At 32.6% G+C, this 72,089-nt stretch overlaps 1 protein-coding gene across 1 annotated transcript; it reads left to right on the top strand.

Moving 5' to 3' along the window:
• Window positions 1-17,431: 17,431 nt before the first annotated feature.
• Window positions 17,432-71,871, top strand: LOC139503563 (neural cell adhesion molecule 2-like). The gene is made up of 15 exons (XM_071293365.1): window positions 17,432-17,724; window positions 26,244-26,552; window positions 28,149-28,466; window positions 29,060-29,368; window positions 30,207-30,518; window positions 32,714-33,022; window positions 43,080-43,170; window positions 49,633-49,720; window positions 50,346-50,574; window positions 60,846-60,995; window positions 64,377-64,502; window positions 68,101-68,247; window positions 68,909-69,032; window positions 69,406-69,578; window positions 70,960-71,871. The coding sequence occupies exons 1-12, from the start codon at window positions 17,652-17,654 to the stop codon at window positions 68,181-68,183; spliced, it is 2,397 nt and encodes a 798-aa protein (XP_071149466.1). The 5' UTR covers window positions 17,432-17,651; the 3' UTR covers window positions 68,184-68,247; window positions 68,909-69,032; window positions 69,406-69,578; window positions 70,960-71,871.
• The last annotated feature ends 218 nt before the right edge of the window (window positions 71,872-72,089 follow it).

Here is a 72,089-nt window from a genome sequence, read left to right as displayed (position 1 = left end):
TTGGAGAGAGATCAAAGGTTTAACATCACAACAGCAAGAGATAATGGAAAAGAAAAGCAAGACGAAGACGAAGACAAAGTCGACAGATTTACAGATCAATCTGATATCTTCCCAAGTACTTGTTATGTGCAAATGATAAACAAGCATTAGCACTAGCCTGTGCTTGGAGAGGAGTCGGAAATAACTTCACCACAGAAATACAGAAGAGCTCAAAAGGTACCACCCATGTCCAAAATGTTTCCAGGTACTTGTTATGTGCAAATAATCGATACATATTAGCACTAGCTTGTGCTTGGAAGGATTACGGAAAATTACCTACAAACATAAGACAGAAATACGTGTATAAAGAAACGGTTCATTTTCCCAGGAACACGCTGTGTGCAACTTTCTTTAACATAGTAGCACTAGCTTGTGCTTGGAAAAATGGGCTTTACTTCGTCATAAGAAATTTACAGATTGATACAAGAAAATGAACGAGAACTAGTCTGCATTGGGACACACGTGTGCAAATAGTAACGAAAAAATATCACATTTGTTAAAATTTCAATTTACAAAGAAAATCGTAAATAAGTTCATTAATATCTGAAAATTGTCGTGATTATCTCCCTTTCAAAATCGTCAAAACTTAGCTTGGGATACAAACATCGACCTGATCAATTATGACACTAATCAATATTCAACGACTATCTCATATGTTCTAAAACATCAGAAGCTCAACGAAGAGATGCGATATGACACTTATCAATTGTTGACATCTTAGCCCTTAAATACAAAGACTTGATGTAAGATTGTCAGAACGAACATTTCATCAGAAGAAGAAAGTCGAAAATAAAGCTGAGATCTTCCCGGGTACTTACTAAGTGCTAATGATAAATGTACATTAGCACTAGTCTGTGTTTGAAGAGGGGATTTGCATCTTAGAGGAAGAAGAAAAAACAGATGAAAATTTGATAACATCAGAGAAGCCGAGAAAATTACATTGAGATCTTTCCAGGTACTTGTTATGTGCTTATGAAAATACAACATTAGCACTAGCCTGTGCTTGGAGAGAGATCAAAGGTTTAACATCACCACATCAAGAGATAATGGAAAAGAAAAGCAAGACGAAGACGAAGACAAAGTCGACAGATTTACAGATCAATCTGATATCTTCCCAAGTACTTGTTATGTGCAAATGATAAACAAGCATTAGCACTAGCCTGTGCTTGGAGAGGAGTCGGAAATAACTTCACCACAGAAATACAGAAGAACTCACAAGGTACCACCCATGTCCAAAATGTTTCCAGGTACTTGTTATGTGCAAATAATCGATACACATTAGCACTAGCTTGTGCTTGGAAGGATTACGGAAAATTACCTACAAACATAAGACAGAAATACGTGTATAAAGAAACGGTTCATTTTCCCAGGAACACGCTGTGTGCAACTTTCTTTAACAAAGTAGCACTAGCTTGTGCTTGGAAAAATGGGCTTTACTTCGTCATAAGAAATTTACAGATTGATACAAGAAAATGAACGAGAACTAGTCTGCATTGGGACACACGTGTGTAAATAGTAACGAAAAAATATCACATTTGTTAAAATTTCAATTTACAAAGAAAATCGTAAATAAGTTCATTAATATCTGAAAATTGTCGTGATTATCTCCCTTTCAAAATCGTCAAAACTTAGCTTGGGATACAAACATCGACCTGATCAATTATGACACTAATCAATATTCAACGACTATCTCATATGTTCTAAAACATCAGAAGCTCAACGAAGAGATGCGATATGACACTTATCAATTGTTGACATCTTAGCCCTTAAATACAAAGACTTGATGTAAGATTGTCAGAACGAACATTTCATCAGAAGAAGAAAGTCGAAAATAAAGCTGAGATCTTCCCGGGTACTTACTAAGTGCTAATGATAAATGTACATTAGCACTAGTCTGTGCTTGGAGAGGGGATTGGCAATTTGCATCTTAGAGGAAGAAGAAAAAACAGATGAAAATTTGATAACATCAGAGAAGCCGAGAAAATTACATTGAGATCTTTCCAGGTACTTGTTATGTGCTTATGAAAATACAACATTAGCACTAGCCTGTGCTTGGAGAGAGATCAAAGGTTTAACATCACCACATCAAGAGATAATGGAAAAGAAAAGCAAGACGAAGACGAAGACAAAGTCGACAGATTTACAGATCAATCTGATATCTTCCCAAGTACTTGTTATGTGCAAATGATAAACAAGCATTAGCACTAGCCTGTGCTTGGAGAGGAGTCGGAAATAACTTCACCACAGAAATACAGAAGAACTCAAAAGGTACCACCCATGTCCAAAATGTTTCCAGGTACTTGTTATGTGCTAATAATCGATACACATTAGCACTAGCTTGTGCTTGGAAGGATTACGGAAAATTACCTACAAACATAAGACAGAAATACGTGTATAAAGAAACGGTTCATTTTCCCAGGAACACGCTGTGTGCAACTTTCTTTAACATAGTAGCACTAGCTTGTGCTTGGAAAAATGGGCTTTACTTCGTCATAAGAAATTTACAGATTGATACAAGAAAATGAACGAGAACTAGTCTGCATTGGGAAACACGTGTGCAAATAGTAACGAAAAAATATCACATTTGTTAAAATTTCAATTTACAAAGAAAATCGTAAATAAGTTCATTAATATCTGAAAATTGTCGTGATTATCTCCCTTTCAAAATCGTCAAAACTTAGCTTGGGATACAAACATCGACCTGATCAATTATGACACTAATCAATATTCAACGACTATCTCATATGTTCTAAAACATCAGAAGCTCAACGAAGAGATGCGATATGACACTTATCAATTGTTGACATCTTAGCCCTTAAATACAAAGACTTGATGTAAGATTGTCAGAACGAACATTTCATCAGAAGAAGAAAGTCGAAAATAAAGCTGAGATCTTCCCGGGTACTTACTAAGTGCTAATGATAAATGTACATTAGCACTAGTCTGTGCTTGGAGAGGGGATTGGCAATTTGCATCTTAGAGGAAGAAGAAAAAACAAATGAAAATTTGATAACATCAGAGAAGCCGAGAAAATTACATTGAGATCTTTCCAGGTACTTGTTATGTGCTTATGAAAATACAACATTAGCACTAGCCTGTGCTTGGAGAGAGATCAAAGGTTTAACATCACCACATCAAGAGATAATGGAAAAGAAAAGCAAGACGAAGACGAAGACAAAGTCGACAGATTTACAGATCAATCTGATATCTTCCCAAGTACTTGTTATGTGCAAATGATAAACAAGCATTAGCACTAGCCTGTGCTTGGAGAGGAGTCGGAAATAACTTCACCACAGAAATACAGAAGAACTCAAAAGGTACCACCCATGTCCAAAATGTTTCCAGGTACTTGTTATGTGCTAATAATCGATACACATTAGCACTAGCTTGTGCTTGGAAGGATTACGGAAAATTACCTACAAACATAAGACAGAAATACGTGTATAAAGAAACGGTTCATTTTCCCAGGAACACGCTGTGTGCAACTTTCTTTAACATAGTAGCACTAGCTTGTGCTTGGAAAAATGGGCTTTACTTCGTCATAAGAAATTTACAGATTGATACAAGAAAATGAACGAGAACTAGTCTGCATTGGGACACACGTGTGCAAATAGTAACGAAAAAATATCACATTTGTTAAAATTTCAATTTACAAAGAAAATCGTAAATAAGTTCATTAATATCTGAAAATTGTCGTGATTATCTCCCTTTCAAAATCGTCAAAACTTAGCTTGGGATACAAACATCGACCTGATCAATTATGACACTAATCAATATTCAACGACTATCTCATATGTTCTAAAACATCAGAAGCTCAACGAAGAGATGCGATATGACACTTATCAATTGTTGACATCTTAGCCCTTAAATACAAAGACTTGATGTAAGATTGTCAGAACGAACATTTCATCAGAAGAAGAAAGTCGAAAATAAAGCTGAGATCTTCCCGGGTACTTACTAAGTGCTAATGATAAATGTACATTAGCACTAGTCTGTGCTTGGAGAGGGGATTGGCAATTTGCATCTTAGAGGAAGAAGAAAAAACAGATGAAAATTTGATAACATCAGAGAAGCCGAGAAAATTACATTGAGATCTTTCCAGGTACTTGTTATGTGCTTATGAAAATACAACATTAGCACTAGCCTGTGCTTGGAGAGAGATCAAAGGTTTAACATCACCACATCAAGAGATAATGGAAAAGAAAAGCAAGACGAAGACGAAGACAAAGTCGACAGATTTACAGATCAATCTGATATCTTCCCAAGTACTTGTTATGTGCAAAATTAATGATAAACAAGCATTAGCACTAGCCTGTGCTTGGAGAGGAGTCGGAAATAACTTCACCACAGAAATACAGAAGAACTCAAAAGGTACCACCCATGTCCAAAATGTTTCCAGGTACTTGTTATGTGCTAATAATCGATACACATTAGCACTAGCTTGTGCTTGGAAGGATTACGGAAAATTACCTACAAACATAAGACAGAAATACGTGTATAAAGAAACGGTTCATTTGCCCAGGAACACGCTGTGTGCAACTTTCTTTAACATAGTAGCACTAGCTTGTGCTTGGAAAAATGGGCTTTACTTCGTCATAAGAAATTTACAGATTGATACAAGAAAATGAACGAGAACTAGTCTGCATTGGGACACACGTGTGCAAATAGTAACGAAAAAATATCACATTTGTTAAAATTTCAATTTACAAAGAAAATCGTAAATAAGTTCATTAATATCTGAAAATTGTCGTGATTATCTCCCTTTCAAAATCGTCAAAACTTAGCTTGGGATACAAACATCGACCTGATCAATTATGACACTAATCAATATTCAACGACTATCTCATATGTTCTAAAACATCAGAAGCTCAACGAAGAGATGCGATATGACACTTATCAATTGTTGACATCTTAGCCCTTAAATACAAAGACTTGATGTAAGATTGTCAGAACGAACATTTCATCAGAAGAAGAAAGTCGAAAATAAAGCTGAGATCTTCCCGGGTACTTACTAAGTGCTAATGATAAATGTACATTAGCACTAGTCTGTGCTTGGAGAGGGGATTGGCAATTTGCATCTTAGAGGAAGAAGAAAAAACAGATGAAAATTTGATAACATCAGAGAAGCCGAGAAAATTACATTGAGATCTTTCCAGGTACTTGTTATGTGCTTATGAAAATACAACATTAGCACTAGCCTGTGCTTGGAGAGAGATCAAAGGTTTAACATCACCACATCAAGAGATAATGGAAAAGAAAAGCAAGACGAAGACGAAGACAAAGTCGACAGATTTACAGATCAATCTGATATCTTCCCAAGTACTTGTTATGTGCAAAATTAATGATAAACAAGCATTAGCACTAGCCTGTGCTTGGAGAGGAGTCGGAAATAACTTCACCACAGAAATACAGAAGAACTCAAAAGGTACCACCCATGTCCAAAATGTTTCCAGGTACTTGTTATGTGCTAATAATCGATACACATTAGCACTAGCTTGTGCTTGGAAGGATTACGGAAAATTACCTACAAACATAAGACAGAAATACGTGTATAAAGAAACGGTTCATTTGCCCAGGAACACGCTGTGTGCAACTTTCTTTAACATAGTAGCACTAGCTTGTGCTTGGAAAAATGGGCTTTACTTCGTCATAAGAAATTTACAGATTGATACAAGAAAATGAACGAGAACTAGTCTGCATTGGGACACACGTGTGCAAATAGTAACGAAAAAATATCACATTTGTTAAAATTTCAATTTACAAAGAAAATCGTAAATAAGTTCATTAATATCTGAAAATTGTCGTGATTATCTCCCTTTCAAAATCGTCAAAACTTAGCTTGGGATACAAACATCGACATGATCAATTATGACACTAATCAATATTCAACGACTATCTCATATGTTCTAAAACATCAGAAGCTCAACGAAGAGATGCGCTATGACACTTATCAATTGTTGACATCTTAGCCCTTAAATACAAAGACTTGATGTAAGATTGTCAGAACGAACATTTCATCAGAAGAAGAAAGTCGAAAATAAAGCTGAGATCTTCCCGGGTACTTACTAAGTGCTAATGATAAATGTACATTAGCACTAGTCTGTGCTTGGAGAGGGGATTGGCAATTTGCATCTTAGAGGAAGAAGAAAAAACAGATGAAAATTTGATAACATCAGAGAAGCCGAGAAAATTACATTGAGATCTTTCCAGGTACTTGTTATGTGCTTATGAAAATACAACATTAGCACTAGCCTGTGCTTGGAGAGAGATCAAAGGTTTAACATCACCACATCAAGAGATAATGGAAAAGAAAAGCAAGACGAAGACGAAGACAAAGTCGACAGATTTACAGATCAATCTGATATCTTCCCAAGTACTTGTTATGTGCAAAATTAATGATAAACAAGCATTAGCACTAGCCTGTGCTTGGAGAGGAGTCGGAAATAACTTCACCACAGAAATACAGAAGAACTCAAAAGGTACCACCCATGTCCAAAATGTTTCCAGGTACTTGTTATGTGCTAATAATCGATACACATTAGCACTAGCTTGTGCTTGGAAGGATTACGGAAAATTACCTACAAACATAAGACAGAAATACGTGTATAAAGAAACGGTTCATTTGCCCAGGAACACGCTGTGTGCAACTTTCTTTAACATTGTAGCACTAGCTTGTGCTTGGAAAAATGGGCTTTACTTCGTCATAAGAAATTTACAGATTGATACAAGAAAATGAACAAGAACTAGTCTGCATTGGGACACACGTGTGCAAATAGTAACGAAAAAATATCACATTTGTTAAAATTTCAATTTACAAAGAAAATCGTAAATAAGTTCATTAATATCTGAAAATTGTCGTGATTATCTCCCTTTCAAAATCGTCAAAACTTAGCTTGGGATACAAACATCGACCTGATCAATTATGACACTAATCAATATTCAACGACTATCTCATATGTTCTAAAACATCAGAAGCTCAACGAAGAGATGCGATATGACACTTATCAATTGTTGACATCTTAGCCCTTAAATACAAAGACTTGATGTAAGATTGTCAGAACGAACATTTCATCAGAAGAAGAAAGTCGAAAATAAAGCTGAGATCTTCCCGGGTACTTACTAAGTGCTAATGATAAATGTACATTAGCACTAGTCTGTGCTTGGAGAGGGGATTGGCAATTTGCATCTTAGAGGAAGAAGAAAAAACAGATGAAAATTTGATAACATCAGAGAAGCCGAGAAAATTACATTGAGATCTTTCCAGGTACTTGTTATGTGCTTATGAAAATACAACATTAGCACTAGCCTGTGCTTGGAGAGAGATCAAAGGTTTAACATCACCACATCAAGAGATAATGGAAAAGAAAAGCAAGACGAAGACGAAGACAAAGTCGACAGATTTACAGATCAATCTGATATCTTCCCAAGTACTTGTTATGTGCAAATGATAAACAAGCATTAGCACTAGCCTGTGCTTGGAGAGGAGTCGGAAATAACTTCACCACAGAAATACAGAAGAACTCAAAAGGTACCACCCATGTCCAAAATGTTTCCAGGTACTTGTTATGTGCTAATAATCGATACACATTAGCACTAGCTTGTGCTTGGAAGGATTACGGAAAATTACCTACAAACATAAGACAGAAATACGTGTATAAAGAAACGGTTCATTTGCCCAGGAACACGCTGTGTGCAACTTTCTTTAACAAAGTAGCACTAGCTTGTGCTTGGAAAAATGGGCTTTACTTCGTCATAAGAAATTTACAGATTGATACAAGAAAATGAACGAGAACTAGTCTGCATTGGGACACACGTGTGCAAATAGTAACGAAAAAATATCACATTTGTTAAAATTTCAATTTACAAAGAAAATCGTAAATAAGTTCATTAATATCTGAAAATTGTCGTGATTATCTCCCTTTCAAAATCGTCAAAACTTAGCTTGGGATACACACATCGACCTGATCAATTATGACACTAATCAATATTCAACGACTATCTCATATGTTCTAAAACATCAGAAGCTCAACGAAGAGATGCGCTATGACACTTATCAATTGTTGACATCTTAGCCCTTAAATACAAAGACTTGATGTAAGATTGTCAGAACGAACATTTCATCAGAAGAAGAAAGTAGAAAATAAAGCTGAGATCTTCCCGGGTACTTACTAAGTGCTAATGATAAATGTACATTAGCACTAGTCTGTGCTTGGAGAGGGGATTGGCAATTTGCATCTTAGAGGAAGAAGAAAAAACAGATGAAAATTTGATAACATCAGAGAAGCCGAGAAAATTACATTGAGATCTTTCCAGGTACTTGTTATGTGCTTATGAAAATACAACATTAGCACTAGCCTGTGCTTGGAGAGAGATCAAAGGTTTAACATCACAACATCAAGAGATAATGGAAAAGAAAAGCAAGACGAAGACGAAGACAAAGTCGACAGATTTACAGATCAATCTGATATCTTACCAAGTACTTGTTATGTGCAAATGATAAACAAGCATTAGCACTAGATATATATAGCCTGTGCTTGGAGAGGAGTCGGAAATAACTTCACCACAGAAATACAGAAGAACTCAAAAAGTACTACCTATGTCCAAAATGTTTCCAGGTACTTGTTATTTGATAATTATCGATACACATTAGCACTAGCTTGTGCTTTGAAGGATTACGGAAAATTACCTACAAACATAAGACAGAAAAACATGTATAAAGCAACAGTTCATTTTCCCAGGAACACGCTGTGTGCAACTTTCTTTAACATAGTAGCACTAGCTTGTGCTTGGAAAAATGGGCTTTACTTCGTCATAAGGAAGTAAGAGATTGATACAAGAAAATGAACGAGAACTAGTCTGCATTGGGACACACGTGTGCAAATAGTAACGAAAAAATATCACATTTGTTAAAATTTCAATTTACAAAGAAAATCGTAAATAAGTTCATTAATATCTGAAAATTGTCGTGATTATCTCCCTTTCAAAATCGTCAAAACTTAGCTTGGGATACAAACATCGACATGATCAATTATGACACTAATCAATATTCAAGGACTATCTCATATGTTCTAAAACATCAGAAGCTCAACGAAGAGATGCGATATGACACTTATCAATTGTTGACACTTTAGCCCTTAAATACAAAGACTTAAATTGATGTAAGATTGTCAGAACGAACATTTCATCAGAAGAAGAAAGTCGAAAATAATGCTGAGATCTTCCCGGGTACTAACTAAGTGCTAATGATAAATGTACATTAGCACTAGTCTGTGCTTGGAGAGGGGATTGGCAATTTGCATCTTAGAGGAAAAAGAAAAAACAGATGAAAATTTGATAACATCAGAGAAGCCGAGAAAATTACATTGAGAACGTTCCAGGTACTTGTTATGTGCTTATGAAAATACAACATTAGCACTAGCCTGTGCTTGGAGAGAGATCAAAGGTTTAACATCACAACAGCAAGAGATAATGGAAAAGAAAAGCAAGACGAAACGAAGACAAAGTCGACAGATTTACAGATCAATCTGATATCTACCCAAGTACTTGTTATGTGCAAATGATAAACAAGCATTAGCACTAGCCTGTGCTTGGAGAGGAGTCGGAAATAACTTCACCACAGAAATACAGAAGAACTCAAAAAGTACTACCTATGTCCAAAATGTTTCCAGGTACTTGTTATTTGATAATTATCGATACACATTAGCACTAGCTTGTGCTTTGAAGGATTACGGAAAATTACCTACAAACATAAGACAGAAAAACATGTATAAAGCAACAGTTCATTTTCCCAGGAACACGCTGTGTGCAACTTTCTTTAACATAGTAGCACTAGCTTGTGCTTGGAAAAATGGGCTTTACTTCGTCATAAGGAAGTAAGAGATTGATACAAGAAAATAAACGAGAACTAGTCTGCATTAGGACACACGTGTGCAAATAGTAACGAAAAAATATCACATTTGTTAAAATTTCAATTTACAAAGAAAATCGTAAATAAATTCATTAATATCTGAAAATTGTCGTGATTATCTCCCTTTCAAAATCGTCAAATTAAAACTTAGCTTGGGATACAAACATCGACCTGATCAATTATGACACTAATCAATATTCAACGACTATCTCATATGTTCTAAAACATCAGAAGCTCAACAAAGAGATGCAATATGACACTTATAGATTGTTGACACCTTAGCCCTTAAATACAGAGACTTGATGTAAGATTGTCAGAACGAACATTTCATCAAAAGAAGAAGGTCGAAAATAAAGCTGAGATCTTCCCGGTAACTTACTAAGTGCTAATGATAAATGTACATTAGCACTAGTCTGTGCTTGGAGAGGGGATTGGCAATTTGCATCTTAGAGGAAGAAGAAAAAACAGATGAGAATTTGATAACATCAGAGAAGCCGAGAAAATTACATTGAGATCTTTCCAGGTACTTGTTATGTGCTTATGAAAATACAACATTAGCACTAGCCTGTGCTTGGAGAGAGATCAAAGGTTTAATATCACAACAGCAAGATATAATGGAAAAGAAAAGCAAGACGAAACGAAGACAATCGACAAATTTACAGATCAATCTGATATCTTCCCAAGTACTTGTTATGTGCAAATGATAAACAAGCATTAGCACTAGCCTGTGCTTGGAGAGGAGTCGGAAATATCTTCACCACAGAAATACAGAAGAACTCAAAAGGTACTACCTATGTCCAAAATGTTTCCAGGTACTTGTTATGTGCTAATAATCGATACACATTAGCACTAGCTTGTGCTGGGAAGGATTACGGAAAATTACCTACAAACATAAGAGAGAAATACATGTATAAAGCAAAAGTTCATTTTCCCAGGAACACGCTGTTTGCAACTTTCTTTAACATAGTAGCACTAGCTTGTGCTTGGGAAAATGGGCTTTACTTCGTCATAAGGAAGTTACAGATTGGTACAAGAAAATAAACGAGAACTAGTCTGCACCGGGACACACGTGTGCGAATAGTAACGAAAAAATATCACATTTGTTAAAATTTCAATTTACAAAGCAAATCGTAAATAAATTCATTAATATCTGAAAATTATCGTGATTATCTCCCTTTCAAAATCGTCAAAAATTAGCTTGGGATACAAACATCGACCTGATCAATTATGACACTAATCAATATTCAACGACTATCTCATATGTTCTAAAACATCAGAAGCTCAAAGAAGAGATGCGATATGACACTTATCAATTGTTGACACCTTAGCCCTTAAATACAAAGACTTGATGTAAGATCTAATAATCAATACACATTAGCACTAGCTTGTGCTTGGAAGGATTACGGAAAATTACCTACAAACATAAGGCTGAGAAATAGATGTATATACCAGCAGTTCATTTTTCAAGGAACAGGCTGTGTGCACCTTACATTTTACATTAATATAGAAGCACTAACTTGTGCTTGGAAAAATGGGCTTTATTTTCGTCATGAGGAAGTTACAGATTGATGCGAGAACGAGAACTAGTCTGCACCGGGACACACGTATGTAAGAAGTAGCGAAAAAATGTATCATAAAGGTAGAAATATATTCATTTTTTCAAGGGACATATAAGCATCATTTACAATTATCATATGAAGTATGAATGGCTCCTGATTGATCCTAGTTCTAGTTTGCTTAAACTGTTAAGACATTCTATAAACTCTGTACTTGTCTCGTTCTTTGCTTCCCCGTTCTACCAATCTTTATCATGTGATTGAATACCATTTATCAAAATTTGAGTAAAATTATGAGGAAAAATTCTAGCCTTATTAAAAAGAAGATGTGGTATGATTGCCAATGAGACAACTCTCCACAAAAGACCAAAATGACACAGAAATTAACAACTATAGGTCACCGTACGGTCTTCAACAATGAGCAAAGCCCATTCCGCATAGTCAGTTATAAAAGGCCATGAAATGACAATGTAAAACTATTCAAACGAGAAAACTAACGGCCTTATTTATGTTAGCCATACAACGTCTTATGTTATGGACTTCCTTTCATCTGATTATATGGGTGCAATTTCATATGAAAGTTCTTTTAAAAATCTTGGTTTAATTTCATCTGGTCCTGCTGCTTTATTTGGATCTGTGTTAGACATGTGTCTTCAAGTGAGTCGCCAAAGAAGTAATGAAGGTGTGGGTATAAATAGTGTTTGGTTTTAGTGATGTGTTATTCCAATCCCAACCTGGGAGATTAAAGTCTCCCCCTATAATAAGCGTAGAATTTTTAATTTGTGTGACTTTTCTTATCATCAAGTCAAATTTTTTTGAGACAGTCATGCATCAATGATTCCCTATAAAATTTACTTTAGGTAGACAAACTGATGCATTTAGGAAAGTTTTAAGGCATGGCAGGACCTAGATATATCAGAGACCTATAATACCCTCCTATATAATCAACCAAATGTTTCCCACAATAAAGGCTCCCCTAGATCCGCCTATGAAAGTTATATGAAGACAAGTCTATGTTTCAAGATTATTACTGAAAAACTTACGGCCTAGCATATTTTGATGTGCCTTTTTTCAGTCTGCAGAAGATAGAAAAATAAACAAACACATGAGTTTCATTTGATACGGTCCACTCGGACAGTTAGTAACTTACACAGTTTAAGTCTTTTATTATTGAAAAAAGGTCTATTGTTCATTTAAATCAATACAACTCACAACATGTGTTATATGAGGGGAGCTTCTCAAACTCTTTTCCCAACTTAGATAATTTTTGGCACCTTCTGCAGGAACGAAATAATAATAAATCAAAAAATCATCTAATTTAGTTTTTAATATTCTGAAACTAACAATGCATTTAAAATTGATTTATTTAGGTCCTGTCATGCTCTAAAACTTTTCCAGAACAAATTTGTCTGTTCAGTGTGAAATTTGTAGTGTAAGTGTAAATTTAAATATATATATATTTTCGAAAAGGTTATAACAGAGACATAAATATGAATTTATATTTATCTGGTCAAATAATAACCTGAGACTACTATAACACTATAGTCTCAGCAGAGAGTCAGACATCTCAGTTATACCAGAGATATATTAATTCCTGATATACGACATTTAAGCTATGAAGAAAGATTAAAAGGGATAATTCGCGATTTTTCACTTTTCATCTTATTATGTTCATAATACCATAAAAAACATATTCACCAAGTTTTATTTTGAAATGAAATCTAATAAAGAAGAAAATTGGAAATTATTAATTATATTTTTTGAAACTTCCTGACTTATGTGACGTAGTTTAAGTCTTTGATGCATGCCGGGAGTGAAAATATCTCATTTAAGTCTTGTTCGTTAACCATCTAATAACGCGATTTAAAGCGCATCGACGACTTTTGGTGTAGCTATTAACCAACCAAAAATAAGTGATAGCCATGCAACTTTTAAAATTAGATCATGTGGATTTTTTAAAACGAATTTTAATAATAAAAGTAAATCATACAATAGAACATTTTTATGATTTTTTTTTCTAAAAATACTTTAAACAAACATATGAAACTGACATGATTGATAGTGTATTAAAAATACATGTTTGTATTCTGCCCTTTTTGCTTCATTCCAGCAATCATTTTCACTTGCTTGTACGGTGGAAACAATAAAATGTGTATTGTTTTGTGACACCTAAAGAATGTGGAATGCGTAGTTTAACTCAAGGTAATTAAAAGATTATAGCATTATGCAATTCTAATCTTTTGATCCTCATTCAGTGAAATCTAGGCGTCACGGTTCACTGGCATTTCAGGTGTGAAAGAACATTTCGTATCAATTGTAAACGGGAGTCAGACAAAGTTTCAGACACATGAATGTAAAAAAAAATAATTAAAATTAATTAACGGGAATAATAAGATCGCACAATAACTGGATAGCTGTTGTATATTTTTATATTTTGCATAAGATCACTTTTAATGAATTATGACTTTTGAATACTTTAGTAACGATAAAATACTGAATTATTTTAATTGAAGTATTTATAAATAAAAATAGCCTTCTAAACACGAGTTTATGAACTAAAAATTGTACTATTTCAAATTAGGATCGGCAGCCTTAAATATTTCAAACAGATCATTAACAATTGCAACTATATATTTTAGTCAATCCAAAGTGATCTTTAATTACCTTATTAGGAATTAATGTGCTCATCGAAATATTCTAAATCTCACAACACATGAATACTTCAGATATTTGAAAAAAGATGTTTTAAAAAATTGACAGGAAATTAAAGGATCTAATTGGAATGGAATCAACAAATTACGAACAGATATGCTTTTCAAGTGTGAAAAACATCAACACAATTTATACATAATCGGGAATGTCCTTCAGGGCCGTAACTAGGGTTCGAATTCAGGGGAGGCAGGGGTTTGGAGGCCGCTGATTTTTTCCTCTCATTAAAATGGCTAGAAAAAATGGAAAACAACACGTTTAATAAGTTATTGCGTCCGAAGCGCTTTTCTGGGTTTACCTTCATCAGGATCCGTTTTCATTTGATTTCCTTACTTTAAGAAACATCAGTATTGCTTGAACCTGGAAGCAATTTTTATGCAAAAACAAGCTGAGATTGCTGTTCGGGTGAGCCAATGCTCCGTCTTGAAGGCCGTACTTTGACCTTTAATTATTAACATTAAATACATTGTGACCGAGGATGTTTTTCTCAATAAAATCTAGCTAAAATGACCCGTTTTCCTTCGATATCCTTTCTTTAAGAAACATCAGTATTGCTGGATCCTGGAAGCAATTTTTATGCAAACAATTATTATTTGTATTTAAAAATCTTTTTGTTAGAAATCAAACTGGTAAGTTAAAAAAAAAAACATATAAAGCAAGATCATAGAACGCAAGATATATTTTTTTTTATCGAGGACCTTGAATTTCAATATTTTTGAAAGCTGAACAAACATGTATATAACTACAACCAGGGACTTTCTATACTAGTATATATATATATACTTAGTATAGAAAGTCCCTGCTACAACGAATGGGGGTGTTTTACTACTAAGGCTTTGACCATAATATTCTCGTACGATCGGGAAACGTTAAAAAAATGATCCAACTGCTGATTCAGCTGGTAACGAATTTCCGGGTACGAAAAGTCAAATTGCCGGTCTTGGCTGCGCGTACCCACATCCGGTTTTCTATCAAAATGCCATCGGATCGGGAATGAAACGTGAAATATATACATAAATTATCGATAATATGGGGATTTCGTGTAAAACGAGTGAAGAGTATGAAAAATAATATTTTCAAATTGTATTTATTAAATAATGATACATAATAAACATTGCAAAATTAAATGCACAATGATGGAAAATGAAACTGTACAGTCCCTGTAAAAGAAAAACATGATAGAAATTAATACTATTATAAAATTTAAATGAAAATTTAAAGAATAACATTTTAATAATTTAAAAATATACCCATATGATATTTTAAAATAATCTTTAAATTTAGTAAAACAGAAACTGAAATTTTAAAATATATAAAACTACTAAAATTAAAGCTTGAGTTTATAAAAATTAAAGAAGCAAGTAATAATATCAATTTAAACCAATTGTAAAAGATTAATGTAAATAATTAAGATTTGGAACAAATTTTACATATTCAATATGATTGTCACAATCAGGTTTTGTCCATCTTTAGTTACGCCAAGTTTAATGTGGAAAGGACATTCCATTTGGAAAGTACTGAAATTAGACATGTCCTTAATATCATGAACGATTAACAATACAAAAACTAGAAATAATCGACATTAAAAAAACTTAAATGAAACGCGGCAAATTCGATTAAAAATATGAATATTTACTAACTGAGAAAAAAATGTTCACTTACCTTAATAAAGTTTATATATGTGTATATTTATAAAAATTCTGAGTAGTTTTAATCAATTTATTCACTAATTGCAACAATTCCGTATATATTTCACGTTTCATTCCCGATCCGACGGCATTTTAATAGAATACCGGATGTGGGTACGCGTAGACTAGAACGCCAATATGACTATTCGTACCCGCATGCGGGTACGCGCAGACACTGCCTATTATTAAAGATTCACAATACAAAGGGAACTTCCTATGCTTAATTGAGTCACTAAATAAATGTGAACAGTTATATTTTATTCAAAATTATCGAAAAGCACTTTTAGTTTAATATGTGTTCTCGTACGAATACAGAATAACAGACGGACGGCCACACGAACAAAAAAAAAACCAAACAAACACTGAAACGTTTCACTATCGATCAAAAATCCGGAAAATGACATATATCACGTATCATGATAACACTGTTAAAACTGTAAACTTGTGTTGTTTATACTATAAATTCAAATTCTTCGTGGATATATTGTCAATATTTCATTTTATTACTTAAAAAAAAAATTTTGGTGTAGAAAATTCAGGGGAGGCAAACTGCCTCCCCTGCCTCATAGGTAGTTACGGCCCTGTCCTTCTTAAAATACTCTTCGTCGCACACCGTAACTATATATAATACTTTAGCTATTTGACCAACGATGTATATAAAAAAAATGAACGAATTAAATGTCATCTTTCCCTAATTTTTAATGTAATTATAAGTCTGTTTCAACTGGCAAGAATACCAGTAAAGCGGACAAGCAGTTTATTCCCTAACTCACAGAAGGCGAAGAGGTGATATGATACAAGCTTTCAAAATATTAAAAGGAATCGAAGATATATCTTATGAAAGATTTTTTACTGTCATCAGTACAAATACCCGTGGGCATAATTGGAAATTAGCAAAACCTAGATGTAACACTTCTTTTCGATTAAGACATTTCTCACAACGAATTATTAATGATTGGAATAACCTACCAGTTGAAGTTATTTCATCAAAAACTATGGAAGCCTTTAAAATTAGTATAGACCGTCATTGGGAATCAGTCATGTATCAGTTAAGAAATTGATGAGGACACAATTTATAGTTTTCTATATAACTTTTTAATTGTGTGAAATATTGCACCAAATCATGCAGGATTGATGATTGTATCAGTTTTGAAAGTGTACCAAAATAGGGTGGGCTAAAAAGGATAGGATCCTTCCATATGAGCCCCACAACGATCTTACAGGTATCTTACAGGTATATATGTCTCTGGTTATACTGAAAATATGAATTGAATTCTTTCTTGAAAACGCGGACGTCAAAGAAAACCATAATTATTGACGTTGTTGTATGGCCAGAGACATATATACACATATGTATGTCTCTGGTATGGCCAATTATTTCATTAAATAATACAGTTTTGTTTTCCCCATCTCTCCTTTTAAAGCTTTATTACCTATAAAAAGTTTTCAAAAAAATTACAATGTTGATGTAATTACCAGGTAACCGTCTGGCGCATGCTTATAATTAAAACCGGATGTAGCATGAATTATATTTGTTTACGGGTGCAAGACTGGGACGAAGTTATTTCGTAGCTTTAATTTTTCGAATTTTATGTTAAAAGCTGCAACACCATCATGTAAAAGGGAACAAGAATTTCGATATGCATATAGTACTTTAAGAGCGGGTCTCTTTATTTTAAATTGTGTTGTTTATAAGTGTTGAAATACAACAGTAGTTGGAATAAAAAAAAATCTGCACACCGACTACCCGTTATGAAAGAGGAAGTTATTTTAATTTCATTGATATGTTTGTGCTGGTCACAAATACCATTAGTAATATCTCAAAGTAAGTTTTAATCTCAATTATTTTTTTATTGAAGATTGATTTTCCTTATTTTTTCAACCCTTGCTTACTTTTCTCTATTCTTTATTAATTTTTTTGTCTATAATCTTGTCTATTCTTAACTAATTTTAATTGAGGGTAATTAAGAGAGGTCTGAACACGAAAACGCATAAATAAAATTAATGTACATGCAGACCCTAGGCCTGTGGTCACTAGCATGACTAGTGTCCGCTATTAACATTAATCAGCATTTACTGTGATCATAACAAGTGTCATCCTGTGTAATTAAAATTGTTGAATTAGTTTAAACATATTTATTTATAGTGGATTGGGAAACAAGTTTTGCAACTTATATTAATCCCTTTCCACTTTGCGGATGCAAGTGCTGCCTTGTAGCAGCATTAGCCTACTCTTTTTCGAAATCTACAAGGGTGTCTTTAACGTGCAAGAGATATGGCTCTCTCTTAACGCGGGTCAGCCATTTATCGTCCCCTTCCGACGGACTATCATCATTTCCTCAAGACCATACTCGTAGATGGTGTCATGGGAGAGCCGAAAATTGAATTGTTAAATAAACAACGGTACAAGCCTATTCCCAAGCAGCTGCAGAACCGTAGCTCACAGGTCCTTCACAGGTCCTTTTACCTTATGTTATTTTTTGACTATATACATGTATCATTGTATATGGTCTGCAAATAGTCTCAAAATAACATAAGGACCTATGAGCTATGGATCCACAGCTAGTCCCCAAGCTGATACATGTACATACACACTTTATTTTTGTTCAAGTTCTTAAAACTTCTAAAATTGAGAAATGTTGTTTGATTTGCTGAATTAATCCTTTCTTTAAAAGAGGAGACAGAATGAAAGGACATATAGCTAACATATCTACATATATGATTATGTCCCTTTCTTGCCAAAAGTAACAGGTTAGCACCATAAACTTGGACTGTCACTTCAGAATCAAACCCCTAAAAAAAATACAGTGACACACTATTCTAAAGTGCCTTTTTTCAACTGGAACCCTTCTCCCTTCAGATTCAAGCTGGAACACTGACTAATTATTTGAAATCTCCACTCAATCTGAAAATAAAAGTATTTGAAAAGACATACTCATTTTTCAATCTGTTTCAGCACTTTAACATGTTTAAGGATTAAGGAATTTGTCATTCATTACATTAAAATTTATCTTTCAATTATTTTAATTTTCTGTTTTAGATATTAAAAATGATTTTTTTTTTTTAAGTTTTACATATTAACATCACATACCTTTTATAATGTTTTATACATTTTATAGCTTCATATATTATAAGATATTGGTTTTGCTTATCATTGAAAGATGTACAGTGAACTTTAGTTGTTTACATCTCTATCCTTTGGTCTTTAACTTTTGAGGATAGCTGTCTCGTTGACAATTTCCCCACATTTATATAATAAGGGCCATACATTTTGTTGAGAGGAATCAATTCATGGGGATACATGTACACTGTATCTGTAAATGATAATCGTTTACATTCATTATAAGATTAAAGAGAAATAATGAATTAATTGGTATACATTTTAACTCTTGAAGGGACTCATTCTCTGTAGTCAAATCATAAATGTAACTTTTTAGCTCACCTGGCCCGAAGGGCCAAGTGAGCTTTTCTCATCACTTGGCTGCCCCTGAATTGGTAATTTTGAGGAAATTTTGCTGTTTTTGGTTATTATCTTGAATATTATTATAGATAGAGATAAACTGTAAACAGCAATAATGTTCAGCAAAGTAAGATCTACAAATAAGTCAACATGACCAAAATGGTCAGTTGACCCGTTTAGGAGTTATTGCCCTTTATAGTCAATTTTTAACCATTTTTCGTTAATTAAAGTAATCTTTTACAAAAATCTTCTCCTCTGAAACTACTGGGCCAAATTAATCCAAACTTGGCCACAATCATCTTTGGGGTTTCTAGTTTAAAAAATGTGTGGCGTGACCTGGTCAACCAACCAAGATGGCCGCCACAGCTAAAAATAGAACAAAGGGGTAAAATGCAGTTTTTGGCTTATAACTCAAAAACCAAATCTTTTGGGGAAATCTGACGGTATAAAAATGTTTATCAGGTCAAGATCTATCTGCCCTGAAATTTTCAGATGAATCGGTCAATCGGTTGTTGGGTTGCTGCCCCTGAATTGGTAATTTTGAGGAAATTTTGCTGTTTTTGGTTATTATCTTGAATATTATTATAGATAGAGATAAACTGTAAACAGCAATAATGTTCAGCAAAGTAAGATCTACAAATAAGTCAACATGACCAAAATGGTCAGTTGACCCGTTTAGGAGTTATTGCCCTTTATAGTCAATTTTTAACAATTTTTCGTTAATTAAAGTAATCTTTTACAAAAATCTTCTCCTCTGAAACTACTGGGCCAAATTAATCCAAACTTGGCCACAATCATCTTTGGGGTATCTAGTTTAAAAAAATGTGTGGCGTGACCTGGTCAACCAACCAAGATGGCCGCCACGGCTAAAAATAGAACAAAGGGGAAAAATGCAGTTTTTGGCTTATAACTCAAAAACCAAATCTTTTAGGGAAATCTGACGGGATAAAAATGTTTATTAGGTCAAGATCTATCTGCCCTGAAATTTTCAGATGAATCAGTCAATCGGTTGTTGGGTTGCTGCCCCTGAATTGGTAATTTTGACGAAATTTTGCTGTTTTTGGTTATTATCTTGAATATTATTATAGATAGAGATAAACTGTAAACAGCAATAATGTTCAGCAAAGTAAGATCTACAAATAATTCAACATGATCAAAATGGTCAGTTGACCCGTTTAGGAGTTATTGCCCTTTATAGTCAATTTTAACCATTTTTCATAAATTAAATTAATCTTTTACAAAAATCTTCTCCTCTGAAACTACTGGGCCAAATTAATCCAAACTTGGCCACAATTATCTTTGGGGTATCTAGTTTAAAAAATGTGTGGCGTGACCTGGTCAACCAACCAAGATGGCCGCCACCGCTAAAAATAGAACATAGGGGTAAAATGCAGTTTTTGGCTTATAACTCAAAAACCAAAGCATTTTGAGGAAATCTGACATGGGATAAAAATGTTTATCAGGTCAAGATCTATCTGCCCTGAAATTTTCAGATGAATCGGTCAATCGGTTGTTGGGTTGCTGCCCCTGAATTGGTAATTTTGAGGAAATTTTGCTGTTTTTGGTTATTATCTTGAATATTATTATAGATAGAGATAAATTGTAAACAGCAATAATGTTCAGCAAAGTAAGATCTACAAATAAGTCAACTTGACCAAAATGGTCAGTTGACCCCTTTAGGAGTTATTGCCCTTTATAGTCAATCTTTAACCATTTTTCATAAATCTAAGTAATCTTTTACAAAATCTCCACTGAAACTACTAGGCCACAATCATCTTTGGGGTATCTAGTTTGAAAAATGTGTCCGATGACCTGGCCATTCAACCAAGATGGCCGCCACGGCTAAAAATAGAACATAGGGGTAAAATGCAGTTTTTGGCTTATAACTATGAATTCAAAGCATCTAGAGCAAATCTGACAAGAAGTTAAATTGTTAATCAAGTCAATATCTATCTGCCCTGAATTTTTCAGATGAATTGGACAACTGGTTGTTGGGTTGCTGCCCTCCAATTGGTAATTTTTAAAGAAATTTTGCCGTTTTTGGTTATCTTGAATACTATTATAGATAGCGATAAACTGTAAACAGCAATAATGTTCAGCAAAGTAAGATCTACAAATAAGTCAACATGACCTAAATGGTCAATTGACCCCTTAAGGAGTTATTGCCCTTTATAGTCAATTTTTAACAATTTTCATTAATTTGGTAAATATATGTAAATTTTTAACAAATATAGTTCTCTGTTACTAATGGGCAAAGTTCATTATAGATATAATTGTAAGAAGCAAAATCGTTCAGTAAAGTAAGAACTTCAAACACATCACCATCACCAAAATACAATTTTGTCATGAATCCATTTGTGTCCTTTGTTTAATATGCACATAGACCAAGGTGAGCGACACAGGCTCTTTAGAGCCTCTAGTTTTGAATCAAAATTCCTTTTAGTAATTATATATAATAAGGAACTGCTGAAACCAGCTTAGATACATTGTTTTATATTAAAGATTAAGCTTTCATGATAGCTGAACAATTCAGCTTACTGCAGCTTGCACAGAACAATGTATTGAACTTTTTACATTAAAAAAATATTATTTTTCTCTCTTCCAGTTGAATCAAAACACATGTGACTTACAACAACAAAATTATTTATATTTGTTTTAAACCAATAATATTATGATTTACTAATTTTATAATATTTTGTCGTTCTTTTCTTCCGTATTATCTCCATGTCCAAAGCCAAAGCGGACATTATATATAATTAAGGGTTATATTAACTGACTTTGTGACACTAATACACATGTGTTTGTACTGATACTGTAATATACATTACCACTGTAGAAGGTAGTTGCACATATGTATGTAAAAATCAAATGTAGTGAAAATTGTAAAAACAGCTTATATCTGACATTCTGCACTTTCAAACATGTATTTCACATTACAAGACATTCCTTTAAAACGCATGATTATTTTGTCTCTTTCAATCAGATAATTCTCCCTAAAAATTAATATTTTGGTAGGGATTTCTTTTCATACAGTTATTTAGAAACAACAATGTCACATATTCTTTAAAAAAAAGTACCTGCATGACAAGTTTGAGGACTCAGTACCGTAGTTTAATATCAGCAAGATGTACCAAAAACACACTTACGGTCATAAAGGGAAAATGGAGGTATTGCCTCACTGGGTCCACCCTTGAATGTGTTATGTATTAGTTCACTATCAGTTCATTAGTGAATATCATAAGATACAGTATTTTACAAAGACTGAAGTTGATTTAGAAAATGTCCTTGTGTTATGTCAAGGGGAGATAGTTTCCTTTCAGAGTTTATTGAGTTGGACATGTTTGTCATGAGAAAAAGCACAGAATGTCAGATATACTGTTTAATGTAGAAGGTATCTTTTTAAACAAAATTACTTCTCAAAGGGGAAAAGTTTCAATTATTTTATGTAGATGGTTTTCAGTTTTGTAAATGCTTCATTTTGCTGTATTAAAGCATACATTTATTTGTGTACAAGAAATAAAACTCCTGGTAAAAAAAGTCCTAAAATAAAAATTACTTAAATACTCTACTAGTGACAGAACTAATTGGAGAATGAGTGTAGGGCATGATTTAATTATCACTGTTGTTACGTCAACAGTTGAATAGCTTTTAAATTCTTGGATTTGCTAGGCTTATTCCTATATGTAACATTTAATAACAATTTAATTTTATCAAATAACTGGACTGGACGGAATATCTCCTATGATAAATAATATCTGAAAATTTGTAATTAGTGCCTTGTTAAATAGTTGTTGCCAAAATTGAAAAAGAAAAATTTGTTTTTGATCCAAAGTAACAACAAATAGAAAACAATATTTCAGAAAAATTTAACTAAAAACTTGTGAAACTTTTACAATTTTACCATTTTGTTTTGGTCAATTATAAAAGTGATTAATAAAAGCTTTGCTAATGATGCACACCCCGCTATATACTTTATTATATTAGCCTGTCACAGTAATAAAATAGGGAATCACTGCTTTGCTAATAATTGTCTAATTTTAAAATAAATAGTTTCAGCATAATACATTAAAAACTCAATGACTCTTAATGCCACTAAGCTAAATTATATAGGCTGTTATTTGAAAATTCTAGAGAAAAAAATAATGAATAGCACTGTTTCATTTATAGTTATTCAAATGATGGTCCAAGAAAAAAAGGCTATATAAAAATTCTAATCTTTTCAAATTTTCCAAATGATAAATGTAAATACAGAAATATAAAACAAAAATTGTCTTCATTAAACAAAATTTCTTTCATCAATTCTGTCATTCACAAAGTTTAATAGTTTTTAATTCATACTGTAGTTGCAGACATATTTCGGATTACTAAATTTAAATGCAATAGCACATCTAAAAGAGTTATTTTATTTTTTTAAGATCCTTGTAGGCAAAAATTTGACGCAGCAAAACAAAATCAAAGATTTCTGCTACCACCAAAACTAAAAATAATTCTTAGAAACCTAGGTTGTATTTTCCTATAGTGTATTTTTGAAAAAGGTCAACACCTGAAATCATGGTAAAAATATATCAGTTTAAAATGCTATATTTTTTGTGTCAAATATTTTTGTTCTTTTGTAATTTATGTTTCAGGGACTCCATTTTGTCATCAGATCGTGTGTATATGCATGATGGCATGATGAAGGTTTTACATTCCTAGTGTTGTAGCAATCATGTTTTGTAAAGGTTTTTAATTATTGCTTTACTGGTATTCAATGGTTAAAGAATTTTTACAAAGAAAATTATAGGAACAGATCAAACTAGAGGAGTTTCACACTGTGTGTAAAGTTTGAACACTTGTGTACACCTTTGTTGTAAAGCTTTTCACACCTCTGTTCCAAATTAAGAATAAGTTGCAAAGTTCTTACTAGAGAGAGAAATGAATGCCAATAGGAATTTTATGTTAGGACAAGATATTTTTCAATCAGCCTCCAAGCTATTTTGCTTACTTGTTTTTTTAATTAAAGTAATGACAGTTAGCCTTTGGGCCCCTTATGATAAAATCAGTAGAAATTTTTTACATTGCCAAAAGCTTTCTCTGCCGATGTCAATTTTTTGATAGACTTGGCATTTTTACAGTTTTGAGAAAAATCTTACTTATTTTGAGGGAATCATTAAGGATTATAGGAGACTTGTGGTATATATGGCAATGAAACAGCAACCCAAAAAGACAAAAAAAATGAAAAAACAACACTTTGCATGCAGCATGTTGAACATTGTATATTACGTTGAAATATAGACGGAAAATCAGGATTTTTCTTGCATTGATTATTTGTATAGATTAACATTTCTGTGTTTGTATGGTATATGTAGTAATAAAATTTCATTTGTATATAATTATATATTTTCCTGAGTATATATATGCTTGTTTGTGTCTCTGTACATATATATTTATTCCTGAACATATATATTTATTAATTGTCAGCTGAGTTAATACTATATATATTGTAATCACTGTGAATGCTTATAAATGTCTCAGTTTTTAGAGGTTGTGTACTAGAATTGTTGAGAAATGTTGACATCGAAAAGAAATAAACAAACAGATAAGTTGTCCACTGTCATTCATTGGTAGAACTAGTTAGAGTAGTCGCAAACAAAAGCGAATAACTATTTTGGGAAATTTTTATCTTCAAGTTAACATTTAGAAGAATAGGAGTTATTAGATTTAACATTTTTTTTCTCAATTAATTCTTCTTTTACAAAACCATTTATAAAAAAAAAAAAAAAAAAAAAAAAAAAATTCTTTAAATTTTTTAATTTATTATTGAAATAGGAAATCTCTTCAATTAGCCTTGAAGAACTTTTAGTGGACATATATCACTACAATGGCCCTACTAATATCACACTACAATGATCCTATGCTTCAGTTTAAGTAATGCAGAATGAATACTTTGTGTATATCTGCAATAATATGTTGTATACTATTTATATATTACAACACGATACTTATTGTTTACATGTATTTATTCGAAAAGGATAACGTCATCATTAGAATGAGTTATGCATTACATGATTTTAACTGTTGAATTCTTATAACTAAAGCAAAAATTATAAGGCCAGATTGTTCTGATTACTGGCTTGAAAACTTTATTTCATTAAACTATATTTTTTAGTGTTTAGTGATGGTATTATGATTAAAACCATGCTTATAAAAAAAAATGGTCAAAAAAATCTTGAGTTTACAGTTTACAGTTTAATAATAAGGACAAGTTGGATTACCAGAACCACAATTAAAATTTTATTTGACTTGATCATTTTGAGATAATTGGTAAAATTGAGATTTTCAAATCTTGTTTTAATCAAATAAAGCCATTAATATTTCTAACAATATTAAAGGTAAGGATTTATCAAAAAATGAATTTTCTTATTAAATTGAATTTTTATTTGAGATGATTTATATGTAGTTGAAGAAATATTAAGGGGTGTGTTTGATTCTTTTTTTACAGAATTTTTGTCACTTACCGTCAGCCCATCATCTGGCAGTGCTGTTCTTGGAGCCCAAACGTATGTGATAGCATGCCAGATTACTGGTAACCCAACAGCCACTAACTGGTATTGGACCAAGACCCCATCCAGCAGTGGACAATCAGAGAACATCAACCGTAACACCAACAAAAATGAAATATCCACAAAAAAACAAGAAAATTCTTACCATGAAAAAAAATGAATCCACAGCCTCTATTTTCTACTTTTCATCTTATGCAATTTTGTTATCACAGTTGTACAATGTATGTTTTTGATCAAAATGATGTTTTTTTTTCAGCTGAATTAAATGATTAATTTATGACCTTTATTATCATGTAAAAAGATTCATTAAAAAATTCATGAAAATATCTTCCTCTGTTTTAGGTGCACCACAAGTCTCAATACCACAGAGTGCCTACAGTGTTATATATGGAAGTGATGTAACAATCCCTTGTACCATTCTTAATGCTAACCCAGCTCATTTCAGAGTCACATGGTATTATACCGGCAGTAACAACCAGCAGACTACAATCAATACTGGAGATCCTTCCCAGTACAGTGGTGGTGTCTTAGGAAACCCAGGTCTCACCATTCTCAATGCTAACAACCAAGATGCTGGATTTTATAAATGTGAAGCCGAGAATCAAGTAAACAGTGGTCAGAGTAGTAATACACAGTTGAATGTCATCGGAGGTAAGTTGGTTTATACTTATTTGTCATTCCATATTTTTTTTTACCTTCAAGCATACTAATTAGAAAACATTGTATAATATACATGCAGAAAATATGTTTTATGCAACAAAGTTAAAATACTTGTATGTCAGTATTCTTTTTTCAAACGGGAAGTATGAGATGAAAAAATAGATAAAAGGTAGTCGTTCCTAAAGGTCTTAGCTGAGAAAAATTCTTTACAAAGTAACATTAGGTTTTAAAGTATTGTGTTTCAGATTTTTTAGAAGAATTTAGTTTTTTTTATAAATATTTGCTTTGACTTCAGTTACATTTTATCCATAGATTTACTAAGAATTATGGGATATTTTCATCAAATTTGGTGTAATGCTTGTTGATTGAGGTATAAATAACTAGGAAAATGAGTGACATAAAAAATATCATAAATTTAAGATAAATATAAGTTTTTGAGCTTTAGGCTCCTGAAGTATCCCCTTTTTGCATTTTTCTGTGAGATTTACCAGCAAACATTGACAATTAGGTAGAGTTTAAAGGGTTAACAGTTATAAAAACTGGACGCATGTTTAAAAAATAATGTTTATGGGGAAATCTTTGCTATTTGAAACATAACAATCTCATTCCAGCTTATTGCTTTGTTCATAACATGCTTATTTAAAGACCATAATAATTCATTTTTTGTGTCCATTTTCATTTATAGCAATTTTTATTGAATAGTTGCATGCTGATCTCTCTTAAGTTTTCTTCTTATTTTCCCATAATTTTAGATTAAAGTATAATTTACTGATTTTGAATACTTGTTCAAAACACATATACATGAAGAGTATATTGTTCTTAAAAATAGATATACCAGTTGTACAACTGAGCAAGACTACAGAAGTTGTTGTTTTTGATGCATCTGTTACCCTAGTCTGTTCAATCAGGTCACAAAATCCTGTCGTGACTGAAATCGTTTGGCAGTTTACAAACAGCAATCAGATTACTACACAAATAGTCATTTCCACCAGTGCTGGGAAATACAGTGGTTCCACTGTAAATAACCCATCTTTGACAATAAACAATGCCGTATTCCAAGATGCTGGAACGTATCAATGTTTTGCCCGAAACGCAGTTGGTACCGGACAAAGTTCAACCCTTGCTTTGGGTATCGCTGGCGGTAGGTGACGAGGTGAAAGTGGCGTTGCTTTGTTAACACTAACACAGTCATTTAAATCAAAAAAATATAAACATCTTTCTAAAATGATACATAAGAACTAAGTCTGGCTTTTAACAGTTTGAGGAATAACACAAATATATATATGTTAATTGCCTTTAAAAAAAAATAAAAAAATAATAACTTAATCTTTAATATTTTAACATTAAACGCTTGTTTTAAGTTTCCTTTTCTCTTTTGAAAAAAAAGCTACCGTTTATAATTTGGCAAATTGAGATTAAAATAAAAAAAAAAGAATCAAAATTTCGTGGCATTAAAATTCATATTCAAAGGTATTTGAAAAAATTGTCGTTAAACTGGATTAAGAGTGCTGTGAATAATTTTCTTAAACACAGATATTGTGTTACCAATGGACTCAATATATTACCCGATATTGTTTTTGTTTTCAGAATTAGCAAGTATTACAGCAAGTCCATCAACACAGTTTGCCAATTATGGCGCTAATTCAGTAACAATCCAGTGTAGTGTTTCTGCATCACCTTCAGCTACAGCTGTTGGGTGGAGAAAAGTTTCCTTAAATGGTCAGACATCTACAGAAATAGATGCACAAAATAGCAATAATAAATATTCTATTGTCAATTCATTGACCGCACCACATTTGACCATCAGCAATGTCGACTTCAATGACGATTCCAATTACGTATGTTTTGCCACCAATGCTGTCGGTACAGGCACCAGTAATAATGCTAGAGTTGATGTCATTGGCAGTAAGTATTATTTTCTGATATTTTTATTTTAATATTTTCCTATATTTATGAACTTATTATTAAAATCTTATTATATTGACATTTATCCTTTGATAAATAAAAAAAAGTTATTAGCATTTAAAAATAAGAAAAAAAGAAAAAGGGGGAGGAGAAAGAAAAGAGAAGGAAAGAGAAAATAAATATTTATTTTCCTTTTGATCAGTAAAGACAAGTTGTAACATAAGACTTATTGTGGATTCTTTAATTTCTCGCTGGATACCAATTTTTGTGGGTTTCGGCAGGTTATGGAGAACCAATTTTAATGTTCAACAAATTACAAATTATCTTAAGGAATGTATGCAGACTTTGCCAAAACAACAAAATGAAATATCCACAAAAAAACAAGAAAATTCTTACCATGAAAAAAAATGAATCCACAGCCTCTATTTTCTACTTTTCATCTTATGCAATTTTGTTATCACAGTTGTACAATGTATGTTTTTGATCAAAATGATGTTTTTTTTCCAGCTGAATTAAATGATTAATTTATGACCTTTATTATCATGTAAAAAGATTCATTAAAAAATTCATGAAAATATCTTCCTCTGTTTTAGGTGCACCACAAGTCTCAATACCACAGAGTGCCTACAGTGTTATATATGGAAGTGATGTAACAATCCCTTGTACCATTCTTAATGCTAACCCAGCTCATTTCAGAGTCACATGGTATTATACCGGCAGTAACAACCAGCAGACTACAATCAATACTGGAGATCCTTCCCAGTACAGTGGTGGTGTCTTAGGAAACCCAGGTCTCACCATTCTCAATGCTAACAACCAAGATGCTGGATTTTATAAATGTGAAGCCGAGAATCAAGTAAACAGTGGTCAGAGTAGTAATACACAGTTGAATGTCATCGGAGGTAAGTTGGTTTATACTTATTTGTCATTCCATATTTTTTTTTACCTTCAAGCATACTAATTAGAAAACATTGTATAATATACATGCAGAAAATATGTTTTATGCAACAAAGTTAAAATACTTGTATGTCAGTATTCTTTTTTCAAACGGGAAGTATGAGATGAAAAAATAGATAAAAGGTAGTCGTTCCTAAAGGTCTTAGCTGAGAAAAATTCTTTACAAAGTAACATTAGGTTTTAAAGTATTGTGTTTCAGATTTTTTAGAAGAATTTAGTTTTTTTTATAAATATTTGCTTTGACTTCAGTTACATTTTATCCATAGATTTACTAAGAATTATGGGATATTTTCATCAAATTTGGTGTAATGCTTGTTGATTGAGGTATAAATAACTAGGAAAATGAGTGACATAAAAAATATCATAAATTTAAGATAAATATAAGTTTTTGAGCTTTAGGCTCCTGAAGTATCCCCTTTTTGCATTTTTCTGTGAGATTTACCAGCAAACATTGACAATTAGGTAGAGTTTAAAGGGTTAACAGTTATAAAAACTGGACGCATGTTTAAAAAATAATGTTTATGGGGAAATCTTTGCTATTTGAAACATAACAATCTCATTCCAGCTTATTGCTTTGTTCATAACATGCTTATTTAAAGACCATAATAATTCATTTTTTGTGTCCATTTTCATTTATAGCAATTTTTATTGAATAGTTGCATGCTGATCTCTCTTAAGTTTTCTTCTTATTTTCCCATAATTTTAGATTAAAGTATAATTTACTGATTTTGAATACTTGTTCAAAACACATATACATGAAGAGTATATTGTTCTTAAAAATAGATATACCAGTTGTACAACTGAGCAAGACTACAGAAGTTGTTGTTTTTGATGCATCTGTTACCCTAGTCTGTTCAATCAGGTCACAAAATCCTGTCGTGACTGAAATCGTTTGGCAGTTTACAAACAGCAATCAGATTACTACACAAATAGTCATTTCCACCAGTGCTGGGAAATACAGTGGTTCCACTGTAAATAACCCATCTTTGACAATAAACAATGCCGTATTCCAAGATGCTGGAACGTATCAATGTTTTGCCCGAAACGCAGTTGGTACCGGACAAAGTTCAACCCTTGCTTTGGGTATCGCTGGCGGTAGGTGATGAGGTGAAAGTGGCGTTGCTTTGTTAACACTAACACAGTCATTTAAATCAAAAAAATATAAACATCTTTCTAAAATGATACATAAGAACTAAGTCTGGCTTTTAACAGTTTGAGGAATAACACAAATATATATATGTTAATTGCCTTTAAAAAAAAATAAAAAAATAATAACTTAATCTTTAATATTTTAACATTAAACGCTTGTTTTAAGTTTCCTTTTCTCTTTTGAAAAAAAAGCTACCGTTTATAATTTGGCAAATTGAGATTAAAATAAAAAAAAAAGAATCAAAATTTCATGTTAAGAAAATCACGTAGCAAAACAATAAATTGATGTCAAATTATTTAATAGATGTGCCAGTTGTATGGCTCAGTAGAAGTGATGACTTTGTTCTATATGGAACCAGAAATTTAAATATAGATTGCTGGATATCAACACCAGACTATCCACTTTTATCTGTTGTCTGGCAAAAAACTAGATATGGTGTCACCACACAATTAAATGTGGCCATCAGTAATGGCAAATATAGTGGCTCATCTTTAGTTCATCCTGGTCTGACAATTAACAACGCAGAATTTACAGATTCTGGCAGCTACGTATGCATCGCGACTAATCTCCGTGGTAACGGCTATAGTCCTGCCTATGTGTTAATCATATATGCCAGTAAGTCATTCAGTGTGGTATGACTTGCTTACAAAGTAACCCTTGTTGCTACATGTTCAGATATAAATTTGTGAAAAACACGGATTTAAGAAACAATATAACATGTTAAGTCATCTCCATAGATATCAAATCACTTTTTAACCTGTGTTTAAAAACATCAATGCCAACGGGAATCAGTGTGTTTTGTGGAATACACATATATATATATTTATATTATACATAATGTTTGATTTGTATGATTTGTACTATGATGTGTTTTGGGGTTGGATTTCATCATAAATTTTGAGTTCAGGCATTTCATTTTAACGTTTTAATAAGTTGCTAAAGATATGAACATAACCTAGAGCATTTACCAATTTGTGTATGTTTGCCTTTTTTCACTCATAAACTTTAAAGTAAGCTATCACACAGTTAAGCATACAGTAGTTATGTGATACACACCATCGTCATGGTTTCTTGGCAACAGTTAAAGTATTTTATTTCAGTACCTCTGGTGATTTAATTTTTTCGGCCACAGGCTGATGCCAATCAGTTAAGTCATCGACATAACCAATATGCTGCAGGACTAATATCAAGTGTGCCAAAACATTGGGAACAAAGTGAGCTCATATGGCAACGTGTGTTAGGATATTTGGAAAGTTAGTTGAAACTAAACAATAATGCCTTAACAAAGATATTCTTATGAAATTAACCAGTATGCAATATCAGCATTGTCAAGTATTGTAACATGGTCCAATTTTTTTTAATAAATTGATTTTTGTTATGCTTTTAATTGAATGTTTTCAAAATTAAAATACAGGTCTGATATCTTTTCTTGAAGAACATTTTTGTTTAGAAAATGCACTTCTGAATTAACCGCTGAGCTCACTTTGAAGGTAATGCTTAATATTGATGTATAAACTTCAATGGTTTGAAGTTTCACTGGTTTGTGGACAGTTATATCCTGTGTGACTGTTGCTGTTGATTTATAAGGCCATAACTTGCTGACATATAAACTCCAAGAGCAATAACCCGTAATAAGTCTGAAAATACATTTATGGTGAATTTACACAGTTTAATCATTACATATATTCTTATGTAACAATCGCTAATTAATAAAAATTTACAATATTGTCAATGACATTATAACTCTTACCACTCTAAGATATTATACTATTTCATTCAACAAGTTAAAACCACTATTTTATACATGTATAACCAGAAGTTATCATAAGTAAAATATAACAAAACTATTGATAGTATTCTTAAATGTTGCAGAATTCTTCCAGTATAAATATAAATGTTTTTTTTTTTAATTTTCAGTCAGAAATCAATATATATTTTATATTGGTTTGTATTGTGATATGATACAAGATTTTTGTATCATGCATTTATTGAATTATATAATATATATTAAGTTATATACATGATATATGTAAAATACTACCTAGAATTAAGATTTACTGATGATTAAATAAGTGTTTAATGATGCTGCGATATTCTTTAGCAATTTTCTAAAAGACGTTTCTTTTTTCTATTTAAATAGGTGCATTGACTGTTACAATCCCATCATCCACCTACTTTGTTTTACTGGGGAACCAGATCAGTATCACTTGTACTGTGTCAGGGTCACCTTCAGCCACCAATGTTTACTGGATGAAACAACAAACTAATGGCGGATCATTCTCCAACGTGGACATAGCCGGAAACAACAGATACAGTGGTGGTACCTTAAGCAGTCCAACATTGGTAATCAACTCTGCTCAGTTCAGCGACGAAGGAAACTACAGGTGTCATGGCGTCAATGCTGCAGGAGATGCTAACAGCATCGTGACAAATCTTGATGTCACTTGCAGTGAGTATAACATCATGCAGCATGGATCATGCTCCTTGTATATCTAAAAATAGATTATTTGATATGATATGTTAGAACGGTATTATTTGTAGCAAGCTGGTAGATCTAGGTTCCAACATTATTTTTTTAAGATATTTATAGGAATATTTATTACGACAGGACCAGATTACTGAGTTTTAATTAGATTTTACATGTTTGTATCACAATACCGATTTCATTTTGGACTCATTTGTGAATTGTAACATTTAATTTATTTTGTTACAGAATTGTAGTTTAGAAACGACACAAATAAAATGACAGTTTCTATGATCACATTGGAAATTCAGATCAATAAATACTGATATTATATTTAATATTACAAGTGTAGTAAATGAGTCCAACATGAATAAGGGTATTGATGAAAGCCCTTTACACATAATTTGAAATTTTAAGAATAGTTAAACTGTTTCTTAAGATTCCAAATCACATATATTATATTAATTTAGATATTATATTTCAATTGCTACCCTATTATTTAGCTCAGTTATGAAATTATAAATGGAAAATTGATAGTAAAGAGAATAGCAGCTTTGCAATGCACTATCAATTAGCACATGTTACCAGCATTGAAGAGGTAATATTGACACTGGCTGTACAAACGCTTAAATGAGTGTAAAAATTCATTCTTAAGCTATATCCATATTTGGATGTTGTATTCTTCCATTAAATGTATATATATAGTACACACAATGCTTCAACAGAGAAAAAAAATTATCTATACTTTCTTTTTTGAAGCATTGTCTATTTCTTAATATTTATTTGCTTTTTTAGCTCACCTGGCCCAAAGGGCCAAGTGAGCTTATCTCATCACTTGGCGTCCGGCGTCCGTCGTCGTCCGTCGTCGTCGTCCGTCGTCGTCGTCCTGCGTTAACTTTTACAAAAATCTTCTCCTCTGAAACTACTGGGCCAAATTTAACCAAACTTGGCCACAATCATCATTGGGGTATCTAGTTTAAAAAATGTGTCCGGTCACCCGGCCAACCAACCAAGATGGCCACCATGGCTAAAAATAGAACATAAGGGTAAAATGCAGTTTTTGGCTTATAACTCAAAAACCAAAGCATTTAGAGCAAATCTGACATGGGGTAATATTGTTCATCAGGTCAAGATCTATCTGCCCTGGAATTTTCAGATGAATCGGACATTTCGTTGTTGGGTTGCTGCCCCTGAAATGGTAATTTTAAGGAAATTTTGCTGTTTTTGGTTATTATCTTGAATATTATTATAGATAGAGATAAACTGTAAACAGCAATAATGTTCAGCAAAGTAAGATCTACAAATAAGTCATCATGACCAAAATGGTCAGTTGACCACTTTAGGAGTTATTGCCCTTTATAGTCAATTTTTAACCATTTTTCGTAAATCTTAGTAATCTTTTAGAAAAATCTTCTCCTCTGAAACTACTGGGTCAAATTTAACCAAACTTGGCCATAATCATCATTGGGGTATCTAGTTTTAAAAATGTGTCCAGTGCCCCGCCCTACCAACCAAGATGGCCGCAATGGCTAAAAATAGAACATGGGGGTAAAATGCAGTTTTTGGCTTATAACTCAAAAACCAAAGCATTTAGAGCAAATCTGACATGTGGTAAAATTGTTCATCAGGTCAAGATCTATCTGCCCTGAAATTTTCAGATGAATCGGACATTCTGTTGTTGGGTTGCTGCACCTGAAATGGTAATTTTAAGGAAATTTTGCTGTTTTTGGTTATTATCTTGAATATTATTATAGATAGAGATAAACTTTAAACAGCAATTATGTTCAGCAAAGTAAGATCTACAAATAAGTCAACATGACCAAAATGGTCAGTTGACCACTTTAGGAGTTATTGCCCTTTATAGTCAATTTTTGTCGAGCCTGCAACTTTTGTTGCAGAAAGCTCGACATAGGGATAGTCATCCGGCGGCGGCGGCGGCGGCGGCGGTGTTAGCTAACTTCTTAAAAGCTTTATATTTTAGAAGGTGGAAGACCTGGATGCTTCATACTTTGTATATAGATGCCTCATGTTACGAAGTTTCTGTCAGTCACATGTCCAATGTCCTTGACCTCATTTTCATGGTTCAGTGACCACTTGAAAAAAAAGTTCAGATTTTTTGTAATGTTGAATTCTCTCTTATTATAAGTAATAGGATAACTATATTTGATATGTGCGTATCTTGAAAGGTCCTCATGTCTGTCAGACAGTTTTCACTTGACCTCGACCTCATTTCATGGATCAGTGAACAAGGTTAAGTTTTGGTGGTCAAGTCCATATCTAAGATAGTACAAGCAATAGGGCTAGTATATTCGGTGTATGGAAGGACTGTAAGGTGTACATGTCCAACTGTCAGGTGTCATCTGACCTTGACCTCATTTTCATGGTTTAGTGGTTATAGTTAAATTTTTGTGTTTTGGTCTGTTTTTCTCATACTATATGCAATAGGTCTACTATATTTGTTGTATGGAATGATTGTAAGGTGTACATGTCTAGCGGGCAGATGCCATGTGACCTTGACCTCATTTTCATGGTTGAGTGGTCAAAGTTAAGTTTTTGAGTTTTGGTCTTTTTATCTAATACTATATGCCATAGGTCATCTATATTTGGTGTATGGAAATATTTTATGATCTTTATGTCAGTCGCGCAGGTTTTATTTGACCGTGACCTCATTTTCACGGTTCATTGCTTAGTGTTAAGTTTTTGTGTTTTGGTCTATTTTTCTTAAACTATAAGTAATAGGTCAACTATATATGTTGTATAGAAGCATTGTTAGCTGAACATGTCTGCCTGGCATTGTTCATCTGACCTTGACCTCATTTTCAAGGTTCATTGGTCTTTGTTTAGTTATCTTGGTTAATGTTAAGTTTATGTGACAGTTGTATAAAGCTGAGCTTTATACTTAGGACTATCAACATAATATCAATGATTAGTATAGAAGGCGAGACATTTCAGCGTGTGCACTCTTGTTAACCATTTTTCGTAAATCTTAGTAATCTTTTAGAAAAATCTTCTCCTCTGAAACTACTGGGCCAAATTTAACCAAACTTGGCCATAATCATCATTGGGATATCTAGTTTTAAAAATGTGTCCAGTGACCCGGCCAACCAACCAAGATGGCCACCATGGCTAAAAATAGAACATAGGGGTAAAATGCAGTTTTTGGCTTATAACTCAAAAACCAAAGCATTTAGAGCAAATCTGACAGGAAGTAAAATTGTTGATTAATTCATGATCTATCTGCCCTGGAATTTTCAGATGAATCAGATAATCAGTTGTTGGGTTGCTGCACCTGAAATGGTAATTTTAAGGAAATTTTGCTGTTTTTGGTTATTATCTTGAATATTATTATAGATAGAGATAAACTGTAAACAGCAATAATGTTTAGCAAAGTAAGATCTACAAATAAGTCAACAGGACCAAAATGGTCAGTTGACCATTTTAGGAGTTATTGCCCTTTATAGTCAATTTTTAACCATTTTTCGTAAATCTTAGTAATCTTTTAGAAAAATCTTCTCCTCTGTAACTACTGGGCCAAATTTAACCAAACTTACCCATAATCATCATTGGGGTATCTAGTTAAAAAAATGTGTCCAGTGACCCGGCCAACCAACCAAGATGGCCACCATGGCTAAAAATAGAACATGGGGGTAAAATGCAGTTTTTGGCTTATAACTCAAAAACCAAAGCATTAAGAGCAAATCTGACAGGAAGTAAAATTGTTGATCAGGTCACGATCCATCTGCCCTGGAATTTTCAGATGAATAGGATAATCGGTTGTTGGGTTGCTGACCCTGAATTGTTAGTTTTAAGGAAATTTTGCTGTTTTTGGTCATTATCTTGAATACTATTATTGATAGAGATAAACTGTAAACAACAATAATGTTCAGCAAAGTAAGATTTACAAATAAGTCAACATGACCGAAATGGTCAATTGACCCCCTTAGGAGTTATTGTTCTTTATAGTCAATTTTTAACAATTTTCATAAAATTTGTAAATTTTTACTAACATTTTCCACTGAAACTACTGGGCCAAGTTCATTATAGATAATAATAATAATACTTTATTCAGAAGCAATACAGCTTATAGAATATACAATTTTACAATATTTTGTATCAGTGAAATATAAATACAATAATTATACACAATATATGTATGGCGGAGAATGAAAATAAATTCATATGATAAATAATTAATACAACTACATATTACGATTTTTTTCAATATTAAACAAAAATTTACCTAAATTATTAAGTTCTTTCACATTGTGAACTGATAACAACTGTATAAGTTTAAAAGTGGATGGATATTGCCAATAATATTTCTTAATGTATAGTTTTCTTACATCACTATATCTATTACATTCTAGAACAACATGGTATTCATCTTCTACAATATTGTTATTGCACATAGTACATAATCTATTTTCTCTATCTACATTGTAATATCTGCCTGTTTCTATGTTGAGGCTATGGGCGGATATACGATATTTACATATAAAAGGTTTATATATTTGATTAACAGGTCTATCTAAATAAAATTGCAGTATATCTGTGTCATATATATATCTATAAAGTATACATTTTGATGAATTATTAAAAAAAGCATTAGCATCAGCAATAAAGGTATCTTTCATTCTTTGTTTTAACTCATGTATGAATATATCAACATTATTTACGCTTTGTTTTAGCCATACATCATGAAAACCATATCTACATAAAATATCTTTGACTGAACATGCCCAATTCGATTTGTCATTGGGTTTTTTAAATGAACTCTCCAACATATCTTCATAACATGCTTTAAGTATACAGTTATCAGTATTTAATAATTTAAACCAAAACTGAATCAGTCTTCTTTGTCTTTCATAATACATTGGATAACGTCCCAATTCACAGTAAACCATGTTATTTACAGCAGTTTTTCTAACCTTTAGAATTCGTTTTAAAAAATATAAATGTACTTTCTCTATATCATCAGCTTTATGATTACCCCACACTTCACAGCTATAATTAAGTATACTAGATACATAAGTATCAAATAAGGACAGTAACGTTTCACAGTTATAATATTCATCTACAATTTTACTACATAAAGCAAAAACAGCTTTTCTTCCTTGATTGGCTAACATTTTTTGTGTATGTAAAAAACTGCCATTATAGTTAAAAAGAATACCCAAATATACAAAACTATCACATATATCTATTTGGTTGTTATTCAAAAACCATTTTTCTTGACTTTTTACACTACCTCTATTTCTAAACACGACCACTTTAGTTTTAGACATATTAATATATAAACCATATTCCTCTGCAGAAGAGTTTACAGTATTTATCATATTTTGCAGATCATCTATGTTCTCACTAAATAAAACAGTGTCGTCTGCATACATAAGTAAAAATAAATTTAAGGATTTCAAATCATATGACTGACAGCCATTACTGATTAGCTCTACTTCCATATCATTGACATACAAAGAGTATAATAAAGGGGATAAAGATTCCCCTTGCATCAAGCCAGTATTACAATTAAAAAAATCTGAAATTTTTCCATTACACTTTATACTAGTTTTCAATTTAGAATACATAGATTTAATTACAGTAAGAAGTTTACCAGTAACGCCACATCTAACTAATCTCAACCACAATTTTACATGAAAAACACTATCAAACGCTTTAATATAATCGATAAAACAGCAATATAAGCGTTTACCTTTTCTTAATGACTTAGAAATCAGGGAATGAAGACAGAAGATGGCATCAGAAGTGCCGTATCCAGGACGGAATCCAAATTGTGCATCTGTCAGAGTGTTGTTAATCTTGCACCATGTTATAAGTCTTGAATTAATCAACGACGTAAATAGTTTTCCTAAATGGGACACCAACGAAATACCTCTGTAGTTTCCAGGATCGTCAGGATTTCCTTTCTTAAAAATTGGAATTAAAATACATTTCACCCATATTTCAGGAAAATTTCCAGCACATAAAATATTGTTGAACAGTTTGCAAAGTACAGGTTTCAATAAAGTTTTACCAAACAGTATATACTCATTCATTATATCATCATAACCAGTCGACTTGTCTCTTTTTAGTTTTTTGATGCACGAATCCAGTTCTTTTTCTGTAAACGGAAGATCAAGTTCCTCAAAAACTGTTTCCGGAGTATCACTCGTTCCAACATTCACTTCGGGCGGTTTAGACATAAGTTTTTTAAAATGTTCCTCGAATTGGTCCAATGAAATGTTATTTTTAATGCGCTTTTTACGTTTTTTAAAATTCTTATAGAAACGTTTCGGATTTTTCTTCCTTAGTGACGACAGCATATTTCCTCGTTGGTTCTTATAATGTCTTTTAAGTCTTGTTTCGCAGCACTTATACTTTGGCTTTGAAAGGTTAAAGTTAATTCTGTTTTCATCCGAGCGGTATTTGTTAAAACTGTCTAATGCATTTTGATATTGTATGTATAATGTTTTGCATTCATCGGTAAACCAAGGCTTGTCCGCATTAGATTTATAAACTTTATCGCCATTTTCACAAAATTCACACTGTTCTTTGTATGTTACTTCAGATTTCGTATACTGTTCATATATATCAGTTAAAAGATTATTAAGTCTTTCTACACACGTATCTATATCGCTGTTTTCGTCAAAATTTACCAGTAGATCATCAAACTTTTGTGTGTTGAGTATCAATTTACTTCTGATATCATCTTCTGACCCTTCATTCCAGTTAAATATATTGAACTTAGTTTTATTACAATGACATTGACCGTAAGACTGATTATTACCCTTAAGGTACAATTCAACTACTATTGGAGCATGACATGAATACATATTAAATGGTTCAACATAAAAAGATTTTAAACATTTAAACATTTCACTTTGTGTAAACAATAAATAATCAATAACGCTACTACCGTTTTTATTATTAAATGTTATTTTCCCACTATCTGTTCCAAATCTGCCGTTACATATACATAGACCGGACGACTGGCATAACTGCAATATACGCTGACCAAAACTATTTGGAGGTTTAATGTCTTCAGATTTTCTATTACAAATATAACTATCATTTACATAGTCAATAAAAGAAATACTGTTAATCAGTTCTTTATCCAATGTATCATTAACTATATTGTCCGCTTTTAGACCTACTCGTCCATTCAAGTCGCCTATCACAGCCACAGTTCCTAATGTACTATAATGTTCAATATTTTCTTGCAGTATATCGAAAACGTCTATATCATATTTACGGTAAAATACATTTTTATCAGGCGGAATATAAATAGCACAAATATACAAATCTAAACCATTTAAACATACATTTTTGTCAATTTTTAACCAGATCATACTATCTGCACAACAATTCAATACAGTAGTATAGGGAGTTAACCATTTCTTATAAAAAATAACTACACCTCCTCCTTTACATTTTTCTCTATACACAAATTCTTTTTCGTAGCCTTTCATTTCAAATTCATCGGGACATTTAAGCCAGCATTCATTTAGACACAATATATCATATTTATTTACTAAATTCAAGAAATTTCTATCTTACAATTTCCGGATCAACCCTTTTGATATGTTCCAAGAGCAAATTTAGAGATAGAGATAATTTTAAGCAGCAAGAATGTTCAGTAAAGTAAGATGTACAAACACATCACCATCACCAAAACACAATTTTGTCATGAATCCATCTGCTTCCTTTAATATTCACATAGACCAAGGTGAGCGACACAGGCTCTTTAGAGCCTCTAGTTATATAATATCATGGTAAACCTGCTAAATTATGTAAAAAATTGGAATTCTTAAAGAAATTTCACCATAACTAAGACTAAGTTTACAATATAACACCAATTATGATGAATATGAACTTATTGATATACATGTACATTGTAAATGCATCTGTAAATTTTTTCCATATTTTCTACAGGTAAACATACTGAATTCATTAGAAAATTCAAATTATAATGAGAAAATTCAAATGGTTAAGAATTATTCAGAATTTAAAATGTTTATAACTTAAGGGGGGTTATACATCTACATGTACCAAAATGTAATTTATAAGAGTCTATCTACATGATCTATCTACATTGTATTATTGAAATTAGATTTCCCATTAATTCTTTAATTTTACGTAAGTACAAATTTTGGCTTTAAACTTCATGTTTTATTCATTATAAAAGATGGCCTCCTGTGTCGTCCAAGTAAATAAGTAAATAATCTAAAGTCTGACGTACTTGTCCTGAAAATTACAACATTAGAAGGTCTTCCTAATTTGTTCATAAATAACACTGACAAAGGAGCATATTTTATTTAAATCACTTAAACAAATACATTTTGTTTGGATAAATATTCATTTGAGATTTTATGTAAATAATTTGGCAAGAGGTATATACCTATGCTTAAAAAAAGAAATTTATACTGTATCAGTTAAAAAGTTGGTTGTGAAATAACATTCATACAAGTTAAAACTTCTATATAATTAGTGTAATTACGATTTGATTTTATAATTGGCGGACTTCAGTATGTCACCTTGGCTTTTTATATCATATATCATATTGATCTTGATTAATGTTAGTTCCGAGTATTTTGTATATCTACCGTTTGACTATCCTATATCTTAGCTTAATCAGTGTCTACCTAGGACTTAAGGTTAGGTGCAGTTCCCCTATGCCTTTTTGTGCACTACTTAGCCCTTTTCTTCATGCCCTACATGTACAAATGTATGTATTTTTGTTTTCTATGAGAAGATCAATGCTCTTCATTGCAAAAAATAATTTTAACTATAGGAAAAAGCTTTTTATTGCTAAAAAATACCAATAGTTCAGCAAAAAAGAGATGTGGTATGATTGTAAATGAGACAGCCATCTAAAAAAGATCAAATGAAGTTATGTAAGCAATTACATAAAAAATGTATGGGTAACTGGAGGCCTTGTAGCTGAGTAGTCTGACTCACTGTCTGAGTAGTTTAACTACTGTTATAATCTCTAGTCAGTCAACACTGAGTTTGTGAGTTTGAATCCTGCTGGTGGGTCTAACTGGTACACCCAACTCTTTCATCTTAATTGGCTAGACTTGTTAGTTGTCCCATCGAAGGTCAATGATTATCTCTGAGGACACTGGCTTCCACACTCCACCAATAGATCTGACAATTATATATGAAAACACACAATAGTGTTGACTCTTGAAATTGGTGTTAAACACCACAATTTATCAATCAAAGGGCAACTGTACAGACTTAAACAAAAGAAAAACCCAAACTGTACAACCAACTATAAAAGGCCCCCGACATGAAATGAAAATTATGGTTATTTTTCAGACAAGAAACTGCTAATCGAGCACTCTTTATTATTATATATGGTCAGGTTGTTGTCTCTTTGACACATTCCCCATTTCCATTCTCAATTTTATGAAGTGATTGTTGTTTGAAATGAAAAGGCATGATATATTATACATGTATATGCATCTTATAAATTACTCTTAGCGAAGGAATGGTTGTAGTCGAAGAGTTATTTTTTTCAATATGTAAATTTTGTATCAAAAGCTCCAGCTTCACTTTTATAAATTGTGTTATTTTAAGACAGCTCTAAAACCACATATGTGAGTGTTTTGAATAGAACATAGTTATTTGACAAAGTAAATGTTATTCTTGTTTGTAAAAAGGAAAGAAAATAAGGGCAATAACTCTTATTCTTAACCAATTGAATTTCCCTGAAATATTGAATGATTATTTTGTTTTTGGTGTGCGCCTAAGATCAATGCAATATATACATGTGAGGTATTATGAAAATAAGAATATATGGTACAAGTACATGTATGATTGCCAATGAGAAAATTATCTACCAGAGACCAAATGACATTTAAGTTTACATCTGCATGTATAGATAACCATAAACCATTCCACATTTTTCAGTTAACAAAGGATTAACAAATCAGCTAAAAAATCTTTCATGTCAAACAACTATTGACTGAACAAATAGAGAGTACTGGTAGAAACATTTAAAAAAATCTATTCTATCCAACATTTTTTCTATTTATTTTAGCATGTAACTGTGCAACAGATTGTATCACTAGCTGTGCTGCAGGAACTTACTATGATTATGGATTATGTGTAGCATGTCCCCAAGGTTACTAGTAAGTACAACACTTATTTTGAACAGGGAGATAATGTTTGAAATAAAATAAAATAGTAACTATAGATACACATATGTAGTTTTGCCTGTGACAAAATTAATACCACAAAAATACAATTATTTTTGGGGCGGCTGAATTCGTTATCATCTTTATACATTTATGCCTTGCTTATTTGCACTTTCTGATGTAATTATGTCTCAGTTGCAGATCCAGCAAATTGAAAAAGGGGGGTTGGGGTTCCAACCATATGTCCCTATTCAAATGCATTGATTTGATCGTCAAAAAATGGGGGGGGGTCCAAACCCCAGAACCTTGAGCTGGCCAAAAAAACTATAACTAGCTTCGATTGGGCTGACAGGCTGACAAAAAAACTCCTAGTCAGAAAGTTAATTTGAGAAAACACTTACATAATGTCAAACCATTTTTTTGGAAAATTTCACTAACATGAATCAAGACTAACTAGTTACAGGCTTAGAGTTAATGTTTTTGGCACAGTCTTTGCATGCAAAGTACTTACAATAAAGTAAGACATTTGATTAAATAAACAAACACTGAAGTTTAACCAACATGACCAATGTCTAACTATTTTTTTTTTAACATTTCCCAAACATGAATCAGGACTAACTAGCCCCAGGATAAGAGCTAGTGTTTTTATTTTGGCACTGTCTTTGCAAGTACAAATAATAAAACAAGACATTTGCTTAAATAAACAAAAATTAAGTTTACCAAGGTCTAGTAGACTTACTTCCTTACATGCTAGATCAGTTACTTTCTTTTACATAATTTATTAGTTAAACCACCCCTTTAATTGGAGTGATGCCAAAATATTTTGTCTGTTTGAATAAAACCATGACAGAAAATAAATAATTACTGTAATTTGAAAACCAAATAATGTGTTTTAACAAATTTGTACGGATCAGTACGAAAGTTGATACTAACATTCCGACAATGAATAACTGTATAACTATTTTAAATTGATTTGATTTTTCTCAACTCAATTTATATATTGAATTCTCACATATAAGTTAGAAATCAGAGAGTTATATTTGGGTCCTTGAAAGGTTACAATTAACAGTCTAGATCTAGTATCAAGGTAGAATAGTTAAGTCTCCAGAGTAGAGGAAATAAACATGGTTTGACTGGTCAATTGTCTCAAAAAAAGTATATACTAATCATGCTAATAGGTCCTAAACATTATTTACCACCAAAAAGGTCTATGTTAATATTCATGATATAAGCACTTGCTGGTTATCCTGGTCTAATACACAAAATATGGAATGACTGATGTTCAATAAATAAGTACATTTGCACTACTAAATAATTATTTATAAGGTGTACATCATGTAATAGAAATGTCTAAAATTATACCTATTTTTGTCAAGATATGTAGTTCATTTGTAGTTCTAGAAGGTTTATCATTTTTAAGCTGAGATTTAAATCTTGCTGTTACCACATAATGTGAACCAGGTTTTTTTGGGTCATTGTCGTAGAGCAATTCAATCTTTTTCAGAAAATCAAACCTTTGAAATCAAATTATATTAGAACTCACTGATTAATCAATTCAAAAGTTAGCATATATTCAAATTGGCATTTTAAATTTCCTAATTTAAAATTTTAAAGTTTTCATTTGAAGTATTTTGAACTGTGAACTGATGCAGTTAATTGTGGTAACCTTTCAGTAAAGTCCCACAGTTTAACTATAGAATTCAAAATATAACATACATAAATTTTTTATAGATTTAATGCAGTAAATAAGATATATAAATGTTCATGCTTGAATGTTAGTATGAAAATAGTTTTTGAGTTTAATAATATGTTTTAAAACTAACTCCAGTATACATTTTTATGAAGATTTAAGAAATTGTAGTATGAGTGCCAATGGGTTTAAATGTTTCAATGTACATGTATTTCTTGCTAATGATTAAACCCTTTGCTTGAGGGATGGGGTGTATATTGTACTGAATGTATGCTGGACACTTCTCATTGACTAAGAATCATTATGTTAAAAAAAAAGTAGGTCAAGATCCATTAAAATATAAGTTTAGGTGCATGTAAACCCATTACAAAATATTTGTCTATCTTATATACTGGGGATGTTTTCTAAAGCATTTTAATTTAAGAATTAGATATTTCTTGATAATATATTGCGTATATTCCAAATATACGACAACGGTATTCACAGGGAATTAGTTTAACTTCTTCGAAATTCATTATATATACTGACTGGCTTTAAAAACGCAACACTCATTTTGTAGATTTTTTTTCACCAAATAATGTTTGATCCTCATACAACTACTATTCATGCTCATCATATTATGTCTTTCCCTTTCGAAAAATAAACATCTCTTACCTGTGGTTATTGAACATACAAGATTTTTTAGATTGCACGAAATTTCAGAAAGAGAAATTTCGAGCCAATAAAAGATTTTTTCCGTTGTTTTTTTTTGTGAAACAGTTCGTTCAATCCTTGGACACACTTTAATCATTTAAAAAATGTTGCATCTCCATATTGCCAAAACTCAGGAATGAAAAGCTGAATCAACTCATTAGAATTCTGCAAACAAGAAAACGTGAACGTGCTGCAACACAAAAAAATTGACGTCAGAAACTCGTCTTACTGTCCTTCCGACAATGATACTGGTAGACTGGATTTGTTGAAGACCATCAAAGACTAGATCAACATGTAGTGACAATGCAGCGTCAATAGAATTTGATAAGACAACGTCATTTGTGAGACAGATCTACGGCCGCAACGTCAACTGCTAACCAAATTGATGAATGAAATTTTGCACAGATTAATGCCATAAATGTTTCCCATTAACTGAACTGGCAAAGAATCGACTGCAGAAAAACATTTAGAGCCTTAAAGTTTAAACCGCATAATTGACAAAACACATTGTAATGGGTGGAACAACGGCAAAATCAGAAGGTGCAAAACAGAAACCAAAACGTGCCGAACAGACATGGTTGACCTTTCTGACAATCATTTTGGCGTTTGTTACAGGCCGTCATTGCTTTTGACGGTGACACGTTCATTGGTAAGGGGAAAACCAGGGTTTCAGTGTATACCACAATATTTGAACATCGAAAATGACGTTATCAATTTAACTTTCGAACTGCATTTTTTTTTCAAACATTTAAGTAATGACAGAACTTTCTATTCATAAGTTTGTTTACAAAAAAATGCATAAAAACATGGCCAATGGATGGTTTTATGTATCGGTATTCATGTGTGGCTTTTTTATTTTCCCATATAGTGTATAGAAAACAAGATATATTTAATTAAACATAGCATAATTAACTGAAAAAAACTATATCAATGACTTATTGAATAGCCTGACAGTATACAATGGTATAAATTTTTTTTAGGGTATTTTAATTAAATGCATTACAAATAAACATTTCTGTCTTAAGTATATTTGGTAACTATAGAGAATTATAAGGATTAAAATATATATTCCCAATTAAGTTTAAAATTACATCTATTTATGCTATTGAGATATCCGTTTTGCTATTAAAGATGAAATTATGCATATGCATTGAGTTTTAATATTTGATTTTTCGTGAAGGATAAAATATTAGCTGAAGTGATTTAATTTGTATGGGAATTCAACATTGCATACAATTTGTGCATCAGTGCATTAACATGATAATTAAGTCAAAATTGACATTGACAAATTTAGTATAAGACGGATAAAAATGTACGGATGAAGAATAGAAGAACTTTTATTAAAAAAAATATATATATTCCTGTTTTCTACATCAACCCCAGACTCCTTTTTCTTTAAAAATCAAATATGCCATAAGCCTTAAATATTGTAGATGATTTACAATGGAGATTATGAAAATCATGACATTTTTTATCATGAGTGTTTATAATTCAGTTTGGCTAATGGTACACATTTATCATTACACCTTTTGTGAAAAGAGTCAAGTGTTTTTACAAATTGTAATCAGGATACAGTATACAGTATACAGTAAGAGTTCCATCTTGACAGAAGGTTTCTATTCATTTATTAAGCTATTTTTCAGATTTTTAGCTCACCTGGCGTTGTCGTCTGTTGTTGTCTGTCGTCGTTAACTTTTACAAAAAATCTTCTCCTCTGAAACTACTAGGCCAAATTTAACCAAACTTGGCCACAATCCTCATCATTGGGGTATCTAGTTAAAAAAATGTGACCCGGCCAACCAACCAACCAAGATAGCCGCCATGGCTAAAAATAGAACATAGGGTAAAATGTAGATTTTGGCATATAACTCTGAAACCAAAGCATGTAGAGCAAATCTGGCAAGCAGTATAATTATTTATCAAGTCAATACCTATCTGCCCTAGAATTTTCAGATGAATTGGACAACTGGTTGTTGGGTTGCTGCCCCCCAATTGGTAATTGTTTAAGAAATTTTTCAATTTTTGGTTATTATCTTGAATATTATAGATAGAGATATACAAATAATTCAACATGACCAAAATGGTCAGTTGACCCTTAAGGAGTTATTGCCCTTTTTTGTCAATTTTTAACAATTTTCATTAATTTGGTAAATTTTTGTAAATTTTTACAAAATATATCCCTCTCTATCTCCTTTAAAGTTTTACTCATACTGTTGTTTGATAAAGAAATGCCTTTAGATTTTTTTCTTTTACACAAAACACGGAAAAAATTAGCTACATAACCCTTTCTGTGTTTGCTGATCCTTATACAAGTAAGCAAGTTAAATTGAAATTTCTAAACAAATTTGATTTTACAGTAAACATTAAAGGGTAAATAGATTTAACTACATCATAAAATCTGCAACTTTTGTATGTAGAACTTATTAAAGGTAAATTCCTGTCACATGATATATAGAAAATGTCAAGAATTTATAACCGTTAATATCCGTGGGTAAACAATATAAAACTTTCAATAAATCAAGCTACATATTCTCTGTTTCTGACAAGATTATATTTTAAGTCTTTTACAAACAAAGTTTTATATCACCTCCGGAATGAGGAAAATAACACTATACATACATTTTGTACATATAGGTTCTGATATCATTTATCCCATGCATTGAAAAATTTGGAATACATGTATTGTTATTTTTATATCTGACAAAAAATAAATATCTTTATCCATAGATTATGCTTCAAGTCTTTTACAAATTTAGTTTTTTTTCAAAATAACACAAAAGGCTCATTTTGTATAAAATGTAGATTATCTCGTACAAATGCAGAAAGTTCTAATAGGGTTTATAGTGCAGTAAGAAAGGCACATGATGGAAAGGGGCACCATTGACAGTAAAAATTCTTATATGCAAAAAAAAAGTGATATATATTAAACATATAATTGATTGAAGTACTGAGAACTTACAAATACAATTAAGGAATGGCTGCAATATTTTTTCTGTCTATGAAGAAATAACATAAAAAATGTGGTGCACACTGAATAACATACATAGGGTGATTTAACAGTGTGCACCACATTTTTTATGTTATTTCGAATAGACTGACAAAATATTACAGTTATTTTTTATAATTTAATTCTAAACTCCATTTTAAACAGGCGTAAATCATGAAAAAACATTGATGATGTCATGGTCACATGACAAAATTGTGTCTATGTCATGATGATATGATAAACGAAACAACATCAGCCAATCAGAAGACACGTTACATCCAAAATTAAATTATTGTAATATGTATCAATGTATATTGTTCCTATCTGTACTGTATGATTTGTCAAGACTGTCAGTTTATTTGTCTCAGTTTTGTTTTTAGGTATTTGTGGTTTGCCACAATACATCTACTTTAAACTAAGAACACTATTAATTGAACTATTTATTAATAATTTTTATGCCAAATTAGGGTACATAATGACATATATTTCACAGTTCACTGAACATGAAAATGTAATTGCGATAGCTTGGCATGATGTTCTATCGATATGATGAACTGATATTCTTGTTTTCAGCTGTCTTGGCAAATTCTGTGTCAAGAACATGTCTGCAGTATTACTGCCAATTCATTGTTATTTGTTGGATACCAATTTTCATTGATTTCATGAGTTCAGGTCACACAACCATTAACAGTGGCGGATCCAGAACTTTTCCTTAGGGGGGGGGGGGGGGCCCACTGACTGACCTAAGGAGGGGGCCGCTCCAGTCATGCTTCAATGATTCCCTATATAATCAACCAAATTTTTCCCACGAAAGGGGGGCCTGGGCCTCCCAGGGCCCCACCCCTGGATCTGCCTATGATTAAATTAGATGTTGAACAAATAAGAAATTATATATATAGGCTTTTATGCAGACTTTTGCAAAACCAGGAAAATTAGATATCCATAAACCGGCTAGATTTCCTAAATCCACAAAAATTAGTACCCTACAAATGAAAGTAAGTGAATCGACAGTTTTCGTTAAAAAATGCCAAAACTATGTATGAAGTGTCAGTGATCAGTATATTTTAATATTTTTTTATTTCTATAGCTGTCCAGGAGGAGCCAGTGCAAAAACGATCTGCACAGCTGGCACGTACAATCCTGATCCTAGTAAATCAGCTTCAACAGACTGTTTAGTAAGTATATAAAAATAAAATTGAGAATGGAAATGGGGAATGTGCCAAAGAGACAACAACCCAACCATAGAAAAAAACAACAGCAGAAGGTCACAAACAGGTCTTCAATGTAGCGAGAAATTCCCAGAGGCGTCCTTCAGCTGTATATGTATACAAAAGATATATGGCATGATTGCCAATGAGACAACTCTCCACAAGTGACCAAATGACACTGAAATTAATTACATACAGTGACTTTTAGTTTTTCAACAATGAGCCAAATCCATACCGCATAGCCAGCTTTAAAAGGTCTCAAAATGTCAAATGTAAAACAATTCAAAAGAACAAACTAATGGCCTTATTTATGTACAAAATAATAAACAAAAAAACAAATCAGTAACACTAAACAAACGACGACTATTAGATTACAGGCTCCTGACTGTGTATTGAATGTTGATAAAACCATGTAAAACTTTATTGGCGTTTATTCTCAAGCTTCATGTATACTTTTGGTACAAACAGATTTTTAGGTTTAATATTTTTAATGAATATTACTATAATGATAATTCTAGCTAGCATCTTCTGTAAATTCATTTATTTTTGTGCTATGAGGAAAAGTTATATTTTCTTTTCTTTTCACCCATAGAATTGTGCAGCTGGAGAATACAGCAATGCAGGTGCCACTGTGTGCATCTCATGTCCTAAAGGTCACTACTGCCCATCAGCAGGTACAGGAACCCCCACTTCCTGTGCGGATGGGACCTATTCTCTAGGAGGAGACGACAGCTGTACACCATGTCCAATCGGAAGTTACTGTCCAGCAACAGATGAAGGACCAAGAGCTTGTGCAGCTGGAGAACATACAGCCAGCTCAAGTTAGTATTTAAGGAGGTAGACCTAGGTTTTAGGAAATAACCCTTAGAATTATTAGTACATTTGTGTGTAACCATTTTCATAAATATATTCTAAGCTTCACAGTTACATAGATTGTTTCTTATCTGATTCAGGTAAATGCATAAAATATTTTGTTGAAACTTTACTTTTTCAAATGCATAATTGATTTCAAGAGTTATCTCCCTGAACCAAGGTTAAATACAGTTCCTCTCAATTAGTATGCCGAAAAAATATAGTTCATTTTCCTGTCTCTAACCTTCTCACAACTTTCATACCTGCTTTTAAACTATGGAACGCCACGACTGCCTTATGTTAATAATCAGCATTATACGCAGTGTTCACAGCATTATATGAAGTGATCACAGCATTATATGTAGTGCTCACAACATTATATGAAGTGATCACAGCATTATATGCAGTGCTCACAGCATTATATGCAGTGTTCACAGCATTATATGCAGTGTTCACAACATTATATGAAGTGCTCACAACATTATATGAAGTGCTCACAACATTATATTAAGTGCTCACAACATTATATTAAGTGCTCACAACATTATATTAAGTGCTCACAACATTATATTAAGTGCTCACAACATTATATTAAGTGCTCACAACATTATATGAAGTGCTCACAACATTATATGAAGTGTTCACAACATTATACGTTTTTTGTTGTATGATGAGATTGATGTATGATGAGATTTATGAATGATGAGATCATTCGGTAAACTTCGTTTTTTAGCGGAAATTACCGAAAACATGATTGGTAAATTACGGTAAATTAATGCCCAGCAAACAAATCTAACAGTTATTATTATATATGTGATCATTAAGGCAGTATACAATATTTAAAACGGATTGAAAAAAGTAAATTAAGAAGTATGATCAATTTAACCCAAGTTTATTCCACACCATGCAGGGCATTTTAAACTTATTTTGAGGATTAGTTTCACCATATTCACAACTTAATATGTATATATATTTACTAGAACACATCCGTGATATCGCGGGTCTGTGACTGAATTAAAGAATATAACTATGCGTAAGCCTTATTTTAGTATTGGTATTGTCATCTGATAAAGTCATGCCGATTATAAGATGAAGTTTTCTCTGCTTTTAACATCTTTCTGTTTGAACCCGTCGACCTGGAACTTGTCAATTTAATATTGGTATTATTGATTTTGTTTGGAAAACAAAAGTCTCTCGAAAGGAGTATTTTTTAATCAACAGTTTTGTCCTTTATGAGTTATGAATAAAATTGAATCTTTGATTCGCTGTTTTACGTCTAACAAATTGAAAACTGTACATGCTGTACCTATACGCCTTATTTTAAGTCCAGATTTTTATTATTCGTATTGCCATCTTAGAAAGTCATACTGATTAAAGTACTACAATCGGGAACAATGTGACAATGATTGAATTAAGTAGTTTCAACCCTGTGATTACGACCCGTGTATATAGCAAAATCTTAAATACAGCGTTTCGTGGTACTCCTGTCAGATGCGGAACGTACAGATAATGTAATAGTTAACAGGTGAATATATTATTGGTATCGATTCGACCCGGAACTTCTTAATTATTGGCAATATTAATTATGTGGAAAACAAAAGGGTCTGGAGTGATGTTATTTTTAATCAACAGCATGGTACTATATTAGTTATATATACTCTCAGATCAGTACTTATAGTGTCTTTTTATTGTTGGGATATACAAGTACCCGCCCACATGCACGTTCACTCTATTTTCTTGTCAGATCATATGTATTTATATTTGTACCCATCTAATGAGTTAATATAAACTAGAGGCTCTAAAGAGCCTGTGTCGCTCACCTTGGTCTATGTGCATATTAAACAAAGGACACAAATGGATTCATGACAAAATTGTATTTTGGTGATGGTGATGTGTTTGAAGTTCTTACTTTACTGAACGATTTTGTTTCTTACAATTATATCTATCATGAACTTTGCCCATTAGTAACAGAGAACTATATTTGGTAAAAATTTACATAAATTTACCAAATTAATGAAAATTGTTAAAAATTGACTATAAAGGGCAATAACTCCTTCAGGGGTCAATTGACCATTTAGGTCATGTTGACTTATTTGTAGATCTTAGTTTGCTGAACATTATTGCTGTTTACAGTTTATCGCTATCTATAATAGTATTCAAGATAACCAAAAACGGCAAAATTTCTTTAAAAATTACCAATTGGAGGGCAGCAACCCAACAACCAGTTGTCCAATTCATCTGAAAAATTCAGGGCAGATAGATATTGACTTGATTAACAATTTAACTTCTTGTCAGATTTGCTCTAGATGCTTTGGTTTCATAGTTATAAGCAAAAAACTGCATTTTACCCCTATGTTCTATTTTTAGCCGTGGCGGCCATCTTGGTTGAATGGCCAGGTCATCGGACACATTTTTCAAACTAGATACCCCAAAGATGATTGTGGCCTAGTAGTTTCAGTGGAGATTTTGTAAAAGATTACTTAGATTTATGAAAAATGGTTAAAGATTGACTATAAAGGGCAATAACTCCTAAAGGGGTCAACTGACCATTTTGGTCATGTTGACTTATTTGTAGATCTTACTTTGCTGAACATTATTGCTGTTTACAGTTTATCTCTAACTATAATAATATTCAAGATAATGACCAAAAACAGCAAAATTTCTTCAAAATTACCAATTCAGGGGCAGCAACCCAACAACCGATTGACCGATTCATCTGAAAATTTCAGGGCAGATAGATCTTGACCTGATAAACATTTTTCCCCATGTCAGATTTGCTCTAAATGCTTTGGTTTTTGAGTTATAAGCCAAAAACTGCATTTTACCCCTATGTTCTATTTTTAGCCGTGGCGGCCATCTTGGTTGGTTGACCGGGTCACGCCACACATTTTTTAAACTAGATACCCCAATGATGATTGTGGCCAAGTTTGGTTTGATTTAGCCCAGTAGTTTCAGAGAAGATTTTTGTAAAAGCTAACGCCGGACGACGACGGACGACGGACGACGGACGCCGGACGCAAAGTGATGAGAAAAGCTCACTTGGCCCTTTGGGCCAGGTGAGCTAAAAAGAAGATGTGGTATGATTGCCAATGAGACAACTATCCACAAAATACCAAAATGACACAAACATTAACAACTATAGGTCACCGTACGGCCTTCAACAATGAGCAAAGCCCATACCGCATAGTCAGCTATAAAAGGCCCCGATACGACCATGTAAAACAATTCAAACGAGAAAACTAACAAGCCTTTTACAACTGATTTTCATAGTTCGTTCTTATGTTGTTCTGTTACGCCACTGTCCCAGGTTAGAGGGAGGATACCAACATCCCGCTAACATGTTAAAACCCCGCCACATTTTGCATATATGTGGCCGTCCCAAGTCAGGAGGAGCCTTTATTTCAGTGGTTGTCGTTTGTTAATTAATGTGTTATATACATGTTAGTTTTTCGATCGTTTGTTTGTACATAAATTAGGAATATTTTTCGTTTATCATTTCGGGGCCTTCTATAGCTGACTATCCGGTATGGGCTTTCCTCATTGTTGAAGGTCGTACTGTGGCCGTTTAGCTGTTTAAAATTTCTGTGATGTCATTTTGTCTCTTGTGGAAAGTTGTTTCATTGGCAAGCATACCACTTTTATATATATATATGTACCGTGCAAACTGAAGAACAAACGTAGTAAACGTTTTATTCATCCCCACAAACTCAATTTTCATAAGAGATGATAACTTTAAATGAAAATGTAAAACAGGGTCTTGAAAGGGTAAATTTTTCTATGAAAGTTTAAATTTCTATATAAGACTGCTGATCATATTTAGAAGACAATCTTAGTACTTGCCGTGCTAAAAAGCTTGTAAAAAAATGGAATAATTGATGTAAAGTTATGTTTAACACCTACAGTGAAATGCTTTAAACTGCATTTTCCATATCTGTTAGATACTTATTCATGTAAAAATGCCAAATTCTGAAAATCGATGCCAAACATGACTCTATCATGACATATATAAGCTAGCGTAATATGGCACCTTTGTGTTATAGAAAGCTGACTGTTTTATTTAAAAGGTAATTAAGCTTTTTAAAACTGAGTACGGACTATAAAGTGGCACCTTGCTAAATTTCTTCAGTAGGAAATGAACTCGAGAATATATCATACAAATTTTCCTACGATATTTCATTAAATAAACTTTTTATTATTTAACTTACATTTTGCAATTCGTATTTCTTACGACGAACAGAACTACTTCAATCATTCACCTCTCAGTTTCATCTTTTCCTTACTTATTTCAATCAGTTTTAAATATTGTATGCTACCTTATGATAACATGATTTTAATAACTTTTTAAATTTGTTTGCTGTGCATTACCGTAATTTACCAATTATGGATTCGGTAATTTCCGCTAAAAAACGAAGTTTACCGAATGATCTCATCATTCATAAATCTCATCATACATCAATCTCATCATACAACAAAAAACGTATAATGGTGTGAACACTTAATATAATGTTGTGAGCACTTAATATAATGTTGTGAGCACTTAATATAATGTTGTGAGCACTTAATATAATGTTGTGAGCACTTAATATAATGTTGTGAGCACTTAATATAATGTTGTGAGCACTTAATATAATGTTGTGAGCACTTAATATAATGTTGTGAGCACTTCATATAATGTTGTGAACACTGCATATAATGTTGTGAACACTGCATATAATGCTGTGAGCACTGCATATAATGCTGTGATCACTTCATATAATGTTGTGAGCACTACATATAATGCTGTGATCACTTCATATAATGTTGTGAACACTGCATATAATCAGTGGCGGATCCAGAACTTTGCCTAAGGGGGGGCCCGCTGACTGACCTAAGGGGGGGCCCGCTCCAGTCATGCTTCAGTGATTCCCTATATAATCAACCAAATTTTTCCCACGAAAGGGGGGGCCCAGGCCCCCCAGGGCCCCCCCCTGGATCCGCCTATGATAATGCTGTGAACACTGCATATAATGCTGTGAGCACTGCATATAATGCTGTGATCACTTCATATAATGTTGTGAGCACTACATATAATGCTGTGATCACTTCATATAATGCTGTGAACACTGCGTATAATGCTGATTATTAACATAAGGCAGTCGTGGCGTTCCATATTAAACACTTTTGAGATCATTTTGTGTATATCAAGCCTGTAGTTACCAAATCATTCTATATAGTTTACATAAAATATTGAAGAAAAAAAATGAAATATTTGACCTGGAAACAAGCATTTTCAAACTTTTTTTAAAAACTAATTTCAGTCACAAGGAGTATTATAGAGCATATTTACCTGATGATATCTGGATATTGGTATTTAGTCAAATCTCAACCGGAATTTGTGACACAATTAGAATTCTAAAATTTATAAAATGTAAACAACATGTCGAAATATTTGGGCTTGAAATAAATATATTTTTGGATAAGTTTATAATGCAAGCACACGAGGTGTATAGTGTCTTATACGATTGCAGGTTTGTAATGATTAACAACCATATTATATCAGTGTGTAAACTATTTATGAGCTTTGAAAGTCAAGTAGTTCAAGCATTTTTCTGAGTAAGTGTTAAAAAATTTCAAACAAATATTCTTTACTGTGGTTAACATTCATTAGTCGTCAGTATCTATAGATTAACAACTTGTGGTTATATTGATAATTTAGAATCGATATAATTCGATTGATGTGTCATTTGTATACAAGAGTTATATTCCTTTGGACTATGAGTCTATGTTCAGTTTCATTGTCTACCTTGAACAGGGTTATAATTTTATCTTATACATGTAGTTTTTTTATTGAATTTAAAATCGTTACAAAATCTGTAATGTACTAGATACTCGTATTTTTCATTAGTTTATCAAAGACATTTATGTATATCTATAATTTGTTTTATTTGTTTTGAAATGTTTAAAATTAATATATACCAATATAAAGAATTATTTTGTTATCTTATAAATATGTTTTTGTTATCTGTAAGTATTCATACTGTGTATATACATCAAAAATAAGCCAGGTCAAATCTGCCTCCATTATCACTAACTTTCTTAGAGCGATGAGACAAACTGCTCTAAATCACAGATCACAGGCACTCGTTTCAGAATAAAAAGTTCCTTTATTCATGAATTGAATGCTTCTTTTTGTTACTTTATTGGGGTGTAAAAGCGTTGACCGAAGTAAATTTTGAATGAAGCGTGGAAGCGCTTCATTCTAAAAATGTGCGCACGGTCAATACTTTTACAACCCTATGAAGTTACAAAATTAAGCATTCAATACTTATAATTACATTTTTATGCCCCACCTACGATAGAGGGGCATTATGTTTTCTGGTCTGTGCGTCCGTCCGTCCGTCCGTCCGTCTGTTCGTTCATCCGTCCGTCTGTTCGTTCATCCGTCCGTCTGTCCCGCTTCAGGTTAAAGTTTTTGGTCAAGGTAGTTTTTGATGAAGTTTAAGTCCAATCGACTTCAAACTTAGTACACATGTCCCCTATGATATGATCTTTCTGATTTTAATGCCAAATTAGAGTTTTTACCCCAATTTCACGGTCCACTGAACATGGAAAATGATAGTGCGAGTGGGGCATTCGTGTACTGAGGACACATTCTTGTTTAGCTATAATCCTGAAAACACAAATTTTATATTATTTTTATTAGCTCACCTGGCCTAAAAGGCCATGTGAGCTTTTCTCATCACTTGGCGTCCGTCGTCGTCGACGTCGTCGTTTGTCGTCGTTAACAATTTTTCAAACATCTTCTCCTCTGAAACTACTGAATGGATTTGAATGAAACTTAAAATGATTGTTCCTTAGATTATCCTGCACAAAGTGTGTGCTTCGATTTTTGATCCGTCAAAAAACATGGCCGCCGTTACTTAAAATAGAACATAGGGGTCAAATGCAGTTTTTGGCTTATATCTCAAAAACGGAAGCATTTAGAGCAAATCTGACACGGGGTAAAAATGTTCATTAGGTCAAGATCTATCAGCCCAGAAATTTTCAGATGAATCAAACAAACCATTGTTGGGTTGCTGCCACTTAATTGGTAATTTTAAGGAAATTTTGCAGTTTTTGGTCATTATCTTGAATATTATTATAGATGAAGATAAACTGTAAACAGCAAAAATGATCAGCAAAGTAAGATCTACAAATAGGTTAATATGACCAAAATTGTCAATTGACCCCCTTAAGGGGTAAATGTCCTTTAATGACAATTTTTTACAATTTGTTCATCATATTTGCTAACTTTAAAAAATCTTCTCCTCTGAAACTACTGAATGGATTTGGATGAAACTTAGCATGATAGTTCCTTAGATTATCCTGCACAAAGTGTGTGCTTCGATTTTTGATCCGTAAAAAAACATGGCCGCCCTTACTTTAAATAGAACATAGGGGTTAAAATTTCAGGGCTTCCAAAAAATATTTGAGCCAGCCGGACATTTCATATGTGATCCAGATTTTAATCCCTTAAGACTTAGTCACAAAAGGCAATTATGGTAATCAGATGGCCATTCCAATGATTGACATTACATTAAAAAAAAAACGATTTTAAACTTTACTTTGATATGATATGAATTTGATGTTAGGATGTTACTGTTAAATTGGCAGTGCATCATTCAAAGTGTGCACATCAGCGTGCTCATATCTGCCATAGACTTTTTATTTGTGCAAAATGACATTGTCAAAAACTACTTTCGTTTTCAACCGGATGTTGACTTGACACTGGTAAAACATGGACCATAAATGGATACGTAAAATCCGTGTATTTTTACAAAGCACGACTGAGAGAAGAAGCTCTTTCCACGTTATTTCTTCAACAAAATACTTGAATTGAACGTTAGATACAGGTATCATTGATAATTTTAGCATTTTTGAAGAAATGTAGGATGCATTATTAAATTTCCCACCTGTGCACATGCGCACACGTGTTCTAGTTCATACGACATAGTTCTGACGATTTTTTATTTAAAACCTTTTTTAATCTTTAGAATAAAATCAATTAGATACAAACCGCTGAAATGTAAGAAAATATTTGTGATTAAACCGATCAATTTATGAATTTATACGATGTCCGGTACTGATCATAGTTCACCTGTCACCTGAACAGGTAGATTTCAGCTGTCCAACTACTAATTAGCCTTGATTAAAATTAGAAAGAATTAAAGTAGGTGTTGTTTTGATAGTAATTAATCATCATGTCACATTTATGACCGGAAACGTGTTGATGTTAAAGGCAAAAGGTTGGGCCAAAAAGATCGTGAATTATGTAAAAATGACCGAAAAAGCCTTGAAAAATAAAAAGTATATGACCGTTTCATGCTTTGCCCAGCCGGACTTTTACCGGACATTATACAAATGACCGGAATATATGACCGTTTTGGAAGCCCTGGGTTAAATGCAGTTTTTGGCTTATATCTCAAAAACGAAAGCATTTAGAGCAAATCTGACACGGGGTAAAAATGTTCATTAGGTCAAGATCTATCAGCCCTGAAATTTTCAGACGAATCAAACAAACCATTGTTGGGTTGCTGCCACTTAATTGACCTCATTTTCATGGTTCAGTGGTTATAGTTAAGTTTTTGTGTTTTGGTCTGTTTTTCTTATACTATATGCAATAGGTCTACCAAAATTGGTGTATAGAATGATTGTAAGGTGTACATGTCTAGCTGACAGGTGTCATCTAACCTTGACCTCATTTTCATAATTCAGTGGTGAAAGTTAACTTTTTTAGTTTTAGACTATTTTTTAATACTTTATGCATTAGGTCAACTATATTTGGTGTATGAAAATATTTTATGATCTATATGTCGGTTACGCAGGTTTTATTTGAACTTGACCTCATTTTCACAGTCCATTGCTAAGTTTTAAGTGTTTGTGTTTTGGTCTCATTTTCTTTATTTATAAACAGTAAGTCATATATATTTGTAATATTGAAGAATTGTTAGCTGTACATGTTTGCCTGGCATGGTTGACCGTTCAATATGTTCAATAAGGCATTGTTTACCAGGTAAGCGATTCAGGCTCTTGAGAGCCTCTTGTTTAATTGACCTGTGCACTTTATTGTGGGACCACATGTTATCATGAATGGAAAGTTTTATTGAGTAATGCAATTGCTTAAGGAATAACATGTGATGTGCAGTTAGCCAATCAGAATAAAGTATTATAATGAAACATACATCTAATGTAATTATTATACCTTAATATACCATTAAGGTATATAGGGGAAATAGTCTGAAACAAGTGACTATGTCACAGAAAAATCATCTTCCAAGTATTCATGAAATTGCTCTCTATTAAAGCCATATCCTGGAAATTATTAAAAAAAACCACCTTTTTCCTACTTTTAATTTGAGGTACAGTATGCCAGTGAAAAACATTAATTGTGATGTCAAGAATACACTGTTTTAAGTTGTGGTATGCATAAAAAAATGTTCAACAACATTCGTCCTTCTACTCGTAAAGGCATTTGTTTCTAAGATCGATATGGTGTAAACCATTATTCCAGAACTCAAATGAAGCAGAAAGCTGATGTAACTTATCTGCTTTACTCGATCCCTTAAGACAAATACATGAAAGAAGTGTAATAACGCCTAACACAAACACACATACGCACAAACACAAAACAGTACACCATAGCCATCATTTTATTCCAGAAGCTTCTAACTGATGTCGAATGCTAGAGTGTAAAATTGTAATTGAGACCTACCCAAAACAATTAGAACTTTTCTGAAAAAGACTATAAATGAAATCTGAACTATATTATCTTCCCATAATGATTGAATGTTAAGAAAATTGACTAGAGTTATCTTACTTTAATTACAGAGAGGGGGAAAGCAAACAATTTTTAATTTAAGCCTAATTAACACTAAAACAATTTTCCACTAACAAATAAAGTTACCTTATTGAAATATAAGGACTTTGTTAGCTAAATCTATTAATTTTATTAGATATTATGAATTTTTATGACAATAGAGAAACATGCTATATTATATAAAGAAAATTATCTTGGCAGTGTACCAGCCTTAAAATTGAAAAGGGCGCACATGGGGTGTGATAATATATAGACTCTATGGCATAAACTGCATGAGAAAAACAAATGTTCACATTGTATAGATCCAAAGAAAATTACATTTGTTAAAATATGGCCTATTTAAGATATTATTTTTCAAGTTTGAAATGAAGTTGTTTAAAATATTTTTACTTCTTTTTATTAAAGATCAACAGACTTGTTCCCAGTGTCCAGCAGGTCATCGTTGTCCAAATCAAGGAGCAGCAGTCGCTTGTCCTGCAGGTTTCTATAGCAATGCTGGTGATGGAGCATGTTCAGCCTGTGCCCCTGGAACATACATGTATATAGGCTCAACAGGTAATTGATTATAGTACTAAGTATTAAATTCACCAAACAATGGTTCTGTGTTAACTTACACCTGATTACATGAATTTGAAAATATTTGCTAGTGTTTTTTTCCTTTTTTTTATGATTATCCATCAGCCAGCTCAAACTTTTTTTAAACTTTTTATACGACCGCAAAAATTTTAATTTTTCGTCGTATATTGCTATCACGTTGGCGTCGTCGTCGTCCGAATACTTTTAGTTTTAGCACTCTAACTTTAGTAAAAGTGAATAGAAATCTATGAAATTTTAACACAAGGTTTATGACCACAAAAGGAAGGTTGGGATTGATTTTGGGAGTTTTGATCCCAACATTTTAGGAATTAGGGGCCAAAAAGGGCCCAAATAAGCATTTTCTTGGTTTTCGCACAATAACGTAAGTTTTAAGTAAATAGAAATCTATGATATTTTGACACAAGGTTTATGACCACAAAAGAACGGTTGGGATTGATTTTGGGAGTTTTGGTTCTAACAGTTTAGGAATTAGGGACCAAAAAAGGGCCCAAATTAGCTTTATTCTTGGTTTTCGCACAATAACTTTAGTTTAAGTAAATAGAAATCAATGAAATTTAAACACAAGGTTTATGACCACAAAAGGAAGGTTGGTATAGATTTTGGGAGTTGAGGTCTGAACAGTTTAGGAATGAGGGGCCAAAAAGGGGCCCAAGTAAGCATTATTCTTGGTTTTCGCACCATAACTTTAGTTTAAGTAAATAGAAATCTATGAAATTTAAACACAAGGTTTATGACCACTAAAGGAAGGTTGGGTTTGATTTTGGGAGTTTTGGTCCCAACAGTTTAGGAATAAGGGGCCCAAAGGGTCCAAAATTGAACTTAGTTTGATTTCATCAAAAATTGAATAATTGGGGTTCTTTGATATGCCGAATCTAACTGTGTATGTAGATTCTTAATTTTTGGTCCCGTTTTCAAATTGGTCTACATTAAGGGCCAAAGGGTCCAAAATTAAACTTAGTTTGATTTTGACAAAAATTGAATCCTTGGGGTTCTTTGATATGCTGAATCTAAAAATGTACTTAGATTTTTGATTATTGGCCCAGTTTTCAAGTTGTCCAAATCGGGTTGTTTGATTTCATCAAAAATGGAATAATTGGGGTTCTTTGATATGTCAAATCTTACTGTGTATGTAGATTCTTAATTCTTAGTCCCGTTTTCAAATTGGTCTACATTAAAGTCCAAAGGGTCCAAAATTAAACTAAGTTTGATTTTAACAAAAATTGAATTCTTGAGCTTTTTTGATATGCTGAATCTAAACATGTACTTAGATTTTTGATTATGGGCCCAGTTTTCAAGTTGGTTCAAATCAGGATCCAAAATTATTATATTAAGTATTGTGCAATAGCAAGAAATTTTCAATTGCACAGTATTCAGCAGTAGCAAGAAATCTTCAATTGCACAGTATTGTGCAATAGCAAGAAATTTTCAATTGCACAGTATTGCACAATAGAAAGAAATCTTCAATTGCACAGTATTGTGCAATAGCAAATATTTTCAATTGCACAGTATTGCGCAATAGCAAGAAATATCTAATTGCACAATATTGTGCAATAGCAAGAAATTTTCAATTGATTGGAGTTATCTTTCTTTGTCCAGAATAGTAGTTGAATCAACTTAAATCATTGTTTTATACAATATACAATGTATATTCACTTTTACTACCAACTGATAAATTAAAACAATCTTTACCATTCAGTGATAACAAGCACCTTTTGTTACATTTTAATATTTTATGATGTATTTAAATGAGTAGTTATTGTTGCAAACTCCATTAGAAATTTGAATTGAGATCAGTTTTGGAAAAAGGGAAAGGGGGATGTGAAAAAAAAAATGGGGGGGGGGGGGGGGGGTTTAAATTTTTCTCATTTCAGATTTCATAAATAATAAGAAAATTTCTTCAAACATTTTTTGAGAGGATTAATATTCAACAGCATAGTGAATTGCTCAAAGGAAAAAAAAGTATTTTAAGTTCATTAGACCACATTCATTCTGTGTCAGAAACCTATGCTGTGTCAACTATTTAATCACAATCCAAATTTAGAGCTGAATCCAGCTTGAATGTTGTGTCCATACTTGCCCCAACCGTTCAGGGTTCAACCTCTGCGGTCGTATAAAGCTGTGCCCTGTAGAGCATCTGGTTAACTTTTGATTTTATACCCTTATTTTTACATGCTGCAATAAATCTTTTACAGATTGGTTTTTGTTACTTTATTCACTTATTTATCTCCAACACAATCAATCTTTTTAATCTTATTCTCTTCAAATTTGACCATAAATTTCCACATATCAAAATCTTAATTTTACAAAAATCAGAAAAATCTGAAATACAGAAAAATCACAATCACAATTTCAGTGATGTTTTTCATTTCTTAAAAAGTGACAGATAGGTTTTGCAAAAATAAATCAAAGTACTGAAGTACTGAACATCAGATGACCGCAAGTTCTTGTGGATGGTCAAAGCACTTGTCTCGTGAAAAAATCACATCTCTATACCTGAAAATGAGGTTAATGTACAGAGATATATTTTCTTTTGAGACAAGTTTGTGTGTGGATGATGAATAAATGACAGGATATTCGACCTCACTGTAATAACTATTATATTGTATTGGTACAAATCAGTAGACACTGGTTTGTTGTTATTTATTATTTCATTTAGAAATCATTTTGTCATTGTGCTGCACAATTATAGAATGAGCTGCCAAACCACATAAGACAGGAAAATTTCCAAACTTATACAGACCTGGAATGGCAGCTCATTCCAATGTAATACATACCATTAGTGCTTTGTGATTTGAGCTTAGCTTGGCTTTTTTGATGATTTTATACTAAAATTAGCTAGCTATGATTTTATAATTTTGTCTAGATCTGCATGAACAATATTATTTTATTTGCATCTGTCATGTATGTGCTTGATGTTTTTATATCCTGCTGTAATGTATGTACCAGTACGTGTGTTTTGTTTGCATGTTATTTGCTTGTGTGTAATGTTTTTTTTATGTCAATTTTAAAAGCTCAGTAGAGCTTGTGTTACTTTGTTTACAAAGTATGGACAATAAATAAAACTTTGATATTTTATTTGATTTGATTATATTGAAAAAAACAGTTACATGTATATATAATTTTCATCCGTTTGTATATCATTCTATTCTATTATTCTAATAAAAGTGCAGTGCAAGTGCATGGTGAACACTCGTCTGTAAATATTTTTATAACTGATTGGATTTGAGTAGGCATTCATATTTCCCTGCAAAACCAATCTTCCATGCAGAGTTATCAGTTCTTTCCCGAGAGCAAGTACGGGTAACTCTGAATGGCGGATTGCCGCAAAACAATTTTCAGGATCTACTACTTGTGACACATGCCCAGAAGGAAAAAAATGTGAGAATGCCACATCAATACCAACAGATTGTGATCCTGGCTATGTGGCTGCAGCAGGATCTTCCACATGTACAATTTGTGCTAACAGTATGTATTTCTTGTTATCTCCCTTAGTTAAGGTACTTATACACTCATCCTGGCTATGTTGCTGCAGCAGGATCAACCACATGTACACTTTGTGCTAACAGCATGTATAAAAAGCCAATTACTGTGGATTCATTTATTTTCGTGTGTGTCAATTTTTCCAGTGCATTACGTTTGCGCGCATTACCATTGCATTTGCGCCCAAAATTCATTACGTTTGCTCGCAGCTTTTGTTCACATTTGCGCGCATTTTTTTGACAGGTAAACTCAGGTAAAATACAGGTAATAATACTTATGCATTTATTAATTTGTTAAATTATTTACAAGTACCAGTACCCCTTCCGTAAGTCTAAGTCTCCTAAGGCACCTATTTAGTAAGATTTCAAAATTTGAAGAAAACCTGTGACATAGCCAATTTATTGTAACTTGACCTTAAGTTATAATGGAGTTTATACTTGGTTTTAGAATTCAATATGAACAATACATAACTTGAATTAACAAACTATTTTCAAAATTAATAATTAATAATTGATAGTCATATCCGTTATGAAAATCCAAAAAAAATATAGTCATTTATAATTTAAAATTATTTTATATTTATATTTTTATCTGAGATTACCTGTAAAATGAATGCGCGCAAATGTAATCAAAAGCTGCGCTCAAACGTAACACATTTTAATCCCCAAATGCGCGCAAACGTAGTGCGCCCAATTTTTCATGGATTGAGGACAGGTTGATTTTTTCATGAATATTGGATTTTAGGGTTTGACAAAGTCTACATACTAGCATCATTTAACATTTAAATTTGTTGTTCACTTATACCCATGAATTCTATGAAAATTGGTATCCAATAAATAATAATGAATCCACAGTATCTTTCATAGTAATAATACCAATTTTAAAATTTGTCCTAGCTATAGGGATCTGTTTATAGATCATTTATTTTTTACTCGTATGAGAAAAATCCACACCACTCAAGTAGGGTGCAATTGAAAATTATCATAGGTAAGATCAAAGGTAATTTTAGAAAATTGCAAGGATGTTGACATAATGTCCTTTACTTTTTAGCTTATAATATAAGAAATTTGTTAGCATTATTAGTCCCATAGTATAAGTAACAAATTAAGACCGTGAGACCATGCGGTCTAACAATTTATTGTAGTAACGTTAACAAGGTCTAATTGAAAATATAATAGGAAGGTTAATGGATAGTTCTTAGTCTTATTATGGGTAATAAAAAAGGCCGTGCGGTCTAACAAATTATTGTAATTGCGCTAACAAGGTCTGTTCCTTTATTGCACTGAATCTATGCCGACCTTGGAACCTATGACGTAATTTAACGTTTTCCTGTTTTCGAAAATTCTCAAAAGTTGGTTATTTATAAAGGTTATTTTAAAAAAGAAAGAAGAATATTTATTAACAAAAAAATGGACATCAAGAATGATTCTCGGGTAGGTACATCTATATATACTGTGCTGCTCTGAAAAAATGCAACAAAAAAACCCTTCTCTACCGAAACTTATCATCGAATGCACGTGGTGTGTTTCAAACACAAAAGATTTGTACTGCATGCCGAGTAGATGCATCCAGACGCGTTCAAATGCCACTGAAAGAACACAAATTTATTAAAATGTATATCAACAAAAATGCTTCGCGTTATGTACAGATGATGCGGGTCCATTTTGTACCACTTGTATTTACCCTCTTGCTACCAAATTCAAATTTCAAACGACTTTACGTACCCCACAATAATGTATGGCGTTCCAACAGATAAAAGATGTACAGGGGGATGTGTTCAGTACTGTTGTTTTTTTTTCAAAAAGGGTTCTTACTCCGGATCCAACCTCCGCCTAGATCCATCACTAAGCATCTACCGCCACCAGGAAAATTTACATACTTGAATCAAAAGTCTTACTGCAAGTGTTTTTTTTACCCTAGTACCGGGCCTTTTTTTATTGTTCAGCATATAACATCATTGTGGACCTATGACATGCACAGTAATGTACACGGATTCAACTGCACCCTTAGATCTCAAGAGGTGCTCCGGCTATCGGCAGAATCTACCAGCACATACATAAATTCGCGTAATCCCCCCTCATTCGATTGCCTCGAGTGTAATCAGCTGTTTTTTATATGTCTGAACAGTACGAACAGAGCGCCTCCGCAGCAGTTCTGTAGACCAGTTCAACAAATAGTTTTCAAATAATATTATGTCTGGTTATTGGACAGATCCTACTCAGTTATTATACAAAGATATGTAGTTTTAATTTTTATTTTACGGTATCGGGTCCGTTCGTTCGAGACCTGTTAATAGTGTTATAGGATTTTTACCTTTTTAGTTATCTGTTATTGTGAGAATGTATTTTTTGTTAACTGTTATTGGATCCCTTGCCCCCTACCCCCACCCCCTGTAATTAGAATATTGAGTTAGTTTTGATGGTATTTGTAATTTGGTCGTTCCACCTTTCTGTGGAAAACCATTTGATATTCTTTTGATTATTATTTTTTTTCTCCATTAATTCTGCTACTTTTTTCGTTAACCCTTTGGCTGCGGGAAGGACATATGTGTCCATTGTCTGCACGCCACGGGAAGGACATATGTGTCCATACATAAATTTAACATATTTTCTTAATATAAATGATAAATGTAGTCAAATTTGTTTGTCTCCGGACTGTTTTGTCCTTACTTGATGTTTTTGATCTTTGTGTTATAAAACAACGTTAAATGACGTCACAGTGAAGGAGTGAACGTTCACGCGAAAATGTTTTCAATGTCTTTTGCAAAGTTGTAAAATTAATGCTGCATATAACGTTACATTTGTGCACATTAACTTCGCGGCCAAAGCGTTAAGTGGTCAGGCCATAGTGTTACCCTTGTCCCTCACTCTGTCATTCCACATCAAACAATTGTACAGAGTATTTTTCAAAACCTCTAGATATTATTGGGCTAATTTTTGGTATGTGAGTTCCGCATGATGAATTATAGTACCATATAAAAAAAGAAGATTTGGTGTAATTGCCAATGAGACAACTCTTCACAAGAGACCTAATGACACAGAAATTAACAACATTAGGTCACCGTACGGCCTTCTACAATGAGCAAAGTCTATACCGCATAGTGCGCTATAAAAGACCCGAAATGACAAATGTAAAAAAATTCAAACGAGAAAACTAACGGCCTTATTAATGTACAAACAAATGAATGAAAAACAAATATATAACACAGCAACAAACAACAACCACTGAATTACAGGCTCCTGACTTGGGACAGGCACATACATACATAATGTGACGGTGTTAAACATGTTAGCGGGATCCCTACCCTCCCCTTACCCGGGACAGTGGTATAACATAGGAACAATCTATAAAAATCGGTTGAAAAGGGCTTTACTCATCAGATCGATACAAATACAAATACATCTTACAAAAACAGAGTGGCTCAGCGCATATACATCCTAACGACAAAAAGACTATTAGTATAGATCTGAGAGTACTTGCTGTTACTGACAGCTAGTTCAAAGCTAATAACAACTAATAAAAAAATCATGCATCTAAGACTAAATAATCAATCATTAGACATAATGTAATTTTCTTTGAGCAGCAGAAAAGAAGAGTGGATTTCTCTCCAGAGGAGCAAAATACTCTAACACTGGAGTGGGAAAATGGTATCCGATCCACCGGTAAACTGTGCATTTCAAAAATTAAAGGAATGGCGGAGAAATTGGATTGTTCAATTGATAGAGTCAAGGTAAACACAGACCCTTTAAAACAAGTGGTGAATCAGGTGATCATTATAAATAAACAGATGTGGTATGAGTGCCAGTGAGACAACTCTCCATCCAAGTCACAATGTATTTAAAGTAACTATAGGTCAGTGTACGACCTTCAACATGGAGCCTTGGCTCACATCGAACAGCAAGCTAGAAAGAACCCAAAAATGTCCAATGTAAAATAATTCAAACACGAAAACCAACAGTCTTATCTATATTGAAAACAAGAAACACCTATGAACCACACCAATAAATGACATCTACTGAACAACAGGCTTCTGCTAATGTTTTGGAAAGAAATTTCTGCCTCTTGCAAGAAACCTGCTTTGTTACTTTTGAAAGGTCAAGATAAGGAGAAATTAAGATTCTCTGTCATGAGAAGCATACACTCAGTAACTGTAGATCAGTGAATGGCGATGACCATAAAACCTTTTGAAGTGAAGTCACAGTTTATTGGTGAACATTTTAATGACCAAATTTAATGAAGTCAACCGAAAAATTATCTATATATATAGTAGAAATAAAAGAGTTCCTTGGTACATTATAATTTATTTCAAAATAAATTCAAATTGGCACGTTAAAATTACATTTTGAAAAAACTGTTAGGATTTGGGCCATTTATTCAATTTTAACCTATAGATGTGGATTTGAAATAAAAATGCTAGAGAAAGATCTGTGGGTACTATAGATTACTCTAAAAAGAAAACAGCAACTAAGAGGGGGCCTTCAGCTTACAATATTGTAACTGGGGATATCCCAAGAGGTAAACATCTTAACAATATGTTTTTATTATATATACATATACTAACTTCTGAACTAACAGACTAAGTACAACCACTCCTTAATGTTGTCCCTGTTTTAATAAGTTCACATAAAAAAAACAAGTTCTCTTCAATGAAAATTTTAGAATAAAGAAAAAATATACTGAAAATTGCAGTCTTGTGATAAAGATCACTCACCTTATTTTGTCCATCATTATTTGTATCAATTATAAAACACAGTAGTATTTTAACTATCATTTAATCTTTTTTAAAAGCAGCTGTTTACTTTGTCGAAAACTATAATATTTATTTTGTTGCATGATTTATGATATGAGAAATAAATTTTCAGGAATTAAGAATACTTTTTTTTTTAAGGTAACATGACTGGTAGCGAATACCTTAGAAAAGCAGCAGAGGTGTGGAGAGGAGCTAGTGCTGAGCAAAAACAGCTGGCAACAGAAAAGGCCAAAAAAATTAAAATGGACCCTCTCCAAAATATGGACTCAGAGCAGGCCATTAACCACCATCTGAAAATCATCTCAAAATCTGTAAATTGTCATTTATTTATATATTATTATACTCCTCTTCTTTTTTAACTCTGCATGTCTGTCAGTCCGTCTGTCCCTCCGTCCGTCCGTCTGTCCGTCAGTCCCTCCAATGAAATTTCCATCAAATTTTTCTCAGGAACTAAACATCAACGGTTTCTGAAATTTGGTATTGAGGTTTATATGAGGAAGCTATACCGTTTGATGCAATTTCAGATGCATCACTCAACAAATTCCTGTTTACTGAACACTTACATTTTTTAACACAGAATAGCATAGTTGCAAATTTTAGTTGAATTTTTCTCAGGAACTACACGTCAGGGCTTTCTGCAATTTGATATCAATGTTTATATATACTGTGTGATACCTGTTCCGATTCATCACTTAACAACTTCCTGTTTACCCTATTGTTTTAGTATTATTAGTGAGCAGTAGCTCACAGATTCACTTGTTTTTTTTCTTATTTATCAACCATTCTGTTTAGGATAGATTCTAATATTGTACACATAAAACAAATTTAATTTAATTAACTTAATATGTCATTTTTATACTCAGTCCATTCTGGATTTTTTATTACAAGCAAGTATGTATAAAAAGAGAATATGTTTGATTTTTAAAAATAAACCCTTTTTAATTCAATGGGTTCATGTAGATTGATATTGCTCAAGTTTTCTATATAACAATCAGTTGTTATATAGAAAACTTTAGCAAGGTGTGTCTAAACTTGACTTATGTGTCGATGCTTCTATTTTCATGATGCTATAAAAGTTTATTTTGTATGGTATTAGATGCCAATCTTATTATTTTGATTTCTTTAAAGGAATTTTTCAACAAATGTATGGTAATCAATTATTCTAATGGATTAATGTATAGGTTATTAGGTAATTAACATTACAGGTATGTGTTTTTCAGGATATTAACTGGGAATATAGACTCATATTCCATGTCTGTGTTTGATATATGTAACTGATGAGTCTAACAAAGACAGGGAATGTGAGCCTGTAACCAGTTTGAAACCTATATAACAATTACCTCATACTTGAATGCTCTGATTTAAAGATAAATCCCTATGATTTGCAAGTTTTGACTCTGGACATCAAATTCATAATTATTTGCCTTTCAGAACAATGTCTTGACTAAATTTTTGTTCAGACAGGAGCAAAATCTTGTGCAAAATCAAATTCTTTCAAATTTTATGTCACTATGTTGCTAGTACATGCTTTCCGATGTCTATTTCTTTTCATAGGAATACATAATATCTCCTATCAAACTAGCCAAGCAAATTGCAGGATAAGACATTGATATTTCGTTCCAGTATAATATTCCATGCTTATAGCTGTTATGAAAATTGACAAACGTATAAAAAATGAATATCTTCTTTCAGTGTGATATAATAGCATCTCTGGGATGGCAAGTTGGTGGGGTGTGTGTTACAAAGGACAAAGTGCCCAGCTACTTTGGGACACCCAAAGCCATGAGCTTTTTTAAAGACAATATCATTGAAATTGTTGATAGTCTTACAGATATTTTGATATATTGTACTCTAGTTTAATATACGATTAATTAAAATGTACTAATAGATTAAAGAATGGAAACTGGTAATGTGTCAAAGTGACCAAAACCCGACCAAAATGTCAAAGACAACCCAAGGCCACCAATTGGTCTTCATCATTGCGAAAAAATCCGACACCTTGAGGTGGGCCAGACAAGATAAACAAAGGCTAGAGATTCCTTACTTAGGAGAGGCACAAATATGTGGTGGAGCCAAGTTCATTCTAGTATGAATTGTATACTACTTCTGTATATATTTATAACTGTTATTTTTAAAAACACAACAGAGAACAAGAAAAAAGACTTGAAAATGATCTGTAACGATGCAATTAAGCAAACAAAAACAAACAAGCAATAAGGATTGACAAAAACTAGGGTTGATTCTAGCGGTCTAGGTCAAACCAAATCCCTCCTCTTATAAGACATCTGAGGGTAACTTGTTATGGTCAAATTCAGTATAAGAGCTATATATAAGCTATGAGATCTATATATTTATTGTTAAAAAATATTGAGAAGCCTTGAACTTTTTTCATTTAGTTTTAAAATAGAAGATACAGTGGTCTTTTTCTACCAAAAAAATCTTGATTTATGAACACATATGGCTTTTAATTAATTACTCGTAGTTGTACTGAGACAATTTCTTATTTTCCTTTGTTTTAAGGTGAGGAACAAACAATCAAACCAGAAAAGCCAAAGAGGTTGGCTTTGAAAGAAGAAGTCAGAAAGGTTTTTAATGCAAGTTTTGGTAAGAACTAAAATAATTCATAACTGATCTTTTTGTATTATAGGATTAAACGCCTTTTTAAAGAAATTGATTGGTGTATAAATGGGACCAATTCACTCACAAACTAATAAAGTCTGAAGGACTTTATGATATGTTTGTGAGTGACTTGGTCCAGTTTATACACCAATAAATTCCTTTTAAAAGCCAGCCGTTTAATCCTTATAATTCTTTAAAATTAC

This window comes from Mytilus edulis, chromosome 14 (assembly GCF_963676685.1).
Source record: "Mytilus edulis chromosome 14, xbMytEdul2.2, whole genome shotgun sequence".
In the NCBI taxonomy this organism is placed as follows: domain Eukaryota; kingdom Metazoa; phylum Mollusca; class Bivalvia; order Mytilida; family Mytilidae; genus Mytilus; species Mytilus edulis.
This window is presented reverse-complemented; position numbering and strand designations above follow the sequence as displayed.

Bases quoted from the DNA above. Each gene is read 5' to 3' on its own strand.
- LOC139503563 (XM_071293365.1), top strand. From the start codon at position 17,652: ATGAAAGAGGAAGTTATTTTAATTTCATTGATATGTTTGTGCTGGTCA. The intron at 28,467-29,059 runs GTAAGTATTATT...CCTCTGTTTTAG, and splicing joins TAGAGTTGATGTCATTGGCA to GTGCACCACAAGTCTCAATA. The intron at 33,023-43,079 runs GTGAGTATAACA...TATTTATTTTAG, and splicing joins AAATCTTGATGTCACTTGCA to CATGTAACTGTGCAACAGAT.